This window comes from Lygodium microphyllum, chromosome 9, assembly GCF_053477565.2.
Source record: "Lygodium microphyllum isolate KBCC chromosome 9, Lygodium_microphyllum_v1.1.10, whole genome shotgun sequence".
NCBI classification, from domain to species: domain Eukaryota; kingdom Viridiplantae; phylum Streptophyta; class Polypodiopsida; order Schizaeales; family Lygodiaceae; genus Lygodium; species Lygodium microphyllum.
In genome coordinates this window covers 126,884,888-126,956,976 of record NC_141143.1, presented here as the reverse complement: position 1 = coordinate 126,956,976, position 72,089 = coordinate 126,884,888, and the positions used below count along the sequence as shown (strand labels likewise).

The 72,089-nt window shown below is 40.9% G+C and overlaps 1 protein-coding gene across 8 annotated transcripts; it reads left to right on the top strand.

Moving 5' to 3' along the window:
• The first annotated feature begins 20,204 nt into the window (after positions 1-20,204).
• On the top strand, positions 20,205-58,422 carry LOC148031565 (uncharacterized). Of its 8 annotated transcripts, none has more exons than XM_087685122.1 (5): positions 20,207-21,439; positions 21,696-21,952; positions 56,968-57,140; positions 57,232-57,763; positions 57,997-58,422. In XM_087685122.1, the coding sequence occupies exons 2-5, from the start codon at positions 21,740-21,742 to the stop codon at positions 58,009-58,011; spliced, it is 933 nt and encodes a 310-aa protein (XP_087541248.1). In that variant the 5' UTR covers positions 20,207-21,439; positions 21,696-21,739; the 3' UTR covers positions 58,012-58,422. The 8 variants fall into 8 exon arrangements, with proteins under 8 accessions (XP_087541247.1, XP_087541248.1, XP_087541242.1 ...); XM_087685116.1 differs by lacking the exon at positions 57,997-58,422 and having other exon boundaries at positions 20,208-20,847; positions 20,945-21,439; positions 57,232-57,874; XM_087685121.1 differs by lacking the exon at positions 57,997-58,422 and having other exon boundaries at positions 20,205-21,439; positions 56,974-57,140; positions 57,232-57,874.
• Positions 58,423-72,089: the final 13,667 nt, after the last annotated feature.

The following is a 72,089-nucleotide window of genomic DNA, read 5'->3' as shown; positions in this document are numbered from 1 at the left end:
TCACAAATCTCGTTTGCAATTCCTCAACTAGGGGAAGGGCAAAAAGTGAGCTTTTTTTGGCAGCCTCTATTTATTGTTCCACATAGTCCACTTCTTCCACCCCTAGATATTTCCACCTCCACCACCACCACCATTGCCGTCGGTGTTGCCATTGCTACCACCACTACCATGGCTACCACTACCACCATCTTTGCCACCACCACTGCTACCACCTCCACCACAACTACCACTACCCTCACCACTTCCATGATCGCCACCACACACACACACACACACACACACTCTCTCTCTCTCTCTCTCTCTCTCTCTCTCTCTCTCTCTCTCTCTCTCTCTCTCTCTCTCTCTCTCTCTCTCTCTCTCTCTCTCTCTCTCTCTCTCTCTCTCAGTTTCTCTCTCTACATGTATATTCTCTTTTTTCCTTTGTAACACATGCAATCAAATAGCACTCTATCTCGTGTAAAGGATTCTCTCTCTCTAGCACCTAACGTGAGTGCATTCATGTAATCGCCCCAGAATGGTACAGCATAGCCCACACCTCTCTCTCTCTCTCTCTCTCTCTCTCTCTCTCTCTCACTCAAATTGCTCCATGTCTTCATGTATTTACTCTCTCTCAATTTCTCTTTTTACATGAAACTTCCCCCTCTCACTCTACATGCTCTCTCTCTCACACCTACACACACACATATGTATGTATATAAATCTCAATTACTCATCACTGACTCTCCGTGTTTGTCTCCCTCTCTCTCTCTCACTTTCTCTCTCATGCATGCGATCTATCCACATTGTATAATAATGCCTCACATCAGATTACGGCATGTGTTGTATATAAATCTTAGTCACTCATTCACTCTCTGGGTTTGTCTCCCTCTCACTTTCTCTCTTTCGTGTATGTGATCAATCCACATTGTATAATAATGCCTCACATCAGATTACGGCATGTGTTCTAACAAACACTTCTTCTTAAATCCTATATATATATATATATATATATATATATATGATAATGTCAAATGCTTGTGCGGCCACTTTATGTTTTTAGGACTTTAATTGCAATGGATTGATAGCTCTCTCCCCTCCTCCTCCTCTCTCCCTCCCCCCAACAAATTTGATACCATACAGTTCATACAAGCAATCCAAATGTACACTTATATATTGCATTAACTCTAGAAACTATGCTTTTGCTCAACAAATTAAGATAGAAAAGGTCATCAAAGGCTTGTCAAAATTTTGACATAAGCTATCCAACTGAATTGTATAATAATACTTTCTCAACAAAATCAAATGCATTTTTGCTAAGAGGTAGTGTTGGCATTGCATTGCTAGTCACAATGTAGGTGGTATTGGAAAAGTTCTTGTGCTTCCAAATACAATGTGCAAGTTTTCTTCAGTGAGTGTGGATTGCACACTACTACAAGTTGGAATCCTTCTTATAGCCCAAATGGTGTCATGAAGGACTATCTCCACCACCATTTCCTCTAAAGAATTCGGTGATATTGCCCTTGATTGGTCAAACAGTAAAGGGTCCTCAAAGTTTAGTTTTCTTATGCCCTTTCTTATAGGTATGTTTTCAATCACATACTCACGCCTGTGAGAGGCGTTGGATTCCTTTGACCCCACTTTCCCATCAACCTTACATTTTCTTGCTCTAGTCACATTGTCCCCTCAAAAATCAGGATGTTGATGCAATTCAATTCCTCCTACCACCTCCTCAACCATCCTTGTTGTTGCTCAAGGTGTTGGGCTAATTCCTTGTTGTAGTCAACTCAAAAGCTTCTCTACAATGGGTCATGCACCATGGAACTTTCCACCAATGAATGCATATCATTTTGTGCTCTATAGTAGAGCATTGGCCAAATCATTGACACATGCATCGTATAAGCTAATAGATCCCTTGAATCCCTCCCCTACCAACCAATTTGCATGTATTGGCTCTGCTAGGTTCATGGTTGGCATATGAGCAATGTCCTCCACCACTTGGACAAAAATACATCACGAGGGTATGGACCATGAGAAAACAAATGCACCACACACTATTACCAATTAGTCTTACCCCAGCAAAGTGTCACCTCCAAAGTGGATATCTAATATGCCACCAACTGAGCCAAGAATCCATTGATGGTATATTGCAATTTGCAACTTTCCCTAAGGTGCACCAAGCATGAATGAATCGATATTGCATTGTTGCATCATCTTTCGTAGTTGCACACCTCCACATGCGGCACAAGCACTTACTCTCATCTTGGAAAGTCTTGTACACATACTATGATGTGTATATTTGGAGACTTTGTTCCCAATGAAATAATCAAGATCCCTCCCTTCATTGCATTATGTTATTTGGACCACCATTGAACACTATGCGAATGGCCCTTCAATTGGTGGCTGCCTCATCTGCCATGAATCCTCAAAAATCAACACTTGGATGGCCACACTTCTCCTTCACTCCATTCATCTTTGTCCAAAAAAGAGCTTGTGCATCTATATCCTCTTTCTTCATCTCACATATTGCCAAAGTCATCAACTCTTGAACACTACAAAAACACAAGACAAAAATGGAAAAGTAAGGGAAACTATGCTCGTTAAGTTTGTGTTGTAATGGTAGAATTGTGTAAGAGAAACTACCTTGGGTCATACACATATGCGGGCATGGTGGTCCAATTATTAATGTGATGCACATGGTCGAAGCATATCTAGCTATTGTGTAGGTTCCCAATGTTATTCCTTCACATACAATTCACTAAGTCAACCCTTAAGATTGGCCCAATCATTGCCATTTAGAATATAAAGCATCTATTATTATTGTCAACGGATTGCCTAGGAAATAGGCTACCTTGGAAAAATTTGTATGCACAACGTTTCTTTAACTTTAGAAGACGAGATTCCATTCCTTGATCGCTCTCATCATGTGTTGCACTCACAAACCATGTGTTTGAACCTACATGCACAGAATATTGATCTTCATATGCATGGCTTTTTAATGATATTTTGGGATGTGCTATGAACAAAATAATATATTATCTATTCCTCTAAATGAGTGGTTAGAGTTCCTCAAGCATCATCGAGAGTTCAATGTTCAACATGGGAACATCTTGCTCACAAACCAAGGCACTTATCACTAGCCTTCTAGCCACAATCATTTGTAGGAGTCAAGGTCCAGTTGCACTAAAGTCTCTTACCATTTCCTCTATGGTCTTTCGCACCTCTTTGACATTAGCTCTACATGTGCCTCTTTACACCACATGGCTATGTGCCTTGAAGGATGAATAGTCTTGACATTGGGCTCACTAACATCACATAATACATTACACACTCACACTTGGAGAGCAAGATGGAGGGGTTCTTACAATAGAACCATCCAAGGCTTCCGAGACCATCCGCTAACATTTCGACAGTCGCTTTGTTGGTATTAAGTTTACATGCATGGCATGTATTGGGACTTGATTAATATGATTTACTTGTAATAGGGTGCCAAAACCATGTCATGAGACTTCATAATCATTTTAACAATAGTGGAGCAGATGAAGGATCTTGTATCTATCCATGCCACCTAGGCCAGCACAATTTCTATTTGGACACTCTAGTTCTCCAACGCATTTGCTTCGGCAAAAAATACCAGAGAATGCCATCGATGTTGACATGGGCTTTGTCCAGCAATGGCCATTATACTTTTGCTCCATACCCTCCATTGGACAGATATTCTTTACTATCGGTGGAAACTTGTACACCACATTGCCATCATACAAAACTGGGATCTCCTCCACTCTCTCTATAGCGCTCATATTCTAAAGCAAATGACGTAACACTCTGTGTCGGCCCCCTGAAGACACTAAATACTCAGCCACATTTATAGCATAAGAGGATTGTCATATCCCCTCCTCTTCCACATCAAGCATGATAGGGATGGTTTTGTTTTTTGCAATGTCCAAGGGGGGATGGCGAGGCTTCCACAGTGATTGTTGTTTTCTCAACACTGCAAGGGCTTTGGGTGAGATCTACGGTGGGGAAAGGCTACAATGTAGGCCCATTTCCTTGTTTGACAATATAGTCTTGCAAGACCAAGGTAACCACAACATATACTTGGCCAACCTCATGGTCATTGTTACAATGGATCGGCATGCTTTGTATTTGGCCATTCCCATGGATGATAGCAAGAACACAATAGCCATTGCCATTGCAAATGTCTTCCTTCTTCAACATCAAGAATCGACTACGTGTGTAGTGTATAATAGGTTTGGCAGAGAGGGAGGATACATATATGCAGACCTTGTTATTCGATGTAGCACTTGATGCTAGATTCATTTCCAAAGTTATCTACACATGTACGAATACGCATGTCATATATGGGTGTCATTGAAAGACTTAGTGTGGGGGTGTATATCATATACGAGAGAGAGAGAGAGAGAGAGAGAGAGAGAGAGAGAGAGAGAGAGAGAGAGAGAGAGAGAGAGAGAGAGAGAGAGAGAGAGAAGGAGGATATATAAAGCATGTGCACATGAGAGAGAGAGAGAGGGGGGAGGAAGATAGAGCATGCATGTGTGTGTGTGTGTGTGTGCAAGTGCCAGATTTATAAAATGTTTGGCGAGAGAGAGAGAGAGAGAGAGAGAGAGAGAGAGAGAGAGAGAGAGAGAGAGAGAGAGGAGGATATATAAAGCATGTGCACATGAGAGAGAGAGATAGGGAGGAAGATAGAGCATGCATGTGTGTGTGTGTGTGTGTGTGTGTGTGTGCGAGTGCCAGATTTATAAAATGTTTGGGAAGAGAGAGAGAGAGAGTGTGTGTGTGTGTGTGTGTGGATACGGGTGCTAGATATGAAAGAGAGAGAGAGAGTAGCGTAGAGTAGTTTATTATCGTCCATGGAAGGCCAAATTATGACCCATGGGACCTTTCCAGATATACAATGATTCTCCTCCCCCATGGTAGGAAAGGGTAGCTACGGTGAAAGAACAATCTATGCAACATGATTCTCCCAAAAGCGTAACATGTGGGTGATGAGAGCCCCTAACTTCGATATAGGTGTAGTGGTCAAAAACTGGTGAAGTGGCCCCTGTAAAGGGATATCAAAGTCATCTCGTATATGTGCATATGCTGGGCATATCATAATCATGTGCTCCTCTGATTCTACACTATAGTCCACATGGCTTGCATAACCTCGTCTCTCTTGCATGTCCACTCCATGCACATGTCTTGATCAATAAAGTGTGTAATCAAGTTCGAAGTCATGCAATACTCTGTCTAAATACCACTGAGAGTGGGTTGGCTATGTATAGCTATGTATGTGCCTCTACCTGCATGTAGGATTCCCAACATGAAGGGTAGATATGCATACTGTAATAAGTAAGTTTGCCATTTGCTCCCTTACTTTGATGTTTTTCTTGATACGCTCATAAGAGGTATGATTGAAATGTGTCCATGCATATATCTTTGGATGCCATATCTAGATATCTATCCACTCCCCACCCTTTAAACCATTTTCACATATCCAACACCCATCCTATTGAAAGCACTCTACTTTTCCACATTTTCTGTAAGTGTGTGCTAGCATCCCATGCCCGTTTGGGGAGCCTACTGTCATCCATTTGACATACTCGGGGGGCATATCTCAATTTTTGAATCATAGCATGTACCTCAATTGATCGATAGCCAGTTTCCAAAAGCATAAGTACATATGGTGTGGTGCTTTTAATGCCCAAATGTCTACGAATAAAACCTTTTTGCAACTTCTCAATGTTGTTCCATGCAAATGAAGAGATGCTTCCCCCCCCCCCCCCCCCCCGCTCCCCACACTTCCACTCCATATAATACCGTCGATAGAACATATGCATCAAAAATCATACAATGTATTTTCCAGCATTTAGTATTTGTACGCCTGCAATCATTTTCAAAGTGATAATACTTGCTTTTCCATGCCACTAATCACCACTCCACACATGTATGCCATCTATGATTTACAGGTATCTCAATCCCAAAGTATTTGAAAGTAGATACTACCTCTATAGATTGTCCCGCATAATGTACTTTTAGTGGGGTCTTTGATTGCTTGGTGCACACAACCATTAGCTTTGTTTTTTATACATTCACTATCAAACCACTATCTTGACAAAACCGTTCAAGAATCCCCATGAATTGATGCATACGTTCCCCAATATATGTAAAGAAGACCACATCATCTGCATAAAGCAGGAGAGCAAGATGGCAAACATACCAATATGCAGGGTTTTGGCTTCCTCTTCATTCATAGCCGTGAGAAGTATTTCCTCTAGCTTATCAATGCATAAACCAAATAATGTAGGGGAGAGTGGGCAACCTTGTTTCCTCTAAGGTGGCACACCACTCATTGATATATCCTATAAATTCCCATGCATAGATCATTTGGGACCCCTAATTCTTGCATTTGTTACCATAAGCCAACCCTTGGTAGTACGGTGTCAAAAGCCTTCTTGAAATCCACAAAACAACAATACAAGGTTGCTCCCTCAAGTCAACTCTCATCTGTAAGCACTCGAAAAGTAACCAAATGTTCTATGGTGTTATGACCAGGGCGAAAACCTGCTTGTCCATAAGCTTGTTTGTTGTTACTTTTTGCCCATTTACTCAATTACATTTCCAAGATAGTGCTGAATAGCTTTCCCATGGCTAAACTGACCATAATCGTGCAATAGTTTGTGAGCAAATTGCGATCTCCTCCCTTATACAACGGTTGTATCCACATTCTTCTGCCATTCTTGGGGAAAACCATATGCAAAAGCATGATGTACTATCACATGCACCTTAAACGGTCTCGTCTCCTTTGAAGTCCATTTCAACACCTTCGCATTCAACTACAAAGCATCACATGCTTTTCCATTAGCCATCTTGTTGAGGGTTGTCTCCAATGTTTCTAAAGTGAACAGAGCACTAAATGACTACGTATGTACATCACATTTGAGTTGTACCCCTTTATGCATGTAAAGTTCTGTAGCATACGATAGCATATCAGCATCTGTAAAATCCCCCATAACACTTGACCGTTTGGTTTGCAATTTTCTCCATGCTTGCCTTGGACATTTCTCAAACTCCCTAGCATCTTTACTTTCTTTGGCCACTACATATCATCGTTGCTTTTTACGCGTGAGAGCGTTATATCGTTTTTTTGCTTCACTTCTTTCTTGTCCCTTAGGGAGGATTTTTAGCTTTCTACGTGCAACCTTACATTCGTCATCAAACCATTTCTTGTATGGCAATCCTTTGACATTTTTTTGATTGCTCTTTGGTTTCCCAAAAACCTCTATAGCCATATTTAACATTGCATCTCTTAGATCAGCCCATGTGTTCCTAGTAAGATTGCTCATAAGACTATCTAGGTGACTAGCATATGCTTGTTTCTTGTCTACATCAATACGGAATGCACTAGTACCTAATGTGTCCCCTACATATTCTACATGGTGGCAAATATCAAGTGTCAAGCCCAAAGCTATATGATCCGATTCTGGATGTTTTTCACCTAACCAAAAATCTCTAATCGTGCATAAATCATTCACGTGTACCATTGCATAGTCTACCACACTAGAACCTCCACTAGCTGAGTAGCATGTGTATCCTTCAATATCGGGGAAACAATTCATACCATTCAATATCGGCATGTGCAAACCATTAACCATATCCATCAAAACATGTCCATGAGCATTAATGTCTGTATCCTTAGACTGTCTACACCAACGTGCATCTACATCCACAACCTCTCCCTTGTCTAGCTCATCACGCACTGTGGACTGAAATTGTATAAGTCCAATATGCGCATTTAGGTCACCTAAGACCATCACATGTCCTCGTTGCATATATGTGCATGGATCCATACTCAAATCTTTAAAAGGTTCTTGCAAATCCACTTCATGTCGTGCATAGAAGGGGGACTCCTTATGTGGAATGTAACATCCCGCAATGTACATCGATGTAGTGTGCTTGAGCATGATCCATATGTACAGCTTATGTCACGGTCTACTTTACATACATCAATCATTCCTTCCAAAGGACATTTGTATATGCATGCAACTCCTCCTTGCCCTCTTTTTTCTACATGTGGCTGATATGCGCTATGAATTATGTAACCTAGGATATCCGAAATTCTACATGTCTCCCACTCCCATGTCTCGGCAAGGAACACAATGTTATCATCACCAACCATAGCATTAATGCTTTCACCTTTATGCCATGCAAACCCTCTACAATTCCAAAACAACACCCTCACAAAATATTCCACAACTTAGGGGAGCAGGGAGGCATTGTGTCATAGGGAGTGTGTGGCCTTATATGACCACTTTGAGACAGTTGGGCATTAAATGATGTCAGATCGAGAGAGAGAGAGAGATGGAGAAAGCAAGAATGAGAGACATGTGTTTTACAAAGAGAGAGTCATAAGAGAGGGGAAGGTGGAGAGGGGTGCTTGTCAAATTTTTCTTCACCAAATATCTCAACGTCGTCGGCGACCCCTTCTTTGGCGACAGCATGATCCCATTCCACATGCACTCTCTCTCTCTCTCCAACCATCTTGGCCCACATACACTCTCTCTCGCATATCAACTACGTTATGCTATCAACTTAACAAATTAATAACAATTAAATTAATCAATAAAGTAGTTATTAATAAAGTAGTTGATATGCATAATTACACTAATTAACTAATTAATAAACTAGTCGATACCATCTAACTAAATATAAATTGATTTATAAATGTGTTACTTAAAACTTATATTAATAAAAACTCAAATTAATAATTTATTTAATAATATTTATTAACTATTAATAATTATTTCAATTGATTTTAATTTAAGTAATTTATAACTAATAAATGAATAGTTTATTACTAGTTATTAGTTATTAATCTTAAGTAAATAGTTATTCATTTCAACTAATTAATTAATTAATAATTTTATTAGCTAATTAATTACTTAATGGTTATTTCACTTACTAATTATTAACTAATTAATTTTAAGTAGTTATTAACTAGTTCATTTTAACTAAATAGTTATTAATACTCAAATTCAAGTAGTTAATTTAAGTAATTACTTATCTAAATAGTTATTAATTAATTAAATTTAACTAAATTGTTAATTAGTTATTAATCAATTGATTAACTGAATCATTAATTAATTATTTAGCCATCAACTAATTAATATTAAGTAGTTATTAACAAATTAATAACTACTTTTATTAATTAACTAAATAGTTATTTAACTAATTGATTTTAAGTAGTTATTAGCTAACTAATTAACTAAATAGCTATTTAACTAACTAGTTATTAACCAATTAATATTATTTCAGTAATTTCAAGTGGTTCTTAACTAATTGATAGCTAATTAAGTAGTTATTTAACTAATTTATTTTAACTAAATAGTTATTAATTTGAGTAGCTATTTAAATAGATAATTATTAACTAATTAATTATTTGTTTAAGTAATTCATTTAGTAGTAGTTATTTAACCAATTAGTAATTAATTTAAGAAGTTTTCACACTACTTATTTTTTCTATAATTTTTTTATAATTTGAGTAATTATTTAAGTAGTTTAATTGGTTAATAAATAATTATTCAAAAAGTTAGAATTATTATAGATTCTAAGTAATTAATGGTAAAAGCAAATGTGTTTTTGAATACATACATACATACATACACACACACACACACACACACACACACACACACACACACATATATATATATATATATATATATATATATATATATATATATAAAGAGAGAGAGAGAGAGAGGGAGGGAGGGAGGGAGGGGGAGTCAAAATTTTGACTCCCCATTTAACTTTAATTTAATAATTAATTTACATTAGTTAATTTATTTAATTTAATTAGTCAAGACTTTGTTAATAATTAATATTTTTGTGAGTTAATTAATTTATTTACATAGTTGATTTTATTGATAATAAACAATTGTGTCAATAATTAATTGATTAATTTAATTCAATTATTTAGTTAATTGAAAATGTATTTACTAAATTAATCAAATTAAATTAGGTAATTATTTAATTTAATTTAACTAATTAAATTTAATCAACTAAAAATAATTAACATTTTTGTAAGTGAATTAATTTATTTAGCTAATTAATTTTATTAATAATGAATCATTTGTTAGCTAATTAATTCAATTAGCTAGTTAATAATTAGTTGAAACTTTTTGTTAGTCATGTAATTTGAATGGTTAGTTAGAAATTAGTGAATCCATTAGTTAATTAGTTTTTAAATTAATTAAAATTTTAATCGATAATTAATAATTTTAATAGTTAATTGATATTAATTAGTCAGTTAATTTATTTAAGTAGCTATTTAAATATTAGTTATAAATTTTTATTAGTTAATTATTTTTATTTTTTGGTAATTTTTTATCTTATTGATAATTTAATTAGTTAAAAATTGTTAATAATTAATATTTTATGAGTGAATTGATTTAATTAGCTTATTCATTTGTTTATTTATTCAATTATTAGTTAGTTTGAAATTTTGTTAATGATATTAGTTGATAATTAGTTCATATTTAAGTAATCAATTATTTAATTGCTTAATTGGTTAATTATTAAAAATTATATCTCTCTCTCATAAAGTTAATTAAGTAATTTTTAGTTAATTAATTGATTAGTTAATAATAAAAAACCCTCTTGATGACAGAAACCCACAAATGCAAGATAATGGGGCGAGAGAGAGAAAGAGAGATGAGAGAGAGGGGCAAAAAGAGAGGGAGCATGCGATATGTACTTTTTTCTTGCTAGAAAGGGATCGTTGGTAGCCCCTTATCGAACGTTTTTTTTTTTTTAAAACGATTCATTATTGGTGAGAGCAAAATTTCACCCAATTGGATTTGTGGGTTTTTTTTCACCCAATAAGGGGCTGTCTTCGGCAACCCCTTCTCCAAAAAAAAAAAAAACATAGTTCAAAGAATAGATGGCACGTGGAGAAGAGAGAGCAATAGAGTGTGGGTTTGTTTTTTCACCCACGAAGGGGATTCTTGTCGAAAAAAAAAAACCCATAGGTCCAAGAATAGAGAGCATGGGGGGAAGAGAGAGTAACAAAGTAATGAAATAAGAAATGAGAGAAAAGGCATGCAATATGTACTATTTTTTCTCACCAAGAAGGCATCATGAGTAGTCCCTTCCTTTTTTCTCGTTGAGAAGGCATAGTCAACAGTCCCGTCTTGGGTGAAAAAGGAAGGGACTACCGACGACACTTTCTTGGCGAGAAAAAATAGTACATATTGCATTCTCTCTCTCTCTCTCTCTCAAACGGTCAAGCAAAGATTGACTCTCATCACCAATTATTTTGATTTCTCCACACCCAAAAGGTTTGATGTTTTGAAGTACTATAGCTAAGAGACATCTCTTGTGTCCCTGTAGTGAAAATATTTCATTGAATATGAATCATAACCGTCAAACCATATAGGCACCTTGATTGATACCACTAAAGAGCAAATCGCAATCCCAACAATGTAGCGAACAATGTACCCAAGCAGTAGATGTAAGACAGCTAAAAGTTGCATGTTTGCTATTTATAACATGTTTATCCATATTATCCAAAAGATCTGTATTGTTCCATCCCTTTACATATTTCCAATGGACTTGATTTGCAGTGGAAGGCACCACCAAGGAGGTCCGTGTCATTGGCATGGATAGAAGGATACAGCAAGTTCTTTCATATCTTATGGTGGAGAGTGTTACCTTACACACTGCTCTAAAGAGATGCATGACAACAACGAGAAGTGGTGAGACAATAATTGAGGACATGGCATCACATTGAATTGACACACATATTACAAAGTGTCAAGATGGTAAGCTTGCTTATACACAAAACTCATTATGTGAAGGCACGTAAATCTTGTTCACCACCAAAGTAACAAACAATAAAAAAATTTATTGTGTAGAGGGTGAAAGAACTAAAGGTCTTGGATTTGAGGTGATAACAGACGTGGCTCGTATGCATAGAGGTAAAGAAACTATAATCATGAATTTTGCACATGCCATGATTAGATAACATCAAAGCTTTAAAACATGGACTAACCATCAAAGAACAAGGACTAACCATGCCAAGGGATGTGGCAGCTACCTTTAAATAAGCGTGACTCGTCATAGGTCTATCTTTTTGCAAAGGGGGATACAATTTTTGATTATGAACCTATAGCAGTGGAGGATTGCTAGTCCTAAACACTATTGAACTAACGTATCTCAAGAATACTATCTACAATAATATTTTGAAGGAAGAATATGTTGCTAATTGTAAATTCATTGTGTAGAGGGCCATATTGAAAAGTCACGTGGGAGTCCCCTTGCAAGGCATAGTCTCCCACTAAGCTACAATGGTGCAATATGTGCCAACTACACACACAGGTAAATAAACATGTATCAAGAATATTATCTATAGTAACATTCAATAAGAGGAATCTGTTACTAACTGAGGAGTCAAAATATAAAGGTCCACACTGAAAGCCGCATGAAAGACCCATTGCAAGTCAATGTCTTCCATGTTGCTACGATGGCGTATATGTGAAAATATCTAGGGAAGAATGGAATGTAGATATATGCACACATGTGAATGCATATGTGCAAAATGGATTGAGTAACAATGAGGTAATATTGTTGTCCCGATTATTAACTATTCGAACAATGTGAAAGACAATAGATATTGCACGTTATTATAGTAAATGTAACAAATTGTTTGATATCGTATCCTCTTGTAGTAAGTCCACACTATAATGCTCATATGAAAGTAGTGAAAACATATGCAATGTAATTTCGCTTATGCATGCACAATGGAAGTGATACATCAAGATGTAATATCAATATCATGCACATAAAAGTGAGAGGTATGTGAATGTATATATACATGTGGGAGTAACAATGTGATCTTCTTTTCATCCTAATATTAACAACTAAACGGTGTCTAGGACAATGGACCTCATGCAAACCCTAGACCCTTGCAAAATTAAGAGAGAGAGAGAAGTTGCATAAAGAGAGAGAGTGTGTGTGTGTAAGGGGAGGGAAAGAGAGAAGTTGCTATTTGAGAGAGAGAGAGAGAGAGAGAGAGAGAGAGAGAGAGAGAGAGAGTGAGTGAGAGTGAGAGTGAGTGTGTGTGTGTGTCTTTGTGAGGGACACAAGGGGAGAGAGAGAGAGAGAGAACGAGAGAAAGGGTGAGTGTATGAGAGGAAGAAAGTGAAAAGTTACCAATTGAGAGAAAGCGTGTGTGTACAAGAGGGGGAGAAAGAGAGGAGTTGTGATTTTAGAGAGAGAGAGAGAGTGTGTGTGTGTGTGTGTGTGCGTGTGTGCATGTATATGTTTGTGGAGCGACACAAGGAGAGAGAGATCAAGCAAGAGAGAGGGTGAGTGTAAGAGAGGGAGGAAGCGAGAAGTTGCTAATTGAGAGAGAGAGAGAGAGAGAGAGAGAGAGAGAGAGAGAGAGAGAGAGAGAGAGAGAGAGAGAGAGAGAGAGAGAGAGAGATGGGAGGGGACGATGGTGGTGGAAGTAACGGAGGTGGTGACAACGATGGTGGAGGTGGCAGTAGAGGTGGTGGTGGTGATAGTGGTGGAGATGGTGGTGGCAAAAATGGAGGTTGCCCAAAAAATCTCACTTCTTACACGCACTCCCTCAACTATTAGCCACCTAAGACTATGTTTGCAGGTCCTTCTCTCAATCTCTATACCTCTCTCTCACACATTCACTCTCTACCTCCCCTCCCCTTCTATGTTGTTGTCTTTCCCCCTATCTCCCTCTCTTTGTCTTTCTTTCCATGTCTTACCTATTAGAAATTATTTCTCTACCAAGATATTTAGAGAACATTATATTTTCAACATCCCATTCATAATCTCAAACATCTCTTGCTTGTAAATGTTCGTAAAAACATAGTTTTGCACGAAGTAAATATGGCCACATACTTATCATATGTGCCAAACTAAATTGAGAATATTTGATGAGTTCACTACTAGTAAGATAATTAGCCAAACACATTGCAATCTAGAAAGTTTATGAATAATGTAAGGAGATAAATATTTGAAATATGCCAATGTGCTAGCTAATGAGCCTCCATATCTTTATATGGTTGATATCTTCCTAGATTATTATGTAGTTAGCCAAGTAGGCTAGTTAGTTCTTAAATTAATAATGGCTAATTATTAATAAACCTAATTAGCTAGTAGTAGCCAATTAGCTAGTATTAGTTATCAACTAACTAGCTAATAGTAATTGACAACTAATTAGCTAGTTATACCTATCTAGATAGCAAGTTCACCTCCCTCCCTCTCTCTATCTCCCTTTGTGTGCGTGGGCATGCATGTGTGTGTGCATGTGCATGTGTCTTTGTCTTATTCTCATTCTTTGTCTCCTTCTCCTTCTCTTTCTTATTCTCTCCATCGCTTTATTCCTCTCTCTCTCTCTCTCTCTCTCTCTCTCTCTCTCTCTCTCTCTCTCTCTCTCTCTCTCTCTCTCTCTCTCTCTCTCTCTCTCTCTCTCTCTCTCTCTCTCTATGCGTGTGTTGTGTGTGTATGTGTGTGCATTTGTGTATCTTTCATTCTCCCCTTCTTGTTCTCTTCCTCCCTCTCTCACACACACACTCTCTCTCTTCAACATTCTTTGCTTATAATGCTCTCTCTCTCTCTCTCTCTCTCTCTCTCTCTCTCTCTCTCTCTCTCTCTCTCTCTCACACACACACACACACACACAGAGTTGTGCACATATTTTACTTGATTTCTTTTTAATATCAAGTGCATTTGCATGCGATTTCTAACCTCTCTCAAGTCATTATACTCAACATGCACTTTATCTTCCATATAAGAAACATAACACAAGATGGACATGATAACACTATTGGCAACTCATTCAATAGGATGGGTGCACAAGTACTAGAAGGTCAATAGTTTGATTCATGTGACCAAGTAGCTTTGCAATGCCTTAAACCTGCAAGGTGTAGAGATTAGGACAAAACCCAATCACAAAAAACTAAAAAAATGGTGACATGAACAAAACAAAAGGTGGATGTGATTCTTGGTTTCTTTTCAACGTACTTATGAGCATGTGAGTTCAACATCACCTAGGTAAGATATAAAACAATGGATCAAAATATCAAATATTTTGTCTTTTTTTATATTTTACTTTTTACTACATGACATGCATTAACCTTCCTTATAGGAAACATGTTAAAAGATAGATATGATCTTTGGTTTCATTTCAACATACTTTAGTATGCAATGTGCATTTAGTTTCCCCTACAATGTGAAACAAAGAAACATGGATGTTGGTGCTATTGATTTGAAACATTAACTCTCTATGAGATAAAGATTGGGCTGCCTTGTTTGAAAAGTACAAGTAGAAAGTCTTGAGTTTATTAGATCTTGCTCACCTTAAGACTACAACTATTGTTTTGTGTCCTCATACAACACATGAATTGATTACACGTGCAGGTTTGGTCTTCACATTTCTCTATAGATCTATACTTTATTTGTAGAAAGAAATGTGATTGTATGCATATGCAATGATTTAGTACTTACTTTTTCTTATATGTGGACATAAATAAGTCTTATCGTTATCAATGCTCTCGTGTGCCCTTTTTGCTTTATATATATGAAGATGAAGATGAAGACTAACATGCTCATATGCATAGATAGAGATGTTATGTTTGCGCGCGCATGCGTGTGCACACACATTCGTGCATGTGCACATGCTTAGATGCTTGTGTGGATTAGGTGTTATGCATACATCCTTTGATGGATTACTAAGAATTTCTTTTAAGTAGTGCAAATCCATATTCTCTCTTATACATATTCCTAGCCTAGATCTTATTAAAGAGACAACTAATATTAAGAAGTTTATAAGCTTTCAAGAGTGCAAAGCCATATTCTCTCTTATACATATTCCTAGCCTAGATCTTATTAAAGAGACAACTAATATTAAGAAGTTTATAAGCTTTCTATTTAGGCCAAATATGGGTGTACGTTAACTAGATGGAAGCATTTCCCCATTTATGGTCTCTTTATTCACACTCGATTCCTTTGATTGACATGTATGGAGTACTTTAGGGGTGTCATGGGATGTGTGAGTTCCTTTTCAATATGGGCCTTAGTTTGGTCTCTAGCCAATATGATTGTGAACATGTTTGGTAGTCTGGTAGTCTTTGTCATCCCACTTCCTCACCTGTTTCTTTAACCAATGTTAGGGAGGCTTCCAACATGTCCATGGAGTGCAACCTTCTTTTGCAATGTTGCTTCATTAACTATTCAAATGATAGTGTTTGTGATGCCTTGCTAATCACTGTCCTTGTTTTGATCTCCTTATGTACCTCCTATTGCCATTCATCTTCAATCTACTTATTAGACATAGCCACCTTTGTTGCCAAACTTTTCCTTTGGCTCCATTAAGTGCACAAGAACTTGGGAAATCGAATATTTCAAAATGGCAACATCTACATTCATGGGCTTAGTTCTCAGGTTGCTTTTAGCATGTTGTTAAACCCAACACGAAGAAAGCAAAATGAAATACAAAAGACGCAGGGGAAAGGTGGAAAAAAGGTAGCCCGACTGAAAAAGAAGAGGAGAAAATGCCAAAAGCGCAAGAGCAACCTTAAAAAGTCCAAGGCAAATGCAAAAGGGGAAAGGTGCATTTTAAAATACAAAGGCGCACCCTGAAATCTTGTAAAAGAGTGCCAGGCGGTGGTAAATCCGGAAAGCTAAAATAGAAGACAAAGACAAAGGCCAAGGCAAAGAGAAACGGAAGACAAAGGCGCACAAGGAAAAGCGCAAGTCAAAGCTTTTGTAAAAAGAGTGCAAGCGCATCATGGTTTAATTCAAGGAGTGCCGGGCTCTCACTCGTGGAATTTGTAAATGTAGAGGGGCGGTGGAAATGAAGCTAGGAAGATAGAAGGACAACGGGAAAAAGGGGCCTAGGCTACGACCGGCCATGTAATGAGAAGCTCATTCTGGTGTGTGGCAAAAAGTGGCTCTCCTCTCTTTCTTCTTCTTCTTGTTCTTGCTTGCTTGAGCTTGTGCTCGAGAGAGGGAGTGTGAGAGTGTGAGGGAGTGAGTGTGTGAGGGTGAGGGACTGTGGGGTGGAGAAGCTCTCCATCTTCTCCTCTCTTCTTCTCTTCTCTTCTTTTCTTTTCTCTTGCTCGCAGTGATGGAGCTTGGAGCGTGAAGCTTAAGGATGGAGCTTGCTTGAAGCTTGCACTTGGATCGTGGAGCTACCGGAGTGTGCGGGAGAGGAGGTAACTCGAATGGCTTAGAGGTAAGCTCACTACACCCGTAGATATGGATGGCGCGTCGGCTATGTGAGAGGTAGCCATTAGTGCTCGGCTTGGAACGCTTGAAACAATAAGTGGTCCGTGGGAGCCACCGAGACCCACGGATCACTTATTGTTTCAAGCGTTCCAAGCCCAGCACTAATGGCTACCTCTCACATAGCCAACACACCATCCATATCTACGGATGTAGTGAGCTTACCTCCATGCCGTTCAAGTGACCTCCTCTCCCGCACACTTCGGTAGCTCCACGATCCAAGTGGAAGCTTCAAGCAAGCTCCATCCTCAAGCTCTACGCTCCAAGCTCCATCATCGCGAGCAAGAGAACAGAAGAGAAGAGAAGAGAAGAGGAGAAAATGGAGAGCTTCTCCACCCCACGGTCCCTCACCCTCACACTCTCACACTCCCTCTCTCAAGCACAAGCTCAAGCAAGCAAGAACAACAAGAAGAAGAAGGCGAGGAGAGCTATTTTTTGCCACACACAAGAATGAGCTTCTAATTCACTTTTCAACTTTATATACAAAACCCTAAATCCCTTTTGGGCGGTCATCCCCTTTTCCCCTTTTTTACATGGCCGGCCGTAGCCTAGGCCCCTTTTTCCCATTGTCCTTCTATCTTCCTAGCTTCCTTTCTACCGCCCCTCTACATTTACAAATTGCACGGGTGAGAGCCCGGCGCTCCTTGAATTAAACCATGATGCGCTTGCGTTCTTTTTACAAAAGCTTTGACTTGCGCTTTTCCTTGTGCGCCTTTATCTTCCATTTCTCTTCGCCTTGGCCTTTGTCTTTGTCTTTTGTTTTAGCTTTCCGGATTTTCCACCGCCTGGCACTCTTTTACAAGATTTCAGGGTGCGCCTTTATATTTTAAAATGCACCTTTCCCCTTTTGCATTTGCCTTGGACTTTTTAAGGTTGCTCTTGTGCTTTTGGCCTTTTCTCCTATTCTTTCTTTAGTCGGGATACCTTTGCCCTGCGTCTTTTTTATTTCATTTTGCTTTCTTCGTGTTGGGGTTAACACATGTGCTACCAAAACCCTAAAAAAATGTTGTTTTGCACACTCGAGAGAGTCAAAACCTCTTCATAATCTCCTTATGTTATCGTGTGTTAGCATATGAACGGATCTAAGCCGTGAATAGGGCATGATTATCATCTCCTTATGTTAATAATAATGATAATGGTGAGAAGAAAGGACACAAAAATGAATATATTTACTTGGGATTGTGCATGCTGCTCGTCTTAAGGCAAGGTTGAGGTAGCATCTAAGGGAAACCACATTTTATGTAGAAAGAGTGATGAAACATAAATTTGACCAATATCAAGAGCGAGGAGTTTAGGATGCATGTTAGTCAGAAACTCTTGCCAACCATAGGCATTGTCTAGGCATAGTGACAACTATCCCTAGTCTATTGGCTACCATTGCTACATGCATGAGTTCCCCACTCAATCGCCCTATTCCAGTTGCACAACGTAAAATTAAGTATGCCCATTCCTCCTATTGGCGTCACTCCTCACATGTTCATCATTAATAATTTCAAATAAGGGTATACATCACATGCTAAAGAATATAATTAAAAATGTAGCTAACTTTTGCATTACATATTTTCATCTCATTTTTCAACATTTTCACATCATTTTTGCTATGTCATTTGTCTCCAAACCTTTAAAACAATACCATTTAGGCTTAGCCTTTCTTTTCTTGCTTTGGGATACTTCAAACCAACAAAGTGAATGATGTACTATATTGGTGATAGGTCTTGGAGCTTTTATTGACCTGCAAGTTGAACTAGGATCCAATCCTCACGCTAGTTTGTATGGATGGAGGCATTAGAACTTAGTTGGTGAGCATTTTTTGGGCATGGGAACATACTATTAAAGTAGGTCTCCCATGGGAACCATGATAAGAAGTTTCCAACGATGGTTGATGTTGGAAAGCGAGATATATAACTATTTCATTTTATTCTACAAGGTATGGTAGGTTTGCACTAAAACCATTGATATAGTTCCTTTTTTAGGTAACAATGTGAATTGTTTGAATGCTCATTTGTTCGTCCAAGATGTAGGCCCCAAGATAATGAGTCATCTCGTGTTTAGGTTATTTATTTTATTTTCTTCTATGGACAAATGTACCAATATGCATGCTAAAACTACCATGTTCATGCATCCCCTTTATCTTTTCTACTCTTGGGTGAGTTTTGGCATGGAAAGTATTTCTTTTACTAAACATAGTGAATTGTTTGAGCACTAATGTGCTCCGTCGCCTAGGATGGGTGCATATGAGACGATCAACTATGTTCAGAATCCATCTTATGTGCTTCCATCTCATGAGCTAGTCATTTATGTTTAGAATATATCTCATGTGCACCCATCTTATGTGCATGTATCTTATGAGATTTGTCAATTATGTTTATAATGAGTCTCATGTGCAGCCATCTTATGAGATTATTTATCATTTATCATCTAGGTTTATAAACCATCTTATGTGTTTGAATCTTATGAGATTATTTATCATTTATCAATTATGTTTATAATCCGTCTCATGTGCACCTATCCTACTGTGCGGGCCTTTGTAAAGGGAAAAGAGGGATTAGGGCGGATACACACTCGTTCGCGCCCAGCTTTGCGTAGGCGAAAAAGCCACCAATGAGGGGGTTGAAAATACAATTATGGTTTCATATGCGTTCAGATGGCCATCCAGAGAAATTCGACATGGTTGCACACATTTTATCCGAGCCTGTGCCAAATTCTCGGGCAGCAAGGACACCCAACCAGGTCCACTCATTTCCTATAATTTTAGAATCGTACGTTAGATCTTTACCATGACGACATCCGGACGAGTGTGAAAGATAGATAGTAGGACACCTTTATAAAATAACAGCTGGGCAAAGGTTTCACGTGCTTGTCCCTCCGTCGCCCTAGTGTGAACCAAGCCTTGCAGGGAAACGTGAAAAGCCGAATGCTGCCGTGAAAAGTGAGAGGCGCAAGAAGCTTCAAGGAAGCACGATCAAGAAGAAGACAGGACCAGGCCTCTAGTTATCCTTTCGCCCACACCATTCTAGGGTTCCGCAGACATCGAAATCCATTGGCTCACCTCGCAGCTCCCCCTCCCCCTCCCCCCCCTCTCTCTCTCCTTGCGTGCATGTGTGCCTGCACATACCATTGCTGCTTCTTTTCGGAGCATATCTCCGCATAGATTTTGACCAACAAGGTCCACGAAAGTAGAACGGATGCTACGGCAATGGGTGCTCAGGCCATCACCATCATCAACTATTGACTGCAGCAATCCTCTGGGGCTATTTCTTGGCACAGCGCGGGCGCCTCTTTCAATTAATTTGCCTTGAAGCAATCTTCTTCCGGATGTAGGCGCCATGTCGCAATCATGAATAGCAGGAGACTGAGAGGGAGGTTTGAACTGCAGAGACCTCACATTGAGCACGGATTTAAGTCATACCTTCGGCCATTTCTGTTAAAGCGAGACGCAGAAAGAAAGAGCTGGCTCGACTGCTCTAACATTCCCCATCGCCACCACCGTTACCTTGTGGTCTTGAATAACCGTGGCAGTGCCTTCAATCGAGCCAATAACTAGCAAGAAGCAAGCTCCTGGTGCGTTCATCTACCATCTCTGTCCAAATCTCCCACCTGAGAAAAGGAGTTACTGCTTTTATCCTATTTCAAATTTTGCCCCCTGCACTGAAACCAGGTCAACAAGATTCTATTGGATTCTTCATAGTGCATCTGCCTGTGGCAGCGCACATGCTTGACAGGATTTTAGCAGCTTCATTCCTCATTCAGCTCTGTGGCAGCGGCACATGCTTGACAGAATTTTAGCAGCTTCATACCGAGTCAACTCAACATGATTTGGAGATTCTGTGACTGACATCCCACATGACCTGATCTCTCAGCCATTTTTGTAGTGGCTATTAGAAACTGCAGTTTTCTCAAGGCACTGAACCTTGCGGATCTTCATTTTGGTAGATGAGAGCTTGGCTTGTAGCATCACTGGTTTTTGCTCTCAGACAGCTTTGGAAGGCGAAGGTCCTAGACCTCTACCAGATATCCATTCTGTCTGTGGAAAACAAACCCATCGGGCATTTTCCGTGATGCAGCTATTTGGCGAGAAGTTTTGATTTAGGTGGTTCTCTGTCTTTTGGACCACCAAAGAATTGAAGGTCCTGAACTTCGGGGCCAACTGCTGGTACTTTAGAATTTTTGGATGTTACTCAAGTGTCAGGCCTTTTATATCAATACTTCATTTTATCCATCATGGAAACTCAGTACTTGTTTCTGTCCTACCATTGCTTTTGTCAATAAATCGTTGTTGCATCTGTAGAAACTTTTTCAAGTCTGTGTGTGTGTGTGTGTGTGTGTGACTCACACAAGTGAGTGACAGATAGACAGAGCATTTGAGGCCAATTCCAATGAATAGCAGTGTTTTGCTCTGGTTTGAATAGGTGGAAGATTCACAGCTCTATTCATTCATCCGTCCTTGCAAACAATGATGATGACAGGCAATGAGACAGCACGCAGAAGGCGTGTTCAGGGGAGGAACTCTGAATCCTCTGACATTCAAGTCACTGGCCCTGGATCCAGGTCTAGCACCAGTATATCTCATAATGTGCAACATCACCATTATCATCATCATGAGCATCAGCACCATCATTATCATTATCATTACCATCATTTCCCAAGACAATTAAGTGGAGAACAGGTAGGAACTGCTACCATCAAAATTTGGGCATGTCATTTCCAATCATTTGCACATCGTCTTTGCATACTGGAGTAACAGTTTTTTGTTTGCCTGGTTTCTCATGTTGATTTCATCGTGTGTTAGCATGTCATAGATTGCAACAAAGCCCTGCATAAGAATGTAGTAAGTCTTTGCTAAGAATGGAGCGGAAAATGCTGTCATGCCTGTTGAGTTGACAGTTTGTTATACACAGGCAGGGACTGTTCTTACACAGTGATAATTAGCAATGTACCTAGTGCCTCCTTAGTCTTGTTGTGAGACACTCCTTGTGTGCTTACAAGGAACAAAGAGGGAAAAACCAACACAGGATGGAGCAGGCCAACAAACCCAAACATGAATGTACCATTGGTGGAAAAAACCCACTCTCCCTCTTGCCATTTCATCAATATGCTGAAGGAGGAGGTGAACCATGATTGTTGGTTAAGGGTTGCTGGAATCTGGTGAAGGAAACCTGCTAGGAGAAACGACCTCTATAGTAGCATCAATAGGCGCCCGAAACTCAATCTCAAGAGAGGAAACAAGTAGTCTTTGACTCCATGCTAGTCCAAGAAAGCAGGGTCCAATCAAGAGAGAACATGGAGCCCCCATGGTTGGGCTGAAAATCCATGTTTCCAAGAATCCAACCCAGTCAGAACCGGTAGATCCCTGCATGTTAGTCAATAATTGAAATACATGCCAAATATGTTAAGTACAATAAAAATACATTGTGCTTCATATTGAGATGCTTCAATGCCAAGGATGTAGGTAAACCTAAAGAATGTTGAATGGAAAAGAAAATAATAGCATATAGGATGTCTAGCTAAAGACTCTATTGGGATTATCCTAAGGGCTCAATAGATAATTGGCCTAAAAATTCTAGCATAACTATCCTAAGGATCCTATGAGATGACTAGACTAACTAGCCAAAGGAATTTTAAAGCATAGGCCATCGCTTAGTGGCCAACTGAAAATGCAAATGTTACCACTCAATCTTGGATAATGGATAGTTTGTTGGCCCCAAAAACTGGTGCCCCTTGCATTATTTTTTCATATGTTATTGGAAATGGTTGGAATATGTTGAGATTCTTCAATCTTCTCCGCTCTCCAAGTGCCTCTTGCTGACATAAATGACCAGCAAGCGTTTGAACCCAGTCCACCCTGTCATAAGCTTTCTCGAAATGAGTAGTACGGCTAGTCTGTGGCCACTGTGTTGCACCCACTCTGTTGCGTCAAAGAAGGTGAATACATTGTCTAGGATGCTCCTATCCTGGATGAAGCATATCTGTGTGTCATGGATGATATCTGGAAGCACGGGGCATAATCGCCTACCAATCATCTTTGCCAGTGCCTTATAGGCCACTGACAATAAGGTGATTGGTCTCCACTGGGAAAGCTCCAACCAGTCTCTCCCTTTGGGGAGAAGATTGATAAGGCCTGCCGAAAGTCTTCTTGGCATCTATCTTGAAGTGAAAATCTCTTGGAAGGCCATCAGTAGGGGGTCCTTCACCACCTCCTAGTAGGTGGTGAAGAATGCCTTAGAGAGGCCATCCTCTCTCGGGCATTTTTGCCTGTCCTGTGTATGGAAAGCCTCCTCTAGTTCCTTCTCTGTGAAGGGGGCTAGAAGGGAGTGTCCCATCTCCTCTGTGACGAGGGACGAGATGTGATCCAGACCTGTTGTCTACATCGTTGTCCTTTAGTTGAGATTGTCTCCTATTGGAAAAGGCACCTGTAGTAGTTGGTGGCAATCTCTATGTTGGGAATAAAGGGCCATCGTGCCTTTTATATGTGCACGGGTGTGAACACACCCTTAGCACATTGTACTTTCATACATATATCTATCTAAAAACCTAAAGTGGTACACTCGTCATTGTACCGAAAAACGTGTTCACTCTCTACTCTGCTCACTCGCACTCTCTGTGTCTCTCTCACTGCGCGTAAGGTTAGTTTGCCTCGATCTCCGTGCCTAACCTTGCCCTACAAACTAGTATCAAAGTTGGCAAGAGGCAGTCGACAGGAGTAACGGGCAGGTTGCAGGCATGCTCGTGTGTTGCAAGAGTCCGACGAGTAGCAGTTGAGAGACAGTCGACAGGAGCAACATGCAGTGACAGTCGACTGCAGCAGGCAACTGGACAGGTTAGTCGCGTGACGGTCAGGCGACAGCTGCATGTGCGTGGGCAACTGCATGATGGGCATGGCGACCAGTGCGAATAGCGAACATGCGGTGTGATGGTCAGGGGACGCGATTGTAGCAGGCGCTAACGAGTGCGACCAGCTGGTGGGCGTGACGGTCAGGCGACGCCAAGCGGGTCAACGGACTCGTCAAAACTTCTCAAAAAAATTTCATTTTTTTGAAAATTGCTTATACCCACTGACGGGGTTTCGCGCGCACAAGCACAATATCTCAGATCTGTGCAAAATTGTCCCAGAAATTTAGGGCTTTTCTCGAATTTGGGGATCTCAACATAGAATTGGACAATCTGACTCAGAAATTGCAAAGTCGGTGCATACTTGCCTGGGAATTTTGGGGCTTTTCACATTTTAGTGAAATTCTTTCAATTTCATTGTAATTAGTGCATGCAAGACTTGGAAAATTTGGGGATTTGTCCAGATTTGGTGTGAGCAAGATGCAACAGTGATATTTGTCTCAGAAATTGCAGGAATTTGTGACATTTTGTCCTCGACATTTGGGGCTTTTCATGTACATGCACAAATTGGGCTGAAATTGACCCAATTTCTCGAGATGGAGGCACATTGGACCCCGTGCAATTTGGGGCTTTTGCGATTTGGGCAAAATTTGTGTAGCATTTGGTCATTTTATGTACATGCAGGTTGAATTCCGCACAATTTGGACATCAAAAGTTGGTAAAATTTGGGGGTTTTGCTGAAATTGCTTTATTTTGGCAAAACTGGACAGTCCTATGCATGACAAAGGAAATGCAGATGTGTGCTTGACGCTTTAAGCACAAAATTTTGGGGCTTTTGACTGTTCGTGTCAAATTTTATGCCCGTGGGTATATGTACAACAGAAATTGCAGCTGAAATTTTGGAATTTCTCATGTAATGTGATGCACATGCCCTTTGGAACAGCTGTAATCAGTTGGATAATGCTGTAGCACTTGGTTTGGTGCTTCTGAAAACTTAATTACAGATCTGAAATCTGTACTTCTACGTGGTCATTTATTGCTGATTGGTACTTGTTTGAACCTTGGTCACTTGGGTGACAGTTTGGGCCTGCATTTATTGGTTTTTTGGTCACATTTGATCTGAAAACCATGGCTGGCAGCAATGACAGCAGTAATTTGATGCATATAAAGAAGCTTGAAGGCGCACATAATTTTGCAGTGTGGCAAAAACAGTGCTACAATATCCTGTTACAAAAGAAGCAGGCAAAGCCGATCAAAACTAAAGGGGTAGAGCCTGCGGACATGGATCGGGAGGATTGGGATGAGTTGAATGAGCTTGCACGCTCAACCATAGAGCTATCGATTTCTGATGCCTTGCTCTTCAACATTGAAGGTTTGGATTGTGCATATGCTATATGGACTAGACTGGAAGAACTGTATGCACAGAAGAGTGCTGCAAGTAAAGTGTATTGGCTGAAAAAGCTTATGGATTTGCGTATGAAAAAAGGTACAGTAATGTCTACTCACTTGAGTGAGTTTAACTCCGAGAATTTCAATTGGCAAATCTGTAGGATTCTCATTGGTGAATGACCATCTCAAAAGACTTGTCCTCTACCATCTCCGCGAAGAAGTGAGAGCACATTTTAATGTACTTTTTCTTCTCATGAAATACCGTATCCTTGGCCCCTATTGAGTAGCACTCATAGAATTCAAATGTAGTGTGGGAACCACATCAGTAACACCTAGGTCTATGACTAGAAGGCCTAATCAAAGAGCCTTCTTGTTGCAAGCCTCAATGTTTACAATATACTCTACCTTTGTAGTAGATAGGGTCTTGCATTTTTGCACCTTGGACATCCAAGAAACATTACCTCTAGTGAAGGTGAAGAAATAGCTAGAGGCAAACTTCCTACTGTTTGCATGTCCTACATAATCAGAGTCAGTGCATACATCAAACTACCCATTGCAGATGCATAAGGGATCTTGGCCATCTCGACTTTTGCTCACCAGACTATGAACAATCAACCTGACTAACCTTCACATGAGAAGGTAAAGGACATCCAATAGACTTAACATCCTGCATATGAAACCGGTCGAGAACCTTTTAGATATACTTCTTCTATGGTAAGTAAAGGAGACCCTTAGAGGCATCACGTGTAATGCACATCCCAAAAATACATGAGACATGTCCCATGTCCCATGTCCTTTATCTCAAAGCTCTTCTTGACCTGACTTTTGAAGGTATCCAGCTCAGCATGCGTACTCCTTGCAATCAACATAGAGCATGAAAATCATAAGGCTATCATCATTAGCCTTCTTCATGTACAAACACAAATCCATATTACTCCGGATATATCCTTGGGAACGCATGAGAGCATCGAACTTGTGGTACCATTTCTTAGGTGTCTCCTTAAGGTCATAAAGGCTCTTTTTCAACTTGCATACTAGGTATTCTTTGCCTTTTTCCTAAAAGCCCTTAGGTTGCTACATATAAATCTTATCATGCAAGTTTCCATGTAAGAAAGATGTCTTGATATCCATTTGATAGAGGTCCATATCGAGTTGTGCAACCAAAGCCAAAACCAAGCATATGGTAATCATTTTGATGATAGGAGAGAAGACTTCATCAAAGCTAACACCATGCTCCTGCTTGTAACCCTTAGTAATCAATTTGGCCTTACAGGCTAGTTTGGGGCATCTAGGGGTTCAACTTGTACATCCACTTGCATGGCAAAGCATGTTTTTCACTAGGCAAAGGAACCAAATCCCACGCATGATTTTTTCTATAATGAGATATACCCATACTACATCGTTCTCTCCCAAGAGGCTCACCAGCATCAGTCACCATAACATAATCCATAAAGAGCACAAACTGATGGTGAGTCTCTTAACATAATCCATAGCTGACATCTATCTCTCAGTAGACCGCTCCAAGATAGGTTGTGGGGCCTATACCTCCTATCTAACATTAGAGAGCATAAACTAATGGTGAGTCTCTTAACATAATCATGATAGGTAATAGGCTCGCCCTTGTGCATAATGCTAAACTTCTTATGCAAATTACAAGTCTACCTACTATAAAGATAATGATCACAAGGATCAAAACACTTATAATCAAGGGATAGAAGATACTGCAAATGGGTAAGCATTTTCATTTCCTTTAATGACATGTGTCTAAGGGCGGCAATACCATGACGATACATATGGTACTGCAACAATTTCCAAATCATGGTTAATAGATCCAAATACAAGTAAGGGGTAAAGAGTGCGAGACTTGGCACCTCATGCCAAGACAAGATTAGGTAAGCTTCTATGAGGAATCACCAAAAGAGACATCATAACATGTATCATCCAATTGTCTAGTTGAAAGTCGGCTTTTAGTCAAAGCCAAAACATGACATACATTATGCAAAGTAAATATATTGCCTAAAGAAAACTACATATAGTGAATATCTCCAATACCAACAATATCCAATGCCATATCATTACCTGGTCTAACAAATCCTATCATACTACAATAGGAGTGGAACCACTCTCAATGAGGGGTGATATGAAGTGGAGCCCTTGAATTAAGTAGCCAATACTGAGCATAGGTCGACAAGCCATTAGTCAACTGTAAATCATCAAGAAAAGAAGGTGTAAGTATGTAGTCATCATTAGAATCAATCCATATGACATTCATCTCTTCAATCTTAACATTGGACTTGCTAGGGACAATGTTATGATTATCATTCTTTTTTACACTTTATCCTTTCCCTTTCCCTTTCCCTTTCCCTTGCGCTTGTCATCACGCATTTTATGGCACTGTGGCCAAATATGACCCTACTTTCCACAACAGTGACAAGTCAATGTGAACTTACGACTACTGGACTTACTAGAAGACTGTCCATGTGACTAAGAACGAGACTTCTAAGAGTCTCTTCCATGGCAGTCGTTACCACTCCTACCATTATTGTATCTCACTGTGAAAGCATGAGAGGTATAGGAAGCAATGTTAACCTCTTCATTCAAGATAGCACCCTGTATATCTTGCAATTTTAGCCCATCAATAGATATATTTGCACACATAGCAGTAGGAATGTGTCCCATGACTTAGCCCATCAAAAAAGGGAGGAAGATTGTTCTTAAATTCAATTCCCTATAAAGACAAGTGGCTAAAAATAAAATGAAACTCATTTAAGTGGGTGGACATGGAATCCTCTTCTTCATACGAAGGTCCATGAGTTGCTTCAGATAATACATTTGAGAGGCAGGGCTTTGTTTACCATCGATATTGTGAATCTTATCCCATAACCCCTATGTGATCGATCTATTAGAGACAACATTATAGTAGACCTACTCAGAGAGTAACAAAATGGTTGTAGATTTATATAACTTATCCAAATCAGCCCAATCATGTGCATCAAAGTGTTTGATCTTTACACCATCATGTCTCAATGGCTTAATTTGTAATTTCTACACTACAACCTTTCAGATTTGTGCCTTCCTATAGCTGTAATTTGTGCCATCTAACTTCTCAATGTTAAAGATAACACTGTTATTTGACCCACCAACCATAATGCAAGAGATGAGAGCACAATCCAAGACAAATAGGATGCTATAAATTATTACAAAACACCCTCAAAATCATAGACAAATCAAGGATTGAGTGAGAGAAATTGTTAGAAGGATGAGATGTCCACTAACTGTAATCAAGTAATTGTCAAATCCAAAGTGACTGCCCTCAGATAGAATGCATATAATTGAAATGGCAGTCTAATGTAATAAACTATATCAAGTGTGAATAACCAAGAAAGAAAGACTAACAACAACCAACACTAAAGATTATCACAATTGCATTGTGTCAGTAATCATACATGTAGTAGGTATAGACATCGTGTATATAGAAGATCTCAAGGTAAAGAGAGGAGAGCGACCAAATGCATAACCCACTAAGCAAAGGTCAATACATAACCTAGAAGCATATGAATATCACTTGTATACATTGATAGACATGAGTGCTAGGTCCAAAGTAAGTGATCAAATTAGCCTACTATAGACGAGTAACTGCATCCAACACATATCAAGACAGTATGTACGTGAAGTAAGTGTCCCACGGTGTTGGTGAAAGTAAGCTCAAGCTCAACTACATAAATCCAAAGCTCTATGTAACATCCAAAGTAGTGTAGGTATCTCCCATTGAAACAAAATTGAATGCAAAATGAGCAATGCAAGCTCAAAACATTGAGTACATGACATTCGTGAATCCAAAATACATAAAGCATAAGTCAAACATTTCCTATGCAATGGGTGTTTAGCAAGTACATTGCAAATCCTGGCAAGAAGCATTGGGAGGCAGTAAAGAGCATGATGAAATACTTGAGTGGCACTAAGTCTATATATATATGCTTTAGAAGGAAGGATGCATCTATTCTTAGATATGTAGATGGTGATTTTATAAGGAGTGTAGATTGTAGGAGATCTACTACAGGTTTTGTCTTCACTTTTATAAGTGGTATAGCCTTTTGGGTCTCTCGATTGTAGTTATGTAACTTTACCTACAATGAAGGCAAAGTATGTTGTAGCCACTATTGAGGCTTGCAAGGAAGCTATATGGCTTACTTGTCTAATGGGAGACTTGGATATTAAAGGAGAGGTACTTGCATTGCACTGTGATTATCAAAGTACCATTCAATCAAAGTCAAAGCACATTGAGATGAAGTATCACTTCATTAAGGAGGTGCTTCAAGACAAGCGCATTGAGCTTGTCCAAATCTATATAGATGATTACCATGTAGATCTTCTTACAAAATTACATTTTGAGTGATTTGCACATTGTAGAGTGTTGATGGGCATTGGATAGTATCTTTACTTTCTTCTTATACTCCCATAAAGGTGCATTGACCTTTAAGTGGGAGGTTGTTGGGGTGAAGTCCAATGGCCATTAGTTGGGCAAGCACCCTGTGTAAAAGTATACATTGTACATTCATATATAAGTGAAGATAACAAAGAACAAGGGTATCATTCATTGTGTATCCCCGCATAACTCTCTTAAGCTATTCTCTCTTTCAAACCTCTTGCACTCCCTAGCTTCTATTTCACTTTCCAAAATTGTTTCTCTCTCACCTTCTATAATGTCAAGCAAATTTAAGTTTCAACCATATTTAACAATGAAAGGAACAAGTGGAGCATTGTCCATATATTAATAACAGGGGGTAATGTTGACCTTGAATAGCGAAGAAGGATGCAAAAAGCGAAACTATAATGTATCCGAATCAATTTGAAAAGGCTGATTTTTTTGGATGGTGGCAACTACAATGTGCAATTAAGCTAGTTGCATTATTATTTTGTAATGTGATTCAAGAATGGTTGGGCTCACTTCCGTGCAAATTGTAAAACATTAGGAGTTTTGTAATAACTTAAGGTTGTCGGCACAAACCTTCTATTCACTTTTTGATAGAGTGATCCAATTAAGATAAAGTATATACTTGAATTAAATGTTATAATTATTAATTTAGTTGATTAGATAAGTGATTTGTATTTTATATAGATTTGTATTTATGATCTTTCCCTCATGATCATGACATGTCGTTTGTGTGGACGTGTAGCACCGGTCATATCATGTTAGATGGATGATTAGGGAATTAAAGTCTTTCATGTTTCTGGTGGGTAGATAATTAGGTTGGAGATTGGACAAAAAATATCTTGCCAAGAAGCACTAGATAGAGTGCAAATAATTATTTCAAGATGTATTATGTGTGCACTTAAAATGTTGGCCATAAGATCAATAATAATAAATGCATGCATTAAGGAGGTTCCTCTCAATGCATGGGGGAGATTGCACCCAATTTGTACTAATTTGTGTTGTGCTATACTTTTTTCATTTCCTTGTATTTCTCTTCTCGTGTGTGATTTCAATTTTATACAAGTGAGTTATCAATTTACAATATAGGGATTAAATTCAATAACATTAAAAGAGACCAATCTAGTGTTAAAAATGTGGATAGGGTGCTCTTTCATTTCCTTTTATTTCTCTTCTCGTGTGCGATTTCAATTTTGTACAAGTGAGTTATCAATTTGTGGTCTAGGGATTAAATTCAATAACATTCAAAAGACCAATCAAGAGCTAAAAATGTGGTTAGAGTGCCCAACTCATGGTGGGAATTCTAAACTCAAACCCTATGTATACAAGCTAAAAAGTAAATAAAGAAGATCGTTCTTATTTGTGCAAATTTCACAATAACCCTCTTGTTACTTCCATATTATTTTCTTGTGCACCTTGTTGAGAGTGAGGGTGTGAGTGCAAATGAAGGACTTGGAGAGTGAAGCTTCTCTCTTATCATATATTCTCCCCTTCTTTTCAATAGCTTGGAGAGGCAGAGGTAGAGTGTAAGGTTGAGGCTATTATGTCTACTTATTCTCTATATTCCCTCTCTTTGTTGGAGTGCTTATAGATTGGATCGATTACAATGAATTAGCATGAGTGGATTAAAAGAGCATCACTTGAATCGTGAGACCACTATCACACCTTTAAAGGCATTTGGACTATATCCAAAGTCCCATCTATCATATTTGTACAATACTTGAGCATGCCTAAGATACTAAGCAAGACTTTGCCTTTTTAAGGATAGACGTTAACAAATCACATGATAGACTGGAATGGGATGTTATCTTCCAATCTTTGATTAACACTTGGATGGATAGAAGAACCAAAAGTTTATAAGGGCCCTCTTTGGCAATGTCTCCTTGAGGGTGTTAGTCCATGGCATCTAACCCACCATTCATACCAAGGAGACTATAAGACAAGAATGCCCCCTTTCTTCTCTCCTATTTGCTAATGTTGTTGATGCCATAGGATGGCTAGTTCAAGATGAGGTAGAATAGGGAAATCCAAATTGCAAACTGATTTCACGAGCTTTGAGAATGATTTGAAGACAAGCTTTTGAAGTATTATCATTGCCAATTGAGCTTGGAAGCACTTCCAAAATTTTGCGCCAAAGTGACTTCTTGAGATAGGCAAAAATTGGGATTTTTGGGCTCCAATAGACTCCGATTCAAGTGCTGCCAGTTCTTGTGGTTTTCTTGCATCGATGAGTATTGGATTTCAGCATATTTGAATTTTGGTTTTGACTGGCGAGGACATTTCAAATTGCTTTCGTGGTGCAATATATGCTTTATCTCTACCTTTTGGGGTTTAAAATTCACTACTTTGAGTGTTTCTATGTATGCTTGAGAGTGTGCATTTTGTGTATTTGGATGTTTATGCATGGTTTCAAAGAGGATTTGCTGACCTATTCAGCTTTGCACTTTTGTTCAAAATGTACAAAGAAGTTTACTTTTGATATGTATGCTTCTTGTGGATAGTACTTGTGCGGAAACATAGCAGTTTTTTGAAAGTGCATTGTATTTACGCTTGCTTTGCTTTTGTTGGTTTGAATTATCAATTAAAAAAAACAAAAACAACAGCAACAAAACATCAATTAATCAATCATGTTAGGCACTAAAGATATGCCTTTGAATGACATTGATGTAGAGGAAGAACCTCTTATGCATGATGACGAATTGCCCTCTTCATCTAATGATGTGCGTAATCATCTTTCTAGTTTGGAAGGCACTATGCAAGTTTTGCTTGAACAAATGCAAATTGTAACTCGAAATGCTTTGGATAAAGGCAAGAGACCTTTAGATAAGAGTTTACCTGATGCATGTATGCATGACACACAAGTTATACATGATTCCTTTGTAGTCGTTCCTCTGTTGCCGGAAGCTAAGTGGTAGCTTAAAGACCTTAAGTCGCCTAAGTTCAATGGCACGGCAGCACAAAGGACTGCAGATGCGGTGGAACAGTGGCTCTCTAAATGGGAGCAGTGTTTTAAGTTATGCCATATTCATGAGGATGCTTTAAAGATACAACAAGCTACATATTATCTCATGGATGCCACTCACTGTTGGTGGCGGAAAATTGAGCAGGCTCATGCAGAGCCGTCCACTTGGATTGCATTTAAGACATTGTTTTATAATATTTTTGTTCCTCCAGATGAGCAGACAAGGGCTCTAGATACGTGGTTCTTCATAGCTCAGAAGAGCTACTCTGTCTAGGAATATATGGACAAGTATAGAGAGATTCTGTTAAAGGTCCTTGAACATATTCTTGACTTTTTGCAAGTGCATAAATTTGTCATGGGCTTAAAAGAAACCTTAAGGCCACTTGTCAAGAAGGAGAGATGTAAGACCTTGAATGAGGTAGTGGAGCTTGCATTAGTCCTTGAAGATGGGAAGGCCCAGAGATTTCCTTGGACTAGAGGTGCACACCCTGTCTTTACTCTTGCAGTTGCACCTAGTGCTCCTCGTGCGAAGGATACTAGAGAAGTGCATATGATCAAAACTGTGATAGGTACCAAGAGGAAGGTATCTGCTATGGTTGAGAGAGCCTACAATAAATCCATGCTCACTCCACAGCAAAGGGAGAAAGGAATGAGAGAAGGACTCTGTTACGGATGCCTAGGGCAGCATAAATTTAAGGCTTGTCCCAAGAAGGCAAGAGTTAGTGCTCAAATGGTGCTTAATCCAATGCAGGATGCGAATAAGGCGAGAGATGACCTAGATGAGTCACCTCCACCTGACTCTGGTTATCATGAACGGATCCTAGCCGTCATAGTAATAAAGAAAGTACCAACTGTGCCAGATGTAGTGTTATCGCCTGAGGCACAAAAGGGGTACCAGTTTGCTGACACTGAGCTCATTGTAATGAAAGGCATAGTGATAGGATGCCCTGTGCGTATTTTATTTGATACAGGCTCTTTACATAATGTTATTAGCTCTAATCTCGTCAAGAAGCTGAATCTCAGGACTACCCCTTCAGAATATAGTTATTCAGTAGAGCTAGTTGACAGGATGGGTACAGAGACATGGGATCAGCGAGTTGTTGACCTCCTTGTACAGATCTAGTTCTATGAGGATAGATTGGATTTTGAAATTACACGGCTTGCAAGATTCGACCTAGTGTTGAGCAATTAGTGGCACGCAAAGAAGAGACCTATCGTTGACTTCTCTTCTCATATTTATCAATTTGAGCACGAGGGCCGACGATTGTTGATTCGTGGAGAATCAGATCTCCAAGAAGCGAAGATTCTCTCGATGACCAAGGCGCTCAAGATTGATTGTAAGTCTCTTTACTTTTGTTATATTTTAAATATTTCTAAATGTTTGTCAAAGGATGACACGGATAAAGGTGGAAGTTCCTTAAGTATCCCTTCGGCCTTATCAAGTAAAATAAGAGCCCAATTTTTTGATGTATTTAAATCTGATCTACCTCTTGGTTTATCTCCTCGTAGGAACATGGAGCATAGGATTGAGCTCGTCCCAGGAGCTAATCCAGTTGCTAGACCCCCGTTCAGGATGAGTCTATAGGAAGAGAATGAAGTTCATAAGGTGGTGGATGAGTACTTAAGCAAAGAATTGATTAGACCTAGCTTTTCACCCTTTGCAGCCCCTGTTTTACTTGTAAAAAAGAAAGATGGTTCTTTTCGAATGTGTGTAGACTAAAAGGCTTTAAATAAAATAAGTGTCAAGCATAGATATCCTATGCCTCGTATTGATGATCTCTTGGATGCTCTAGGTGGTGCTTCTATCTTTAGTAAGATTGATTTAAAAAGTGGTTATCACGAGATTGATTTAAAAAGTGGTAAGAGATGAAGATATTTCTAAAATTGCTTTTAGAACAAGATTTGGTCAATATGAGTATTTGATTATGCCTTCGGTTTAACAAATGCTCCTGCTACTTTTATGATGTTAATGAATGATTTACTAAGACCATACATGGGCAAGTTCGTTGTAGATTTTATAGAATTTCCATTTGAAAACAAGCTTGTTTGTTTGGATAGTCACCCTTCTGCATCGTTTATGTAGATGATATTTTAATATTTAGCAAAAACATAAAGCAACACGAAAGTCATCTTGAGCAATTTTTCGAGATCACCAAAAAATTGGGAGTTAATCTCTCAATTAAGAAAATGGAATTATATAAGGACATGATTGAATATCTTGGCTTCATCATTAAAAATAGAGGAATAGAGCTTCAAGCTCATATTTCAAAAAAAAAAAGTTAACTTTCCAGATCAAATGGAAAATGCAAAACAATTGCAAAGATTTCTTGGGTGTGCAAATTATGTCGAAGAATTCTTTGAAAACTTAGCAAAGGATAGAAATCCATTGAAAAAATTATTAAAGAAAAATGCTCAATGGAAATGGACTGAACAGCATACTTATGCTGTTGAAAGCATTAAAAATCAAGCCATAAATCTTCCTCGGCTTAATCTACCATCGAGACAAGGACATCTTGTCTTGGAAACGAACGCCTCAGAAGCTTTCTGGGGGGGGGGAGTATTAAAGGAAAAAATAGATAATCAACCAAAAGAAAATGTATGTAGATATTGCTCTGGAACGTTTAATCAAACGAAACAGAAATATCATAGTAATGAAAAGGAGATGTTAGCAGTAAAAAGGAGTATTGAAAAGTTTAATTTCTTTTTATTGCCTAATCACTTTACTGTGAGAACATATAACACACAGGTACGGGGATGATTAGAAATAATCTACCCAATCTACCTTAGTATGCAAGATTGAAGAGATGGCAATTATTCTTTTCATTCTATAATTTTGATATAGTTCATATTCCAAGAACTACTAATTACTTGGCTGATTTTATGACCAGGGAAGCAGCATGAATATAATGGAGCGGGTTAAGATCCAGCTCGAAGAAGCATTAACAGAAATTAATGCCATAAAAGCTAAAGCCGATAACGCTTTAGAAATTGTAAATAATTTGATACTGTAGGAACACAAGAAGATAAAAATCCCAGTGCTCATGGGATCGGCAGCGACTTATTTCTCCACCCTAGTGGGACCATCGGCTCAAAAGCCGAATATCCAATCTTCCGAAAGGAAGAATACTCAACAACCTGAAAAGGTTGATACACCAATCCCTTTTGGATTAAAGAAGGATATACCAAAACCTGAAAAGGTTTATAACACTAACTATGTACAAGATAATAAGAACTGTATTGATCAAGAAAATGCCAATAAAGACTATACAACTAGTGTAGATAAACTACAGGTTGTAGCAGATCTTATTGCAAATGAGAAAGGAAAATAAAACGCAGAAGACTCCCAAAAGGAGGAAAAGGTGTTCGAGGGGCAATTAGAACTAAAGACTTCAGCTTCTAATATTTAAAAATACTTCAAAAAATGGAAGGATATAAGCCGCCTTATATCCGTAGCATGCAAACCGCATATCCAAGAATCATAACCCTACCAGGAGCAGATCCTCAACTAATCCAGAAGTTATTTTATTTCAGCTTCTTGGATCAAATATATAGTACTTTTGAGATGGAAGAAATAAAATTACTACCCGACATCTTTCAATGGGGAAGTAATTATTTCCAAGAAAAGAATTTAAAAATCAAATTACATTTTAAATTCTTCAATGCAACTCCAGAGCCAATGCATCCAAGAGGAACATATTTTGTCATAATGCGAGAGGTCAAAGGAAATGAAACCCTCCCATTGGACAATAATCAAACAGAGATCAAAGCAAAAAGCTTAAACCTTTCAAGCTTACTATACAAAAAACTGCAAGGATTAACAATATTTCTAAAACAAATCGAAAATGTCCTTAAGGATGGAAAGGGACATATTATTAGCAAAGTTTATAATCAAGTAGATGTCACCATCCTTCTACAGGATTATTCACAAATGAATAATGAAGATAAGCATACACTTACAATGATAAAAGCCGAAATAATGGCAAATAAGGACAACTCGGAAAAATGCCGAGAAATATTTTGTAAGCAGCACCATAAAAATTGTAATGAGTGCATAACATGGATCAATCCTTTTCAAACGGAAAATGAATCCAGAGAAATAGCAAACAAAGAAAAAATGTAGATATTGACAGCCCGAATACACCTGTCAATAAAAGTGGCGCACCCTTATATACTGCCTGCCCACTATAAAAGTCGTGCTCATAGAAGTGTGGTGGTTTAATACAATCAAAAGTCAAAAAAGGCGCACTACGAAAGAAAGATGCGCACTCACTCAAGTGTAAAGGTCATATTCTCCTTTACAGCACATAACCCACTCAAAGATGCGCACTCACCATGCATAAAGGTCATACTCTCCTTTACAGCGCATAACCCACCGATACACGGAACTCAGGCCGCAAAACTCCTATATAAGAGAGCCCCTGGCTCATTGTAAGGCATTCGAAATTGGAGAAGCACTCTCTCAAAGCCTCATAGCTCTCTCTCCATGACTCTCGGGTAAACTCCGCTCGCAGAGGATAACCTTCCCAAGGCAAATCCCTTAGGCTCATAATCCATTTATAACCCCGTCTTTCTTCCATAGCTTATAGCCCTACTCTTGTATACAGCTTATGCAATAATTTATCTTCTGTGCATACTCTCGCCATTTCCGTTACGTCTTTGTGTAAAGAAATTAATCAAAGACTGCGGTGTGCGACAACTAAGGGTGCTCGGAAAGGGGAACGCGGTCGCAAGCCTCTAACCTGCAGCTCGCCGGGAAGACGTTTGGTACGAAGTAGTGCGAGGTATCTACGTTGTCGTTATGCTCAAACTTCGTAAATGGTAAGACGAAACACAATAGCATTAATTGTTGTTAAGTTGAACAAGGGGCGTGCTAATTAATGGAAAGAAGGGTTAGACGATGGGATTAGGAGCTAAGAAGGGATAAGGAATAAGGGAATGGTGAATCCTTTGCTAATAAATTAAAATCATGTTTATCTTCCGCAAACTGTCAGTCCAAACAGACAAGCTTGCTTGCTTTGTCGACACGGTGCCCTAAGGTTTACTGGTCATTTTTGGCGTCATGTCTTTGGTTGTTTAAAAGTGTCTTTAAACATGTCAAGTGGTGATCACCTAGAAACAGATGGTCAAACAGAAAGAGGCAATCAGATACTAGAAGACATGGTGAGAGCATATGTATCTGATAAACAAACAGATTTGGATACGCATTTGTCTTTGTTAGAATTCTCGTATAACAACAGACCTCATAAGGCGACAAGTTTGTCTCCTTTTGAAATAAATTATGGAATGAATCCAAGTTTTCCTAGTACAGTAAGGTCAGATGAGAAATGTCCAGCTGCGACAGAATTTCTTACTAACATACATGCTAATATTAAAATTGCTCAAGCCAAGTTACAGCAAGTTGCTGATAGGGCTAAGCATTTTGCAGATAAGAAAAGGTCAAGTAGGATCTTTGAATTAGGAGAAAAAGTTTTTCTTCAAGTACCAGCCAAGTCGTCTAGTTTATTGACTGGCAAATGTCCAAAGTTATCTCCAAGATATTGTGGACCGTGGAAAATTATTCAGAAGCTAAGTGATGTAGCTTATCGATTGGAACTTCCTCCTGGATGCCATGTTCATCCAGTGTTTCATGTTAGCAAATTAAGAAAGTATATCTCACGTGATGATAATCTAATTGATGGTATGGTACCTTTGCAGGAATAGGATTCAGTTGTCGACCATGGACCAGACAAGATACTAGATCGGAGAGAGAAACGGTTGCGTAATCGTACTCTCTATGAGTATCTAGTTGTCTGAAAGGGTCTACCAGTTACTGAGGCTACATGGGAATCAGAAACTCTGATTCGACGACACTTCCCATTACTAATCATTGAGGACAATGATTTTTGAAAGGGGGAGAGAATGTCAGACATAATAACCTTCGGTTGGGCAAGTAGCCCAAGACGGCCATTAATTAGTGTGTCTCGGACAAGGGCAGGAAGTGCCAAGGTTTGAAGCTCGGGGGATATTCCCAGATTTCTTGCTAAATTGGGCAGGATTGGTTTTTTTGGAAACACCGGTCGGGTGCACCATGAAAACAAGCCCTAGAGACCCGATTAGAAGGTGGAAAGAGGGTATATTTGGTTGGGAGGTGAGTAAGATACACAGGAAATCTTCTTCTCTTTCTCACACTGCTCCAGTAGGACTCCACCTAGCTGCCTATATCCCCAAGAGAAGTCCAACGACCTCTCCCTCCTGTGGCAGACAGGGTCTCTCTAGGCATTGTGTGCTCCTACTGCCAATAGAAAGACATCCCATGCCTCCTACTCCTTCCCAACCATGCCCTGGTAGTTTCTCCCTCTGCCTTGTTGGTCCTCCAAAGCCTACAGGTTGTTGAAGTCTCCTTCAACGATCTAGGAGTGCACCTCTGGGAGTCCATCTGCGATCTCCTCCCAGAACTTGGTGTGTGTCCCAACCTCCGTAGGGCATAGACATTGAGGACTCCAAGGCACAAATCTCCAATATCCAGTTTGATCCATAGACTCCTCCCTGCCACTATCGTCCCGTGGTCTCGTACACAGGCAGTGAGACTCGGGCCAATCGGGGTGCATACGCCTCCACTCCTACCATGGGCACCTATGGCTTGCTCCTAGTAAGTGCATGAGCTGTGCTCGAGAGTACCTTCCCTACCCGTTGGGTCTGGGTGGGCGTGAGCTTGTGGTCCTGTAGAAGTAGGATGTCCAATCTGCCGACAAGGATAGGTTGCAGCTCTTGCCAAATAATCAACTTCCTAGAACCACGTGTCCCATTGTAGTGGAGACTGTTCACATTCCAGAATGCAAGGTGTAAGCTCATGGGGAAGCTTGTGATTGACCGAACAAGCATTTGTTCGGTGTGGAGGTTACTGATGAGAAGGAGAAACTATGGGGCATGCAAGTGCGCTTTGCCGCAGGCCTGGATGGTGAACTCTAATTCCCCATGGTGGCCCTCGGCCGAACCATAGGGGTGATAGATGCTCCAGGTGGTACTATCAATGTATCTATTAGCCATGTTGAGAGTCATGACTTTGTACACTGGTAGAAACGGGCCGCTTGTGCTAGGGGCCACTCAATCACATCTCGCGGAGCTCTCCACTGTGAAGGGGCTTGAAAGATGATGCTCAAGTGTGGGACCTCGGCGGTTCTCTACTTGACTCTTCAACTCCTCTATCTGTGTCGTCGTCCAATCCCCTGAGTGAGAGGACTGAAGGAAAAAAGTATAGTTTGGTCTATCCGGTGGTGCTAGTAGATGGACCTTGCCCCTCCTTGACTCACGAATCACGAAGATCCCCACCTCTAGAGGTAGTGGGAACTCTTCGCGCTCCGCAGCTCTGAGGTAGGACCATGGGCCACTGTGGAAGAATTCATGTGGCAATAGCTTTGCCTTTCTCCGGAAGGTGTGATGGGCGACATGGGCAGATGAAGTGGTGGGTGTGTGCGAGGGGGAGAATTACTGGTGCGAGGAGGATGTAGGCATGTGTGGCTCATCACCTCTTATGGGAGGAGCGGGGGTGGGTCGAGGGGGGGGGGGACGCTTGAATCGGGGGTGGTGCTCGGTAGGGGAGGTGGTGGGGGGGAAGAAGATCAAGGGATGGGCGGAGGAACATGGCGGGTTGGGGGGGTTGGTGGCCTTGGAAGGGGGGGGGGGGACGTGGGCCCGAGTCAGTGCGTAGGGACATGGGAGGTGGGGGGCTGTGGGATCACAAGTGAGGTAGTTTGTGGCGCGGGTGGTGGATGTGGGGGCTGCGGTCTTGCCGGGTGGGGCGGGCAGAGGGGGTTGCGGAGTGCTCTATTAAGGGGCAATCCTCTAACTCCCTACTATTGAGGCTGCGACTGAGGAGTTGGCTGTCCCCCCCCCCCCCCCCCCCCCCCCCCCCCCCTCCCCTTTACTGTCTCCCTCTTTGTCGTCTCTTGACCCGTGTGAAGCTGTCAGCGTCCACCTGAGAGCCTGTCGACAGAGCCGCCTTGGATTTGAAGCGCGTACAATTTGTTGCCTAATGCCCAAAGTCATGGCAGTGTAGGCATTGCCCTGGTTGCTCGGTCACGGTGACTTGTTGCCTAAAGGAGTGACCTCTTGTCTCTATCTCTAGGAGCTCGGGTATACTCTTTTTGTCTTTCACGACCACTTCTACCATGGGGACTCTTGCAGCTGTCATTGCATCCGCGAAGGAGGCAAGAAGAATTGTGCCGAAGAGCCTACCAAAGTCCTCCACTAAGTGGCGGTCCTCTACCGCCAGTCTGGGGAAAAGTAAAGTGATTGGATGTTTGAGAAATCTGTTGTGGAGCTCAAATGACTCCACTGTGAAGCCGCTGTACCAGGGAACCATGTGAATGACCCCCTTTGTGGAGGTATAGGGCGAGCTCTCCACTAACTCATAAGCTACGTTTGCAGAGGTGAGACGAACCATGAAGATCCCACGGCCCATGAGGATTGCCTCCACGATCTGCGTTGTGCCAATGCGCACTGTAGAGTGGAGCCAATCCCAAAGCTGGGCCCTGGATGGAGAGTGTTCTATTACCTGACCGAAAATCATTGTTTCTTTAAGCTCTAGCTCTGTGGCACGGACGGCCAAGAGCTGTTCCTCAGAGAGGACATCACACAAGGTGTTTGACTGGGGGCACTCGCAGAATGCACCGGCGTCTGACCAAAGGTTTTCATTGCGCTTATCTATTGAGAACCTACCAAACACACCTCTGTATTGCCGGAGGGGGGAGTGTTGCTGCAAATGGAGGGAGCAATGAGGGGAGGGGGGGAGGGTGATGGCGAGGAAGGGGGGGGGATTCTATTTTTCTGATGCCGATAGAGGCGCCAGGCGCCACAGATGACGGCATGGGAGGCTTGTAGGCAAGTGGCCATAGGGTAAAGGAGACGGGAGATAACGTGGGTGAGGTACTAGGGCGGGGGGGTAGGGGGACCAGGTGTGGGGCAGGTACCAGGGTGTGGGGGTGACCAGGGCGGGGGGAGGTGCCAAAGTGGGGGGGAGGTAACAGGTGGGGAGAAGCAGCAGGGCGGAGGAGGGGAAAGTAGTAGGGCGGGGAGGGGAGTGTAGGAATCGCCGTAGGGTTGTATTTCGGGAAGAAATACCTTTTGGACAGCAAAATGTGCCCGCGGTACTGCAGCGAATACCTGCTGTAAATGAACCTGTAAATGCAGGAAATGATGCTGGAAATGATCAACCAGCTATTGCCCATGAAAATGAGTCATTACATGTGCAGGAACAGCCAGGATAGCAAGCTGTTAATGCTGATTTGCAAGCTGAAATGCCAAGACAGCATGCTGAAAATGGAAATTTGCCGGAACAGCCAGCAAACAATGACCACTGGGTTAGGAGATCGTCTAGGGCTACTAGACAACCTGACATGTTTGTTCCTGGTGCAATTAATGTGGCTGATTATGTCATGTTGACAGATTGTGGTGAACCGTCTTGCTTCAAGGAAGCAATGGATAGATAGGACAGCAAGAAATGGTATAAAGCCGTGTTGTCAAAGATGGAATCTTTTGAAAAAAATGGCACTTGGGACTTGGTGCAGTTGCCTAAAGGGCAGAAAACCCTTCCACGCAAATGGGTTTACAAGATGGTCACTTTTGGTTCCTCACCAAAGTACAAAGCTAGATTGGTTACAAAAGGATACAAGCATGAGCATGGAATTGATTTTAATGAGATTTTCTCTCTTGTAGTCAAAATGACTACATTGAGAACCATTTTGGGCTTGGTTGCAGTTGAGGATATGGAGCTTATATAGATGGATGTAAAGACTGCGTTTTTACGTGGTGATCTACTTGAAGACACATATATGCAGCGGCCTGAAGGGTTTGTTGAACAAGGGAAGGAAAAAATGGTATGTAAACTCAAAAGGAGTTTGTATGGACTGAAACAAGCACCAAGAGAATGGTATCATAAGTTTGATATATTCATGCAGTTCCAAGGTTTTCATAGAAGTCAAGTGGATCACTGCTTGTACACCAAGAAGGCAGCAGATAGCAACCTAATTATCTTGGCTTTGTATGTTGATGACATGCTGATTGCTGGCAGGGATACTCATGCCTTGGACTCACTGAAGCAAAGTCTTCATGGCAGCTTTGACATAAAGGATCTTGGTGATGCAAATCACATTCTTGGTATGCGAATACTTAGAGAAAGATCGAAAGGCTTACTCTATCTATCCCAACAGGAGTATATCTTCAAAGTTTTGCAACATTTCAATATGGAGGGGGGGGGGAAAACAATTGGGGTTCCATTGTCTCCATATGTGAAACTTAGTGCAGAGGACAGCCCTACATCTAATGATGAGAAGATTGAAATGGCCAAAATACCATATGCTTTAGCTGTTGGCAGTTTGATGTATGCTATGGTTGCTACACGTCTTGATATTGCCTTTGTAGTGGGAGTGGTTAGCAGATACATGGCAACCCTTGGCAAGAAGCATTGGGATGCAGTAAAAGGTATTATGATATACCTCAAAGACACAAAGGAGTTGTGCATCTGCTTTGGAAAGCAGAAGACATTAGTTGTTGGTTTTACGTGGGCATGCGGATTGTAGAAAGTCCACTTTTGGGTATATGTTTACTTTCACAGGCGGAGCAATCTCTTGGATCTTCAGGCTACAAAAGTGTGTTGCATTGTCTACTATAGAGGCAGAGTATGTGATTGCCACTGAGACATGCAAGGAAACTTAATGGCTTTCACGTCTGGTGGGAGAGCTTGGCATCACAGAGCTACCTGTTCTTCATTGTGATAGTCAGAGTGCTATCACACTAGCACGAAATCTTGTTTTTCATGCAAAGACAAAGCACATACAGGTGAAGTACCACTTCATTAGAGATGTACTTGACAGCAAGAGCATTGAGCTTGTCAAAGTGCACACAGATGATAATCCTGCAGAACTTTTCACGAAGGGTCTTTCAATAGAGCGGTTTGCTCATTGCCGACAGATGATGGGAGTTGGATAGATATATTTATTTCAGCTTTGTATATACCTAGACTTAGCTGATTTTTTTTTTCTCCTCTTTAGGCACATTGCCTTTAGGTGGGAGGTTGTTGGGAATAAAGGGCCATCGTGCCTTTTATATGTGCATGGGTGTAAACACACCCTTAGCACATTGTATTTTCATATATATATATATATCTGAAAACCTAAAGTGAAACACTCGTCATTGTACCTAAAACGTGCTCACACTAAACACTGCTTGCTTCTTTACGAATGTGCACAAAAGCCTCGCAGCCAAACATTTTTAGATGAGTATATGAAGGTTGCTTGCCCGACCGCGCTTCTTGGGGAACATCCCCCCCCCCCCCCCCCCCCCCCCCCCCCCCTCCCCAACCCCCCCGCCCAAAAAAAAAAAAAAAAGACATGTTTGGTGACCAATTTATTAAGTGAACCACTGTCATAACAGCCTCTGTCCAAAAACCATGGGGTAATGCAGCATGAGACAACATCGTTTGGACCTTATCCTGTATGGTCCGGTTCATACGCTTTGCAACTCCATTTTGGGGCAGATTATGAGGGGCAGTGAGCTCCCTCTTTATCCTTTTGCTGTCACAAAATGCCTAAAAGGTCTTAGATATATATTCCCCATCATTGTCAGAGCGAAGACACTTAAGTGTCTTATCTGTTTGATTTTCAGCCAATGCCAATAAATTTTTAAACTTATCAAGCACTTCATCCTTCCTACGAATAGGGTAAACCCATACTTTCTGTGTAGTATCATCGACAAAGGTGACAAAATATTTCTTTTTCCCTAAAGATAGTCTTGGCATTTGACATACATCCGAATGTACTAATCTAGAGGAGAAGATTTCAAAGAAAGAGACTTTTTATGTGATTTCTGTGCATGTTTGCCATAAATGCAATGATCACAATGCTCAAAATTAGCATAACGAAGACAAGGCAAGTAACCCAAACGAGAAAGCATTTTCATTCTTGTTTGACTCGTATGTCCCAACTGGCCATGCCACAAAGAAATGCTTGGCTGCTCCGTCACGGCAACAACATGGTCACGTACACTAGATACATGAAGTGGATACAAAGTATCACTCTTGCAACCTTTGGCAATAACCCTAGATTCCTTACAAATCTTCCATTTTCATCACCAAAGGTGGTATGAAAACCATCATCATCTAGCTGCCCTATGCTAATCAAACTCTTCTTGAGCTGAGGTACATGGTGTACATGCTGAAGTGTGAAGACAGAGCCATGCTGAAACTGTAACTGCACACTGCCAATACCTGCAATCTCACATGCATAGTTGTTTCCAAGATGGACAACACCATGTCGACTCCCTGTATAGACGGAGAACCACTCACGATGAGGGGTGACATGAAAGGAAGTACCTGAATCGAGAATCTAGGTATGCATGTCATCATCTGTATCTGCAAGTTAAGCATGTGCACCAAAGTGTGAAGAGACAAAGAATACGTCACTTTCACTGTCACTGTTATGAGTGACTACATTCACCTCCTCAATTTTTACATTGCTCTTCTTAGGCTGACTGTCCTTCTTCTCTTCCTTGCTATCATTTGTCTTCTTGCATTTTTCTTTCTCTTTCTTCCATTTGTAGCAGTCATGTTTAAAGTGACCCTTCTTCCCACAATGATGGCATTCAATATCTTTGCCACGTGATTTACTGCGTTCCTTGCCATCATATTTGCCCTTTTGTTGTGATCTTTCCATAGTATGCAAAGCATTGGAAGACTTTACTGGATGCATTGTTCTGTCGATTCATTTCTTCCATAAGTAGAGCACTCTCTACATCAACATACAAAAGGATCACATTAGAATTGCTCATAGCAGTCCTCAATGTATCCCAACTCTCTGGTAGAGTGCATAGTAAGAAAGTAGCCTGAAATTCCTCATCATCATAAACTTCAAGGCAACTAGGTAGCTGAAAATGGAGTTAAACTCACTCAAGTGAGTAGACATTGCTGTACCTTTTTTCATATGCAAATCCATAAGCTTTTTCAGCCAATACACTTTGCTTGCAGCACACTTCTGTGCATAGAGTTCTTCCAGTCTAGTCCATATAGCATATGCAGAATCCAAATCTTGAATGTTGAAGAGTAAGGCATCAGAAATCGGTAGCTCTATGGTTGAGCGTGCAAGCTCATTCAACTCATCCCAATCGTCCTGATCCATGTTTGCAGGCTTTGTCCCTTTGGTTTTAATCGGCTTTGCCTGCTTCTTTGTAATAGGATATTGTAGCACTGTTTTTGCCTTATTGCAAAATTATGTGCGCCTTCAAGCTTCTTTATATGCATCAAATTACTGCTGTCATTGCTGCCAGCCATGATTTTCAGCCCAAATGTGACAAAAAACCCAGCAAATGCAAGCCCAAACTGTCACCCAAGTGATCAAGGTACAAACAAGTACCAATTAGCAATAAATGACCACGCAAAAGTACAGATTTTAGATCTGTAATTAAGTTTTCAGAAGCACCAAACCAAGTGCTACAGCATTATCCAACTAATTACAGTTGTTCCAAGGGTATGTGCATCACATTAAATGAGAAATCCCAAAATTTCAGCTGCAGTTTCTGTTGTACATGTATCCACGAGCATAAAATTTGACACGAACGGTCAAAAGCCCCAAAATTTTGTGCTCAAAGCATCAAATACACATCTGCATTTTCTGTGTCATGCATAGGATTGGCCAATTTTGCCAAAATATAGCAATTTCAGCAAAACACCCAAATTTTACCAAGTGTTGACGTCCAAATTGTGTGAAATTCAACCTGCATGTACATAAAATAACCAAATGTTGTACAAATTTTGCCCAAACTGCAAAAGTCCCAAATTGCACGAAGTCCAATGTGCATCAATGTTAAGAAATTGGGTAAATTTCAGCCCAATTTGCGCATGTACATTAAAAGCCCCAAATCTCGTGGACAAAATGTTACGAATTCTTGCAATTTCTAAGACAAATTTGTTTTTCTTGCATCACATTTCTCAAATCTAGGAAAAGCCCTAAATTTTGTGGGTCAAATGTTGAGAAATTTCACTCAAATGAGCAAAATTTCAACAATTTTGGCGAAATCCCCAATTCAAATGCGCACAATGTTTGCAATTTTGATGCAAATGCCTCAATTTTTCACGAACAATGCTCGGTCGCGAAGCCCCAACTTTCTGGGCCAAAATGGCAAAAAATTGACCTTTTGTGCTTGCACGCGCGAACCGCGGTTAGAGAAAGGAGTTTGAAAAAAATGTTTTTTTTTTTTTTTTTGGTTTTTTTTTTTTTTGGAAAAAAAAAGATTTAAGATGACGGGTCCGTTGACTCGTTAGGCCTGTCTCCCGTTCTCCCCGTCGCCCACTTGCCTTGCTGGTCCCGTCACCGTAGCGCACAAATAGCAGTTGCCGCACGTTGGACCGTCTAGCACCGAGTGCTACTGCCCATTGCTGGTCGTCACCACACTGGTCAATCGTTAGCTGCAATCGCTGTTAGTTGTTGTACCAATCGACTGCCTCAGGCTTGCACTTATTGGCTGTCTCTCCAGCACACGAGCCTGCCTGCGACTCTTCTGCTCGCCTTTGAGTTGTCCCTTGGCAGCTCCAGTCTTTTGCCTCAGCTTGATGATTGTCTGCAGCACCTTACGCTCTGATACCAGTTTGTAGGAATCGATTAGGCATGGAGATCGAGGCAGATTGTCGTATGCACAGTGAGAGACAGAGAGAGAGCGGGAGCAAGCAGTGTTTAGTGTGAGCACGTTTTAGGTACAATGGCGAGTGTACCACTTTAGGTTTTCATATAGATATATATATGAAAGTACAATGTGCTAATGGTGTGTTCACACCCGTGCACATATAAAGGGCATGATGGCCCTTTATTCCCAACATGGAGAAGAGCACCGCGAATGGGGTGCATGCGGGCGGAGCTAAAAGGCAAAAGGGGTGTAGGTGGGGAGGGGTAGCGTGAGGGCGGGAGCCATAGGGTTGGGGGGGGGGGGGATAGGGGGGAGGCAACGTGATGGCGAGGAGGGAGGGGTGCAGTGTGATGGCAAGGAGGGGGGGACTCAACTTGATTACGAGAAGGAGGAAGCAGTGTTTAGTGTGAGCACGTTTTAGGTACAATGACGAGTGTACCACTTTAGGTTTTCATATATATATATATATATATATATATGAAAGTACAATGTGCTAAGGGTGTGTTCACACTCGTGCACATATAACGGGCTCGATGGCCCTTTATTCCCAACATGGAGAAGAGCAGCGCAAATGGGGTGCATGCGGGCGGAGCTAAAAGGCAAAAGGGGTGTAGGTGGGGAGGGGCAGGATGAGGGCCGGGGGGGGGGGGGGCATAGGGGGGAGGCAACGTGATGGCGAGGAGGGAGGGGCGCAATGTGATGGCAAGGAGGGGGAGGCGCAGCTTGATTACCAGAAGGGGGAGGCAGCGCGATGGCGAGGAGGTAGGTGAGAGGGACGGCGGGGGGACGCAATGGCCAGTCAGCAGGGCACAGTTCGACGGGGGTACGATGGCGAGGGCAAGGGCAGCAGCGTGTTGGTAGGGAGTTGGTGAGTCACTCCTAGCTTTTTTCTCTTACATTGGTGGTTTATTGGTTTCTTGATCTGTTCAAAGGGCATCTTGCCATTTACAGTAGGCATAGACTCCAAAGTAAGTGGCAAAATACCCTAAGACATCACCAATGTCATGGCTGGCTGGCATTTGAAACTGATCATGTGAAAATGCAGCATTTTCAGCAAATAGGACATCCCTAGTGACAAAGGCTTTCTTTGTGCGTGGGTCATACAAGCGATATCCCTTACTCTCCGAACTGTAGCCAATAAATATGCATTTTACAGCCTTGTCATCAAGCTTCCCACGAAGCTCTTTCGGAACATGTGCATAGGCTATGCAACCAAACACCCGAAAGTAGTCTACTTTGGGTTTCTTGCCATGCCAAGCTTCGAACGGTGTGATCGTCTTTAGTACTTTAGTGGGTGCACAATTCAACAAATGATTTGCACATTGAAGGCCTTCTAGCCAAAATTTATGAGGTAGCCCCTTCCTTTTAAGCATACAACGAGTCATCTTCATAAGAGTCTGATTCTTCCTTTCAGCAACACCATTTTGTTGAGGAGTCATTCTAACAGTGGTTTGATGCGTAATGCCATGATCAAGCAAATATGTCTCAAAAGCATGAGACATGTATTCCCCCCCTCTATTTGTGCGAAGTGTTTGCACTTTTAAGTCAGTTTCAGCTTGAAGCTTTGCAACAAGATGTTTGAAATGTATGAACACATCGGATTTTGCCTTCAGCCCATACACCCATGTATATTGAGAGTAGTCATCAATAAATGTAAAAAAGTACCGATGACTTCCAAGTGCACGTGTCGTCATAGGACCACAAACATCAGAGTGAATAAGCTGCATTTTTCGGACAGCACGCACTGCACCATTCTTTTTGAAGGCAAACCTATGCATCTTGCCCAAAATACATCCCTCACATGCTTGAGGAGGTGGAGTTTCCACCGGAGGCAATGGATCTACCATACGACACCTTTGAAGGGTTATCAAACTCCCAAAGCTCATGTGTCCATAGCCGGCATGCCATAGCTCTGCATTTTGCATAGCGAGCGAAAGAGCAGTGATTGCTAAAGCATCATGAGATTGTCTGTTATATGTATCCAACAAAAATAGACCCTTATGCAGGGTGTTGGATAGCCTAAGTGCATAATCTATCTCTCTGTCTCTAACAATGCATTTGTCATCCTCAAAGATGACTTGAAAGCCATGCTTATTAAAAGCAGAGATAGACAACAAGTTCTTTGTAATGCCATGTACAAACAAGACATCTAGAAACATGAAATCACAACCATCTGCAGCAGTAATATTGATTGTCCCGATGCCACATACATCATAACTGCTGTTGTTAGCACATGTAACACGCTTCCCAGCAGGGGTTGAATGCAAAGAGGTAAACAAACACTTCCTTGAAATGATGTGCTTTGATGCTCCATTGTCAAAATACCATGTTTGTTGTGTTTCAGCAATATTAAATGCTGAATCAGCCATTGAAGAATCATAACTGCATGTGAGAAATGCATAGTCCTCCTTTACAAAGTTGGCTGAAGTATCATCATCAGTAGATTTGTTGGTTGATGTTTCTTGGACAGACAAACTGGAGATCTTTTTCTTCTCTTTGGCCAATCTCTTTTTGCATTCGTCGATATAGTGACCGGGCTTCTTGCAATAATGGCATTTTCCCTTCTTTTTAGTCTTTTTTGTGTCTTGGACAACCTTATTTGATGGCTGTCCGGCATCACCCTTTTGCTAATTTTTTACATTTTGCTTGACTTTTCCTTTGCCTTTGAACTTGGAAAGCATAGCCACATCACCTGAACGCAATGCCACATTCTTCGGAGTCTGTTTCTCTCGCAGCAAGAGGCCTTCCAACTCCACAAATGTAAGGGGCTGCCGTCCCCTCCTTAAAGATAACATTAAAGAGGTGTGGAAACCAAGATATGACTTTAGAAGAGAGTTCATTGTGATGTTTAGCAATTCAACATCCTGAATGATCTCATCAACATTGAGTAGCTGCTCATGCAAATCCTGTATGTGAGTAAGGTGCTTTGTCATGCTATCACCTTTATCCATGGCCACATTGGCCAACTCTTTGCAGAGATAGGATATCTTGGCCTCATTGCATGCTGCAAACATACGCTCAAGTACATCCCATGCTGATTTTGAGGTCTTACAAGACCGAATGTGCAGAATAATTGCCCTTTTCAGTGATAAGGCAATCAAAGAAAGTGCCTATTTACCTTTTGAGTCCCATTTTCTCTGATCCTTGGTAGGAGGGAGAGGAGGAGCAGTAGCAGTAGCAGTAGCAGCACCAATACCACTACCAGTAGCACCAACAACTTGTCCTCGAGCGTTACATTGAGGTGTCTGAGGTGCAAGATCTCCTGGTCGTTGCAAATCATCTATAACATAGTTCCACAAGTCCTTCGCCACAAGAAGGTTATAGACCATATAACTCCACAGTGGGTAGTTTGAGCCATCAAGTTTGTCCTCTTGAGTGAGGACACCAAGGATGTTACTCTGGTCATTATTCCCTTGACGTGCCATGCTATCAATGATAGACAAAAATCTGCAGCCAAATACTTCAATACTGAAGTATAGAGTATACTCCTCAGAGTACCAAAATCCCCCATGGGATTAAGAAACAAGTACCAAAATGTCACTCAAATGCCAAAGTGTGCACAATGCCACCCAAATCAGCACTCAGTCTTACTAGTAAATTACAGCACTATATTGCTGTATCACACCCACCTCGAAATGTGTATACACAAAAGTACAAAATATAGCAACTTAATGCTGATTCTTACCAAAATTTATTGAATTTTTTAAAAATTCTCTACCCAATCTGATAGTAATAGCAATTAAATGCTATTGTACTGCTTGTTGCTTGCCTTTGGAGTGCATGTTGGGCAAAAGCCCGAAATCTCTTTCTAAAATTTAAAAGAAATTGAAGAAATTTGTACCTTACAGTTGGAATGTTTGCAAAAAGTTCACCTTGAGATGTGTCTCAGCAGTGAACAACAGCTGAAATTTACCTCATGATGTGTGCCGGATCCAAAAAACTGAAAAGCCCGAAATTTCTTAAGCCAATGTGGAAGAAATTGTGCAATGTCTATGAGTTTGGTAACAATTTGCGCAGAGGGCCTCCAATTGGGCAAAAGCCCCAAATTTTTGGTGGAAATGTCCAAGAAATTGAGAAATTTCTTCAAATCAGTTGTTAATTCGAACTCTGGGAGCAAATGAAACCAGCCTTCCTTCTTGGAATGGGTGGTGATAACCTGATTTAAGAGTTAATTACAACAATAAATAAATGCACATAAAATGAAATACACACCTTACCATAACATTCTTGGACAGTAGACACCCTGTTGGCTCCAAAATTGGCGCCCCTTGCAGTATTTCTTTAGCTTTCATTCAATTGGAAGGAGTACAACTCGAGATTCTTCAACCTCCTCTTGCTAACCAATTGCTCTTGCTCTCGTAAATGACTAATAAGCCTTTTGGGTCATTTGCCCCTTGATTCACCTAGGACTTCTTCTCCAATTTGACCCTTGGTTGGCCAAATGCTGCCCCAAATCAATTCGGGATGGGTTGGCTCCTGAAATCCCTTGATAATCTTCAATTATTAGTTGCTGATTTCAGTCCCTTGAGCCTTCAATCTCTGACACGGATCCCAAGGTGGCTGCTAAACCCTAATTTCTGTTGTAAATTAGGGTTTACTGCAGAAATTACAGATCAGCCCACCAAAAATGGCTCAGATCTCCTCCGAATGGCTGAGCATAGGCTGAAGGAGATGAGAGAATGCTGTAGAGAGAGAAAATTTTGAGATTTGTCGCAAAGAACTGATCAAAATCAGTTGCTACCTTGCTGTACCAGCCCCAAACGGATGTACCAACAACAATAGGAGCATCAGAGATTGTGATCTTCAGGAGAAAGTGCATCAGCAGCAATTGTCAGCTTCCCAAGGTCAAGAATATGCAATCTCCATCAGCAAAATGGTCTCCAATGGCTGGGAATTAGCCGCAAAAGCTGGCAGCAACAATCCAACACCTCTTTTCAACAGCTCCAAAATGAAAAAACGAGATTTCCCTTTCCCTTCAGCCCTATTTAGCCTTTCCCCCACTTGCATGGGAAAGTTTTGCCAAGTGGTAGCTTTCTTAATCTATTTTTAGCAATTTTCAGCCGTTTAATTAATTTTCAAAATTAATTAATTCTGAAAATTCATTCAGCCCTTAATCCATGCCCAAAAAATTGACCTTGCCCATCCAAAAAATAATTGGCTAGGCCATTTGCAACGCAAAGTGGTCCCATGCATTAATTGACCCTTGGACAAGCATTAATCTATTAATTAATGCCTAGTCCCTAGTGTCGCCACTGACACTTAATGGCCAATTAATGTGGTCTTAGGGGAAAATTGACACCAAAATTCACCTAGAATCTAACAAGTGTAACTTGTTACAACTTTTGCCTTTGACACCCATCTTTTTCACAGGGTCCTTGGGCCTTCAACTGTAAAAAAGTAGCTTGGACCTCACATGTGCAACACATGTGCATCTTTTAATTGCACATTTGATTAATCCTTTAATCAAATGTCAATTAAACATAAGCAAAGCATCAAATTTTCACGTCCTCGTGATAGCAAAAGTTGGCAAAAGCCCCAAATTTTAGGACAGTACGAGCTGAGTTTCGAGAAGAGATGGCTGAAATAGATTGGAAATCCCAGAAATTTGGAGAAAACCCTAAATCTGAAAATGAGGGTTTTTGCACTTTTTAGGGTTTGTAGAAAATGGCGGGTAGGATTGAGAAAATGGCGCATAGAGCTGAGAAAATGGCGGGCAGAGCTGAAAACAGCAGCAACTCTTCCAAAACAGCAGCTCCTCGGGCTGTGTGTGAGACTGCACGTTGGAGTGCGTGCATGGCTGCGCGTAGGCTGAAAACAACAGATCTGGAACAGATGATTGAGCTGGACAGATCTGGAGCAAATGGACAGATTTGGAGTTGATGGCTGAACTGGACAGATCTGGAGCAGATGGACAGATTTGGAGTAAACAAGAGACGGCTCAGCTACAGCTCCTCCTCCACTTCAGTAGCACCTCACAGTAGTTGAGAACTCTTCCTCGAGCTGAGAACCAAGCTCCGTTGACCTAATCTGCCTTCCACCAACTAACTAGAGTTAGGTTTATTTTACTCTAGAGCCTAGTGTCACTACTTTAAGTTTCTAAGACACTAGGTGTACACACCTTACATTGACACTTTAATAAGTGTCCACACCACACAAATTACATTGGGCACTGCCCATAGAATCGGCAAATTCTAACAAAATTTTCACCTCCAATGGTTGATTTTGCTGGAAATTGTTGACAAAGGATGAGAATAGACAGGAGGATGAGAGAGAGTGCTAAAGATAGGGAAAATTCAGACTTCCATCTCGAGAAAATGGAAGAAATCAATTGTTGCCTTGTCTAAGAAGCTGTGAGAGCTATCTCCACTGATGGAACACCCCGAATATGATGTAGCCTGGCTGCAAAAACCTTTAAATTGCTGTTATCTACTATTGTAGTCTCTTTTGGGTATGTCGCTAGCTCTTGGAGGGTCTCCTACTGGTTGGAAATGGTGTGTCAACTGTTGGAGTAGCAATGGTAGCCTTCTCTCTTTCTCTTTCAGCTTTCTCCAAGATGAAGCGACGCTCTCTCTCTCTCTCTCTCTCTCTTTCCCTCCTCCTTTTTCCTCCCTTGGTTCGGGTCTCAAAAATGTCTTTTTTTACTTGCATGGGCAAGTTTTGCCAAGTGGTAGTCTTCCAAAACAAATTTCAGCATTATCTAGCTTTATTAAATAAACATTGGGAATATTTATTTTGAAAATTATTTTAATAATTATTTATAGCTCAAAAAAATCTAATTGGCCAAGAATTAAATTAGCTTGGGCAATTTATCACGCAAGTGATCTTAAGCTCCAATTAACTTGGAACTAACATTAATTACTATAATGCCAATTCTCTAGGGTCAACATTGACGGTAATGGCTAATTAAATGTTCTAGGCCAAGTTTTGATGCCGGGTACCACCTAGTTCACGCCAAGCATAATTTATCACAACTTTTTCCTTCAAGACTACAATTGATATCTTGAGGTCTTGGGTCCCACATTGCAAAAATAATTAACTTGTACCTGCGACCTTGCGCCAGGCATAATTTATTACAACTTTTTCCTTTGAGATCACAATTGATATCTCGAAGTCTTGGGTCCCGTGTTGTGAAATAATTAACTTGCACTTGAGACCTCACATGTGCAAGTAGCAAGTCACATTTGTATATTTGATTAACTTTTAAGTTAATGCTAAGCAAAGCATTACAATTTCACGTCCTTGTGATAAACCACCCCTTGAAATCCTTGCAATCGATCTCCGTTGCATTGCAATGTGCCAAAGTAAAGTATATTGCAGTAGAATTTCTCGAAATGCATCATAGTCAAAACAACATTGGGCATTGCTACTTAATTATGCTAATTCCAAACACTTGCTGAGAATTTCCAGCTAGCATAAATAAAACATAAAGACTTATAAATAATCCAAAATTGTTGTTAGAAACACATAGTGCGTTTCGTATTAGCATATCTCAACTCTTTTGGTCAAACAATCATAGCAAAGCATAAATTGAGCATAATCCATGGCTAAACTATCAATGGCATTCATAAAACACACGGTTGTCCATAAAACCAGCTGAATATCACTAAGAATTGATGATCATCCCACTTAAAATCAGCAACTAATAATTAATCTCTGATGATCATACACTATTGCAAATTGATGCGTACTGAGGCAAATGCATGGTTTTAGAGTTGCATGTGAAAAACCATACTATATACATATGGACTATAGTGACTAGTACATTGGATAGTGACCGCATGGCATATATATTACTAGGATAGTGCTGTGGATGCATACTGAATACATCCAAGATCCACCATACACGAGCTGTCCATCACTAGAGGAATGGAAGTGCTCCCTCTCGCTTGAACATTAGGCAATGCCTTAGACCCTTGCTTGTGTTGAACCCGATTGAAGTCTGAGCTTGATCCAATGTTAGCTTTAACTAAAAAGTTTGGAGGTAAAGTTGCAACAAGTAAGCATGGTTTGCCAAGTCATCCTCTTCCATCCACTTAGTATCCATTGGTAAATAATTTTGAAGCTTTACCAAATACCTTTTGGAAACGTTACCTTTAATCTCTCTCTTTATGTGCCAAAATCAGTTCTGGTACCTAAATCTCATCGAACTCCTCAACCTTTGGTTGAATTTCAACAGATATATCCTCAAGCACATCACCATGAAAATGCCTCAACAAGCTCATTTGAAAGGCATTGTGTATCCTCTAGTGTGGAGGCAATTTTAGCCTATAAGCAACATTGTTGATCCTCTCCAACACGTGGAAGGGCCGATAGTATTGCATACTTAGCTTTTCATTCACACTCTTGCTACCTTCTATCTTTTTTCAGCCTTGCCTTTCAAAACCCAGCAACACGTAATTATCCTTTGCAAATTGCAAAGCACATCTATGGCGATCCATTGTCTTCTTTTGCTTCTCTTGACCTTTTGCATCCATGCTTTCTGCATACAGATTAGCCTCAAAGATCTTGTTCTTTGCATTCAAAATAGGGAGCACTTTCTTGCCAGCTGCCAAAACCTCAAATGGAGCTTTGCCAATGGAACTATGCATTGTATTATTGTATGCAAACTTTACCAAAGGCAAATACTGCTCTCATTGTGGCTTGTGGAAGGCACTCTGATGTTCCTCAGCTTGAGTGGGCTTGTAGGTAGAAATGTCAAGGAATCTCACATGTAGAGATGTCCCTGAGACTCCAGTGGACTCACAGGTAGAGATGCCCAACAATCTGTCATGTTTCAAACAGCCAGCATATGAGGTGGAGCTGGCTGAAAGTTTAGCAGGTTTGGTCAAACCTGGGTGCCAAACTTTTGTAAATGGTAGACAGATAACTTGGGCAGCCATGTGATGCAGGCAGCAATATAGCTGGACATAGAGGCACAGACTTTGTGTGCCTCTAGGGCTGACATACTAATCTGCAGTCACATTCAGCCAGTCTGGTGCATGTAAATATAGGCTTTCCATGTCAGCTCTGAGATTGTAGTTTTTAGGTCTAAGAATCATAGCCATGAGCCAAGGAAAAGGGCTGGGATGGAAAATAACAGTCTTAGGTGACGAAGCCTTTTACTATTTTCTGGCTTCATACGGATGAATATTGATGTTTATTGTCATAGAATCAGTTCTACATTGACTAATCCAACAAGATTATACTTCTCTAGTTGTGCTATCAAGTGCTTTCATGTAATGGCGTATACAACCTGGTTTTCTGTTGAGATATGTAGGACCTTAACAGACCTTTATTATTGTCTCTATGCTAGTAAACTGATTTGTATTATCAGTCGTGCTATCAAGTGCATTTACGTAATGGTGTTTGTAACATGGCTTTCTGTTAAGATAGATAATAATGTTAACAGACCTGCTTAAGAAGCCTGTCCTTTTGTGTGTAGGACCAGACAAGCTCTTTATCTGGCTCAAGGATCGGTGATCAAACAATGTCTGCTTCCACTCACATGCCTAATTTGAGGGAGAATTCACCCTTAGTGGGTAGCACACAGGAGGCTTCGACAGAATCAAGAGGCAGATTGGATGAAAGGCTGAGCACCATGTTGTCAAGCCACAGGTTTGCTCAGCGTTTACTTTGCCACCTCCTGCATGCTTTATATCCTTCCAATGTTCTACCTACAGATTATGGCCATTTTTATTAACTGTAGGCAAAACAGCACTGGACTTGCTGCGAGGCTTTTTGATGAATTCAATGTTCTATTTGATGAGGAGGAAGATGTGTGGAGTGATGATGAGTTGTGGGAACTAGGTATTGAAGATTGGTTGGCAGCTTGGGATCTTCAAGAGAGGTGGCACACTGACTTACCTTCTGCATCTGAGCAAGTTTCAGCATCTACAGGTCTGAGCAAAGCATTTATAAGGCAGCTGCATAAGGAGGTTTACGTACCTAAAGGATCAACTGGGGATAGTGGAGCTGGATATGCTGATGCAGATTGTTCAGAGCAGGATGACTGTTCTGTTTGTTTAGAAGGCTTTTTGTCAGGGCAATTACTCATCTCTCTTCCTTGCAAGCACAGATTTCACCCAGATTGTTTGAGTCCTTGGTTAGAAAGCCGTGGTCAATGCCCATATTGTAGGGCTAATATCAAATGTGAGGAAAGGCCCGAATCTAGTTCTAGGCGCCAAGGTGGCGGGAGTGCTTTTACTCTGAGTGAAGATGAGCTGTTGGCGTGGATGGAGGTAATGGATTCCGGGCTTTCAAGGCTGAGTGAGAGATAATGTGTATTGATCTCTATGAAGTGTAATTTCGAACAATTATCTCACCTGTCAATGCAAATGTGTATTGTAGAAGTCAAGAGCCAAGGTATCACAATAAAGTGCTTGAGGCAGCACTCTGCCTTGATTTTTAGCCTTTGTCGGCTTGATTATGCAAGGTCTGTTTTTTGTTTCTGAAGGTTCTCTTATTTGTACAGATATGGTTGTGGTAGATGGCTTTTCAGCAGGAAGTTAGTCCAAACTGTGCCAAGGCATGTGGTATGGTATAGGTATGGGTATAGAAGCTGAAGTGAGCACTCCTGAAGATGAGCTCATACTGCAACAGAGGCTTTTGTAACTTGTTACACGTGGACCTGTATTTTGTGGTCCATACATTGAGTTGGATTGTTGAGATGATTTTCTTCTGGAATGCTGTTGATTTTTCTCTAAGAAGATCCTGCTACAGGAGAGTATTCAAATGCCTAAAGTGAAATCTCAAGTTTACAAGTCAAGGGAACCTATTCATAGGTGATAGCTGATTTCATTATCAAAAGATTCTGTTGATGATTCAAGATTATAAAAAGACAGTTATGTTCATAATTTTGAGACTTGCACTCTCATATACATTGGCTTGCATCTTTTATTAACATGTATACTTGAAACTTAAGCACATGTGAGCAAACTTTTGTGCCAAATCTCTTTTTTTTTTCCATGAAGATAATTGAATTAAGTAGTAAATATTCACATCAGACCATCAGGTCAACATTAAAAATAACAAACATAAAGGAAAGTCAACATAGACTCTTAACATAGAAATGTCACATTGAAAGAACAGCTATTGTCGAGCAATTAGTATCCAGCTAGGGAGCAGCAATGTGAGGAAGAACTAGATGAACATACGCCATAGAGGAGATTTGCCACAACACTAAACGACTAATTCGTGCCACATGAGCATGAAAGCTAGATACTGAATAAAAAATGAAGGCATTCCAAGTACGTCAAATATGCCACAAGGCAGTCCATCTAAGGAAATGGAACAGGGAGGAATAATTTAAATGCTAAGAGGTCATGGAGGTCATCTTTCTCATAATCCATGAATGAGTTGATATCTGGTGTCAAGTCAATGGGAATCATATATGGGAAACAAAACTCTAAATTTGTCTCGCAATAGGGTGGGAGAAAAAGATTCACCGTCTCATCACATGTAGTATAAAATGTACATCGACCAATAGAGATCTTACAAGCATGCAAAACATTTCCAGTAGGAAGAGTGCCAATATGTAGCCTCCATATGAACACTTTTTCCTAATTCGGAACCTTAGGTTTTCAGAATTGCATGAATTAATCTTGTCACTTTTTTTTGCTATCCCAAATGTCATATTTTATTAGCCTTATTCTGACCCATCTCTTGGTCTCCACCATCTGATGATAGATCTGGTTGGTTGACCTTTTCTTGAAATCATTAGGAATCACAAACATCCAACCATGCCAGGGAGAGAATAGTTGTGACGTAGGCAAATAATAGTAAAAAAAGTCTATCTTGTATGGTTGACCAAATATCATGATATCCTTTAGTCACCCAAAAATGTTGACCAATATGTCGAAAAGAAAAAAGATGGGCTTCTCTAGAAATGACACTATCCAGGATTGTTTGCAACCCCAAACAAGCCATCCAATTGAACTTATCCCATTGTAGATCGTCGTTATTAGGCCAATCCAACAACTTTGAGGTAGCTAGTATTTCTGGTAGGGAATTCTCCTTGCAAAAATCAAGAGGGTGCCAAATTGCAAAATGTAATATCACTTGCCAAGATGTGATCATATGGGAAAGGAGAAAATATTGGGAAACTTTAATAGATCTTGTAGAGTTAAGCACATGTCACCAAGAAGCATGAATAATCATGCTACCATGAGAAATGCCAGTCCTTTCTATAAGGAACTTTGCTATATTCGTCTAGGGATGACTCTCAATACAGAGTGCTTGTAAAAGAGCTAACCTCAAAGCAACCATATGAAAATTAATATCCAAAAGAGTTGCTGCTCTTCCCATCCTTTTGGGAGTAGTCACATGCTGCCATGAAATCAACACATGACCCAGGTGTTTTACTTTCTTTTTCCATAACATGAATCGCATAGGTTGAACTAATTCCAATAGGGCCTTTTTAGTCTAAGGAAGTAGTGGCAAGAAAAATGAAATCATGCTAATCATAATGCATTGAGCAATTTTAAGTCACATGGAGAGGCCAACCTTGAGACTTCTAATATATAAGCTGATCATGAATACATGATGCCATCCAATCTAACAAGGCACGAGGAGCTACCTCCACATTAATAGGATAACCCAAATGTTTGGTTATATTTCCCTTAGGGGTCACAATACCATTCCAGCCTAAAGCTTGCAAATCATTTTCGGTACAAGAGAGTAGAGTGGATTTTTGAGCATTAATATAAAGACCCGATGCCATAGCAAAAATTTTCCACGCTACCATTGCCCGATCAACATTCGAATGATCTGCCTTAAGAAACATAAAGGAATCATCTGCCAAAGATTGACCCACGAGTTGGGTCTTAGTGGGAACAGACAATCCAATGATCTTACCTTGATAGACCAATTTATCCAAGAAAGAAAGCATCGGGTGAGTGACCAATGCAAACAACAAAGGGCTGAGAGGGCAGCCTTGTCAAAGGGACCGAGATAAGGCAATTTCATTAGTGATTCCTCCATTAAGTGCAATACGGGCCATTGTCCCCTGACTAATAGTATCCATAAGAGAAATCATACATGGCCCAAACCCCATGGTGAACATTAGTTGCTTCAAAAAAGAACTTACATGATCAAAAGTCTTTTCAATATCAAGTTGAAGCATAACAATTTGCTGGCCTGAAGCTTTTGCAAAGTCAATCCCCACTTGAACAATCAAAATATTGTGTATTATATTTCGACCCTTAATGAAACTGTATTGATGTGGATGAACCAAATGTAGAAATACTTTATGCAATCTGTTGGCAATGATTTTTGAGAAGATTTTGTATAAAGAGGCCATAACAGAAATGGGTCTCCATTGTTTCAAAGAGGTAGGAGAGGGAACCTTAGGCAATAATTGAATGACTGCGATCTTCCGGTTCGAAGGCATGACACTAGAATTCCAACTTGCTGACACAGGCGAGTCAACGGATCCTTCAACTATTCAACATTGATTGAAAACAACACATTAGAAAGGCCATTCTAACCAAGGCTTTTCGTTCTAGGCAAATGGGATAGCACCTCTTCCACTTTATCCTTCGAAATATCAGCCTCCATTAAGGCTACCCATTCTGGTTGAATCTAATTACTAACCAAATCACAAATGTATTAATGAGTTGAGTGTATAGCATTAGAAAGAATCTCGTGAGGGCTCAACAATGATTTATAAAAATCTACACACATTTGAATGATGGATACAGGATTTGTCACCATAGCATCTTGCTCATTCTTCAAGCACACAATATTTTCCCGCGTGTATTTCTGATGTGATCGAGCAAATAATTGATGAGATTGATAGTTATTGTCGTGCAAAGCTTCCGCTCTCGATTGTAGTTTCTATTTAGCATATTCCTCTTCATGTAGAGATTGAACTCGGCCTTTCAACCATTTAATGCATGTAAGTCATTAGTGGTATCCCCCAACTGACATAGAGACAACGAATGGGCCAACAAAGATTGCGCATGCTTCAATTCAACACGTAAAAAGAAAGCATGCTGAATACCATACTGTCGGGATAACAAACATGCATTATCCCTTAAAACAACCAATGCTTCCATCCCTTCTGATAGGACCCTAGAACGAAAGGAATCAATTAATTACTGAATACATTCCAGAAATTGATTTCGCAGTAGAAGGGATTGATTGAAACGAATAGGCAAAAGAGCTAGGAGAGACTTATAGTCATGAACATGTCGGTGTATTGTTTTCAAAATCAAAGGATAATGATCAGACAAGACATACTGTCGCTCTACCCACATATCAATGATTGTAGGGAGAAAAGAATCACTCTAACAAATATGGATCCTGTCCACTTTGCCCATGTGTTAAGATGCCGAAGAGAACGATAAGTATATCCTGACTGAGAGGAATGCCTTCAAGACCACATGCCCTCTTTCAAAGACACAACTACTAAAGCATCCCAAACCTGTCTCTTAGGACCATCCATAATCGAGTGCTGTGAAGTCATCTGATCTAGTGATGCATAGGCATTAAAATCACCCATTACAAAGTCTTGACGAGCCATGGCAAGGCAATGCAAGTCATCCCAAAGCTGATGATGTTCACAAGTAGTAGAAGGGGCATACACACCCACTAGCCATAAAACCTCTCCCTCATATAGGATTTCCAAAATCATAAATCTACCGCAATAGTCTTGTGAGAAATCAAAGATGGTTGCAAAGAAGATTTGACGGCCAACATAACTCTAGATTTATATTGAGCACGACCATTAAAAAAGATTGAATAATCCTTACATACATCAGGTGATCTTGCCAAAGCATGTTGTTTATGCTCCATAGCACAAAAACATCCCAATTGCCGGCGAACACAACTTTCCACAACTGATATTGTTTACTGCCGAAGAAATACCTTTAACATTCCATAGTGCAATTCTCATGATGCATCACAGAAAAGGAAACTACTCAACCTCAAATTTTCCTTTCTCTTTTACATCAATTGCTTTGGTTGCTTAAAATATTTTCATCTCACTTCGAATCACATCTACCAAATCTGCCCTTTGCAAACTAGCGATCGAAGTACGAGAAGATAACTGTTGTTGTTGGGAAGGGAAAACATTCCAAGGAGGCACCGGCCTCCCTGTTAACCCTAGTTCGAGACGAAAGAAAAAGAAGTAAAAAATGTGGATACAACGGAAGAAGTAGAATGGAGAACAACTAAAAGCGCAAGGGTAGCCTCAAAAATCAAGTCAAAGGCAAAAGCACATTTTTAAATGCAAAGCACCCCTAAAACTGTTGTAAAGGAGCGGCAAAATCCCTCCTGTGCAAATTGTAAAAGGTAGGCAGGCATAGGTAAAGAGACAAGGTAAATAGAAGGAAATGGAAAAGAAGACCGTGCCACAATGGCCGGTCATGTAAAAAAGAGATGGGTGTCCAAGGGATTTACCAAAAAATGAATAGAGAAGCTCAATCTTTTGTGTGTGGAAAAAGTGGACTCATCTTCTTCTCTTCCTCTTTTCTCTTTGCTTGCTTGTGTGTGCATGAGAGAGGGAGTGAGTGTGTGAGGGTGAGGGACCTTGGAGGTGAAGCTCTCCATCTTCTCCTCTCTTCTTATTCTCTTCTCTTGTCTTCTCTTGTCTTGCACGTGGCTATGGAGGATGGAGCTTAGAGATGGAGACTTGAGGGTGCTTGAGCTTGTATCATGAATCATGGAGCTATGGGCATGCTTGAGGAAGGAGGCAACTCATTCGTGCATCGATGTAAGCTTACTACACCCTGGTAGGATCGAAGGTGTATCGGCTAGGTGAGAGATAGCCATAGGTGCTTGCTTAAAACACTTGAAGGGATAAGCAATCTATGGGTCTTGGCAGTTGAGCGGTGAGTTTCCTCTACATTTTGGTTTGGTTGTCGAGACCAATGGATTCAAGCTTGAGCGCTTGCGCGCCTCAACTTGAGCATCAAAGTAAGGGTTCATTCCCAAACCGGAGCTTGAGATAGATAGGAGGTTTTGGGTTTTTAATCCTTGCAACAAGTAAGTATTTTTGGTTTTTAATGATTAGACAAGTAGGAGAAATTATTTCAGCACCTTACTTTTGATTTTTGTTGCATTTAGAGTATGTAGGATCGAGAAAAGAAACGAAAAGCTTTAGGGTTGCTATTGTAAAACAGGCCCAAATAGGGCACAAATCAAGAAAAACGAGGAAAAAAAGAGTGCTTGAATGGATTTATGTCGCTAAGAGAGTGATTGGAGAGGTCAAGCCTTAGGGGGGAAGGGTTTATAACCCAAGATGCCAAGGGAGATCTCATTTGCAACTGTGGCATTGAGAGAGAGAGAGAGAGAGAGAGAGAGAGAGAGAGAGAGAGAGAGAGAGAGAGAGAGAGAGAGAGAGAGAGAGAGAGAGAGAGCCATTGCCTTGGTTGGATCGATCACTTCACCCAGGATTTTTTTTACACATTGCAGGTATATAAAACTCTTCTCCTCTATCCATAGCTTTGATATGGAGGTGTGTGCTATATGTCATGACCTATATCGTACGATTTGATCGATTCCTCATTGTATCTATCAAAACCACACCGTGTTCGGACCGTCTGAGTGACAACAATTCTTGACTAAACCTCAGAATCCACCCTCTGCCCTCCTGTATTCGGCCATTCGGATGCTTAACGACCGAATCAACCATTCAGCCCATCTTACTTGGACACTTGAAAATTTGGCCCTCAGCCCTGTCGACTCAGCCCAACCCTACTCGGACAAGCTAACATTCGGCCCGGCCGAATTAATCATTTGGACCAACTTTGTATTCGTCCTACTTGACTCAGTCCTTAGCCATTTGGCCCGAATCCATTTGGACGAACCACTCGGCCCTCGGCCGGTCGATTCGGCCCATTATCGTTCAGCCATTCAGCCCTTGAACAATCACATTTAGACTAACCGAATTTGACATTTGGACCAGTTGCATTTGGCCCTTGGCCATTTGGACGGGCCAAAGCGGACATTCGGCCCTTGCAATTCGGGCCTGATGGGCCGATTGGCTTTTTTCAACTTGTAGACTCTGATTGACCCAGACCACTGCCATGCAAACCCTCGAAGGCCATACAGATGCTTAAAACACCTTTTTGGCACGAGAAACATGAAAATAAGCGAAACACAAACTTAGAAGCGACTCTAGCTAACCAACTAGTAATCCAAGTCGCTAGTAGCACTAGACAGAGTCATAGATCTCCAAATAAATCTTGATCGAGTTGAATAACGGATCACAGACCCTAGGACCAGCGCGAACGGCTAGAAACCAAACTTACAACCTATTAGGCCAAATCCGTAAATGAGAGTGCAAGAGCCCCATAGTCACTTTACCTTGGCACTCATATTGTTTTCCAGCACTTGAAGTATACCTAAGAAAAGCCGAAATCCTCATTGCGCATAATGCACAGAAGAGAGTATACACACATACATTGAGTGATTGTAAATTGAGGATTGTTTGTAATTAACAAGGAACGCACTTAGACGTAACCATACAATAAACCCACCAGTAGGAGAAGACCCTGAGATGTAGTTGGGTGATCGAAACCCCAAGCGTAGGACCAAGTGGAAAACGCAACAACAGAGAAGCGAGACGTAACAAGGACAGACACCATTGGAGAAGTGGATCTATGTGATCTAATCAATCTCGTCGACACTAGCACGCAAAGCCTTGCAAGACATAGTTGCATACAATCAGGAACAACAAACTAGAAGCTTACAATAGAACATAGAAATGCAAAAGATCCAGCAAGTGTTAGCTCTGGCAGGTAGAAATCAGACAAGACCAAACACAGAGAGAGAGAGAGAGCACTAGAAGAGAACCTCACACTGAGAAAGCTTCTGACGAAGCGATCTCTAGATAACACAGTGGTAGAGCAGAGTACATAGCTTTAGTGACTTCACTACTTGCAGGATTAGGAGTTATCCAGGTCTCTAAGAGCCAATCTAAAATTCATGTAGTTGCGAAGTAGCTAGATAAATACCAGCCAGACAACGAGCCCTACAGCTTCGTAGAGCAGTTCGAGAAGGTCTATGAAGCTAACGGCCTCAACAATCTCGCTCAGCGAGCACAAGCTTTTGGGCTATGCTTAGGCAATAAGGGAATGACTTGGTACTCTTGCCTAGATGCTGTAGAGTGCAATACATTCAATAACCTCAAGAATCTCTTCATTAAGAGATTCTTGGAGTTCAGGTACTCAGACAACCAAATCGTACAACTCATGAACATGAAACAGAGAGATAAGGAAGACATTAGGGACTATGTGACCCATGTGAGGAGTCTCTTTAGGAGAATCCCAATGAATGAATGACCCACGGAGAGAGTGGTGTCCACAGTCTTCATCAATGGGATAGAGAGTGAAGAACTCTACAAGGCATTGGCAGACAACTGAAGCTTGTAGCGAGACACACTAACTAGGGCCGTTGAAGAGGCCGTTAAAGTGGATGATCAGCTCAAGGAGAGAAGCCCCAAGAGCTCAAGCCGAGAAGAGACTAACCCTAGAAAATCTGAGAGACCTTCAATGTCAAGTGAAAGATCATGCCCAAGTACTTAGGACAAAGGAAAGGGCGCTGACCAAGTCAGGAGCTAGTGGAGATGAAGATGGAGCTAGCCAAACTACAAGAGATGATGAGATGACCAACACGCCCTCACGTTCAATGTGTGTATTATGGTGGAAACCACTTGCCATCTGAGTGTCAAGATTCTAGGTCTCGACCTTGTGCAAATTGCGGTAGGTTTGTTCAACCATGATGCCATGCATTGCAGATTGCCAAGGAGAATTCTGTACTTGCAACCTTACCTAGCGAATAGGCCACCAAACTTCTTTAGAAGGGGAGCCCAATTGGCTCTCACAACACCCAACGATACTAAACCAGTCATTCCTAGGATAGAGATAAATCCCACAAGAATACCCAGATCACTTGGACCCTATGTAACCCATCCATTGAGTGATGCTCCAGTCCACTATGTGAAGGAGCTGAACGACGAAGAACCTTACGTGAACCCTTATGTCTCGTATGATGAAGAGGGTAATCCAATCCTAATGGATTATTGATCAGTACTAGTGATGGCGTTAGGTAGAGGTAGAGGTAGAGGTAGAGATAGAGGTAGAGGTAGAGGTAGAGGTAGAGGTAGAGGTAGAGGTAGAGGTAGAGGTAGAGGTAGAGGTAGAGATAGAGGTAGAGGTAGAGGTAGAGGTAGAGGCTTAGGAGGACAGACCCAAGAGCCAGACTTGCGGTCACCTAGGACATATCTCTTGGCGTTGCCTCGAGAGGGAGCATGCCAACTGCGATAAGGTAGATCTTAGATGCACGGAGTGTGGAATCACTCATCTCTTTGCTGATTTCCCTAGATGGAAACCATCCTCTAGTTTCGCAATCATGCCATCAATGCGATTGGGCTTGAGGAGGCCACACCCATCCCGTTGCATATCATGACCCACGCATAGATGAAGCAGGCAGGCATGGCCTAGCAACTTAGATGCAGCCTCAATTGGAAAAAAGAGTCGTAGGCGAAGGAAAAAGAAACTAGACACAAAGGTCACGCTAGAAACATCGGATTCAAAGTTGGCTGAGAAGGGAAGTGCGAAGGTCGCAACCCAAAGCACCAACTTGAAGCCATCAAAAAAGTGAAGGAGTGGGTGAAAAGCTAGCAGCCAACCCAACCACTAATCTTAAACCTCTCCAAGATCTCTTGGATGAACCTAAGTTGCAATGGACCAAAGTGCACGACTTAAACTTGATATATAATTGGGCCTTAGTCACTGATGAAAAAGAGGAGCCATATCAAGACTTATGAGATGACAACCAGTCGGATGAAGATAGCTCTAACTATGAATACAAGGAGTGTTGTTCCTTTAGTGACCAAAGTGAAGGAGAGATGGAGTCATGCACATGGATTGGGACCACACATGGTTGGAGCACATAGGAGTGATAGATTACGAGTAAGCAAGCCTACTCCAACCAAGTGTCACACCATTATTCAAGACATATTCACCCTGTGAGTTGAGACCTCCACGAGAGACTCCCGCTTCTAGCAAAGACGGACAGTTCAATTCTAAGTTGGAAGTAATCTCAGATAGTGATCCCAAAATACCTCAACCTCCTAAGACTAGATGCACCAAAGGGGACCTATCCATTCACCTAAAGTGCCGAAAACTGAAGGAGGAAGCAACCCAAGGAACCACAGGATGATGAGCAAAGAAAGCCGCAAGACCTACTAAAGCGATTCACTAAGTTCAAAAAAGGTGGTAGGGTAGTGATCTTGCTGGGAGCCAACGGTAGGGGCAAGCCAACAGACCAATAGAAGGATCTGCCAAGGTGAAGGAGGTCAATTTAGCCAAGGAAGGGGAGACACCTCGACCTGTCTTTATAACCGATGAATTGATAGAGAAAGAGGAAGCAAGTCTCATTGCTCTCTTGCGAGAGTATATATACGTGTTTGCTTGGTCCCTCGATGAGCTAAAAGGGGTTGATTCGAGTGTAGTGACTCACAACATACCCATGATACCCGATGCAACGCCGGTCAAGCAACGATTGTATCTAGTAAATCCCAAGCACACTCACATAGTGAAAGAGAAAATTGATAAGCTGTTGAAAGCAAGATTTATTTACGAGATTGAGCACACGGACTGGGTCTTACCCATAGTGATTATGCTGAAAAAGCACAGAAAGATCAGAGTGTGTTCAACTACAAGAAGGTAAACGATGGTACGAAGAGAGACAATTATCCATTTCTATACATTGAGCATATGCCACAACCACCAATTGGCCTTAGACGCTCTTATGAGTAGAGATCAATTCTAACCTTGACTGCAGACTTAGTAGAGGATACGGGGGATGACTTGGTTGTTTGCTTTAGGTGCTTGGATGCTACCTTTACGACACTTGCTAAAAGCTCCGACATGCTGGATTTAGGCCTTTTGGACGAGTCTATAGCAACAGATGTGCATACACACACTTGTTCTTGGGAAGAATCAGAATTTGTATTTGTTAAGGCTTTCGAAGTAGCTGAGGAGCTAATTTTCACTGAGATCTTTAGAGAACACACACAAAAGCAACGCCTCATTATGCCCTATGACAAGAACACTATCCTTGCCACACAGACCAAGAAATCGAGGAATGAAAACAACTCACTGACACCGACTCCTCTTTCTTGAGGAAATGGTATACTCTCTGACTTCAATGGGAGCTAGAGGGCTAGCAAATCATGACCAATGCTGAGCAACGATGTGCCGTCAAAACCTCAGAGTATGACCCCACTTATGTAGCTCCAACCTCCTATAGGGTGTTGACCACCATTCGTAACCGACCCTTAGAAGAGCACCTCTTGACCCACCCATATTTAGATCGAATTCTGACTAAGGAGGAGTTACACATTGCCAATCAAGTAGACTCTGGTTATTTCCTTATGCATGTTCTCACCTACATCACTCAAGTAGGCATCCATCCTTTCGACATGGACCACTATGCTGATCTAAAATACAATTTGAATTTCTATGCTTGGCTCATGTGGAAGTAAAGCACCAAGAACACATGTTGAATGCCCTTGACCTCTCAACCTCTAATCCTAGGAAGGATTCTTCTCATTCCCAAGGGGGGAGGGGGTAAGGTGAAGTAAGGTGAAATCAACGATTGAAATCAAACATGTAAGGGGAATGAAACACGCAAGAAAAAAATTTAAAGTCTCAATCAAACATGTAAGGGAAATGAAACAAGTAAGGTGAAATCAAACATGTAAGGGGAATGAAACAAGGAAGGATAAATTTAAAGTCTCAATCAATGTCAAAAATAGATGAAAATTAACATGTGATTGACAAAAAGTGTCATAAAATTTTGGATATGAATAGAACTGCTCGAAAGAAAATTCTCTTTTTGTGCTTAAGCATGTTTTTCTTCCCATAAAAGCATGATTAACTCTTGCTTATCTTCTAGCAAGAAAGTGTATTAAGAACACTAATGGTGAACCATGGTTTCATGACATGAGCTGAAGATGGTAGTACAACAGGATCGTGTCCACCGTCTTTTGTTCACGGACAAGGAAAGAGCGAAGTATTGCCTTTCCCTCAAAAATTCCACATATAACCAGTTCAAGTTCTGAAGTATCTACAATATTGAATAGGTGGTGGCTAAGGAGGAGGCTGCCAAAAGGGTTGTGGAGCAATGCGACCTAGCCAAGTACCTCGAGAAATTTGGACAGGAGCTCGACCACACCAAATGTGTGGAAATTTTTAGGACCTACATTTTGACAAGGAATGTGGGATGGTGAGTGCGGGGAGGGAAGAAGGAGCTAAGCAAGTGCAAACTCAACTCAGTGAGGCCTTGTGGAGAAGGCACTGGGTCTAGAATCCAAGGTGGAAAGGAGACAGAAGTCGGATGTTGATGCCATGTTGAACATGAAGAAGGAGCAAGTCTTGATAAATGATGGCATAAGCATTCAAGACATCCCCAACCCAAAAATTAGAATGCAGGCAAAAGTCTTCCATTCCCTCTTGTCCAACCAAAGATACAACTCATGCACATAATCAGTGTGCCCATGCTAGAGAGCTTGGCAGCTCACTTGTGGATAAAATAAATTGGAACGGCTACATGCGAAAAAGCATCACAATCCGCTAAGGTACTAGCCCTAGGAAGTAAGTCGGTTGGTGGAGAATCCCTGGCGTCAATGGGAGTTGAGAGAAAGAAACCATCATCCAAAGCATCGGGTATGGGGAAAATTTGACTACTCTTGCCTCGAAAGTAGTAAAGGAGGCATAGGATGGATAGGAAGAAGCTGATGAAACACCTGGAAGGTCACCTCCCCATCATGAACAAGAGGAGTTAAGTGAGAGAACAGTTAGTGAGGAGGAGGGAGAACTAGAAGCCCATTCCAGCAAAAGAAAACCAAAAAAGCCCAAGAAAAAGATGACATAGGAAAAGCAGGAAGAAAAAGGTAGAAGGTAGACTTGCAAAAAGCTAAGAAAGAGTCGAAGAAAGAGGTAGAGAAAAGGAAGAAGAGAGAGAAAGAAGAATTTGAGAGATTGGAAGAAGAATTGAAAAGAGCCGAAGAGGAGAGAAAAAGAAAGGCTACTGAAAAGGAGAAGGAATTGAAGAGAAAGGAAGAGGAGGACGTTACGCTAGCTACGCGCTTGTCCATCGAATAGCAAGGCAAGAAAGACGAGCTAGGTGCCTTGAGCCCACGAAGAGATGAAGACCCAGACTCGAGTGCACATGTACCAAAAATTACACCACCTACAGTGACTGAGGGCAAGGGCAAGGCCCCTATGGACCCCATCCCACCCCTCTTAATACCCACCACCACATCAACAATGCCTACTCAAGGCACCTCGGCCACTGTAGATCCCAATAATCTCATGGCATGGGTGCAGTACTTTGTCAATATGGAACTAACAAAGGGGAAGAGTGTGGAAACCACAACTGTTGGGCAAAAGAAACTAGCAGTAGTAGCAGACACTGAGTCAAGTCAGGATCCAAAATGACAGAAAGTGGAAACCTCCACAACACCCATCCCTACAACAATGACACCAACTGTTGACTATGATGAGTATGTCCAAGAGTTGCTCTTGCGTTAGAGAAAGCTAAGGAAGAGAAGAAAATAGCAGTGGATGAGTTGGAAGTTGAGAAGGAGTCGGTGGCTATCTTATAGCTAGAGAAGACCAGACAGGTGGCCATGTGGCAAAAGGAAATATACGAGCTAAGAGAAGAGCTAAGAGCAAAGGAAGGAGAAGATAGACGGTGGGAGGCAAGGCTGGCCGAAGAAAAACATAGCTTCATGAGGATGTAGCAAAACACTGAAAAGATGGGAGAGTTATGTAAAGAACTACAAGCGGAAATGGCAAATCTTAGGGATGCCATGGCAACACCAAAAACATATAGATAAGAGCAAACCCAGAAATAGAAAACTTGAAGCACGAAGCAGCCTCAGAGCAGGAGGAGCAACATAGATTGAAAAGAGAGATTCAAGATCAAGAGCAGAGGCTAATGGTATTGGCTCGGGGGCAAGGGGAAAGCCTTCGAGAAATGAAGAAGAGAGCTGAAGGTTGGGCAAACCACAACGAGAGAAGAGTCAAAACCTTGCCATGTGTGTCATCTAACTCAGGTAGAAAGAGATAAAATGCTAGCTGAGAGTAGGCCACCCAAGTGGGCTTGTAAACCCAACAATGCGTCTTCCTCAACACCTTGCTGGACTTAGATAAAGGAAGGCGAGGCCATTTGACGCCATTGAGAAAAATCTAGGGATTGCACACAGGGCCTTGTAAGTAGGCATGCAGATGCCAAAGCAACCTGTGGGAGTCAGCTTGGAGCAACAAAGATACCTACTGCAAGCAGGCTTGACACAACAGGAAATAGATACATTAGGGTTCCTAGAGGGAGCAGTACAAGGAGACCAACAAGGAGAAGGGATTGGATCAAGCTTTGAGTTGGGACCTCAAGAAGAGGAACTAGTCCCATAGCCTCCTTCCCCACCACGGCAAGAAGACTAGCAACAAGTGGACACCTCCGCAAGAAGAAAGGCTATACTTAGAGAAAAGAGAAAGTAGATGGTGGAGGAATCATGAAGGAGATTGAGTGCTAAATTGACTGTAGGGCTAT

What these genes read in the sequence shown, in the direction of transcription:
- LOC148031565 (XM_087685120.1), top strand. Translation starts at nt 21,740, where the DNA reads ATGATGATGACAGGCAATGAGACAGCACGCAGAAGGCGTGTTCAGGGG. An exon ending in GACAATTAAGTGGAGAACAG is followed by an intron (nt 21,953 to 56,967) that starts GTAGGAACTGCT and finishes TTTTGTGTGTAG; the next exon opens with GACCAGACAAGCTCTTTATC. An exon ending in ACCATGTTGTCAAGCCACAG is followed by an intron (nt 57,141 to 57,231) that starts GTTTGCTCAGCG and finishes TATTAACTGTAG; the next exon opens with GCAAAACAGCACTGGACTTG.